This window comes from Tachysurus vachellii, chromosome 10 (genome assembly GCF_030014155.1).
Source record: "Tachysurus vachellii isolate PV-2020 chromosome 10, HZAU_Pvac_v1, whole genome shotgun sequence".
Lineage (NCBI taxonomy): Eukaryota > Metazoa > Chordata > Actinopteri > Siluriformes > Bagridae > Tachysurus > Tachysurus vachellii.
Genome location: NC_083469.1, coordinates 15,583,391 through 15,651,190, shown reverse-complemented (window position 1 = coordinate 15,651,190; position 67,800 = coordinate 15,583,391). Strand labels below are relative to the sequence as shown.

The 67,800-nt window shown below is 37.5% G+C and overlaps 5 protein-coding genes across 7 annotated transcripts; 2 read left to right on the top strand and 3 right to left on the bottom strand.

Annotated features, from left to right (window-relative positions):
* Window positions 1-7,331: 7,331 nt before the first annotated feature.
* Window positions 7,332-19,339, bottom strand: exoc5 (exocyst complex component 5). Its single transcript, XM_060879849.1, has 18 exons — window positions 19,134-19,339; window positions 18,070-18,164; window positions 15,718-15,865; window positions 14,999-15,193; window positions 13,213-13,277; window positions 12,161-12,189; window positions 11,900-12,009; window positions 11,765-11,809; window positions 11,544-11,684; window positions 11,353-11,432; window positions 11,035-11,244; window positions 10,567-10,714; window positions 10,370-10,478; window positions 10,120-10,240; window positions 9,916-10,002; window positions 9,599-9,713; window positions 9,250-9,465; window positions 7,332-8,963 (listed from the first exon to the last, which is right to left on the bottom strand). Exons 1-18 carry the CDS (start codon window positions 19,158-19,160, stop codon window positions 8,775-8,777), a joined length of 2,130 nt encoding a protein of 709 aa, XP_060735832.1. The 5' UTR covers window positions 19,161-19,339; the 3' UTR covers window positions 7,332-8,774.
* A 149-nt stretch (window positions 19,340-19,488) lies between these two features.
* On the top strand, window positions 19,489-25,687 carry ap5m1 (adaptor related protein complex 5 subunit mu 1). Its single transcript, XM_060879847.1, has 8 exons — window positions 19,489-19,694; window positions 20,758-21,424; window positions 21,524-21,751; window positions 21,884-22,023; window positions 22,642-22,727; window positions 22,810-22,922; window positions 23,025-23,121; window positions 23,235-25,687. Exons 1-8 carry the CDS (start codon window positions 19,627-19,629, stop codon window positions 23,315-23,317), a joined length of 1,482 nt encoding a protein of 493 aa, XP_060735830.1. The 5' UTR covers window positions 19,489-19,626; the 3' UTR covers window positions 23,318-25,687.
* Window positions 25,688-27,867: 2,180 nt separating this feature from the next.
* naa30 (N-alpha-acetyltransferase 30, NatC catalytic subunit) lies at window positions 27,868-33,478 on the top strand. Its single transcript, XM_060879845.1, has 4 exons — window positions 27,868-28,902; window positions 29,890-30,013; window positions 30,217-30,272; window positions 30,439-33,478. Exons 1-4 carry the CDS (start codon window positions 28,087-28,089, stop codon window positions 30,574-30,576), a joined length of 1,134 nt encoding a protein of 377 aa, XP_060735828.1. The 5' UTR covers window positions 27,868-28,086; the 3' UTR covers window positions 30,577-33,478.
* Window positions 33,479-34,127: 649 nt separating this feature from the next.
* Window positions 34,128-36,807, bottom strand: LOC132852554 (uncharacterized). Of its 2 annotated transcripts, none has more exons than XM_060879808.1 (3): window positions 36,429-36,807; window positions 34,949-35,054; window positions 34,128-34,827 (listed from the first exon to the last, which is right to left on the bottom strand). In XM_060879808.1, exons 1-3 carry the CDS (start codon window positions 36,456-36,458, stop codon window positions 34,358-34,360), a joined length of 606 nt encoding a protein of 201 aa, XP_060735791.1. In that variant the 5' UTR covers window positions 36,459-36,807; the 3' UTR covers window positions 34,128-34,357. The 2 variants fall into 2 exon arrangements, with proteins under 2 accessions (XP_060735791.1, XP_060735790.1); XM_060879807.1 differs by lacking the exon at window positions 36,429-36,807 and adding an exon at window positions 35,944-36,150.
* Window positions 36,808-40,346: 3,539 nt separating this feature from the next.
* On the bottom strand, window positions 40,347-64,591 carry slc35f4 (solute carrier family 35 member F4). 2 transcript variants are annotated; one of them, XM_060879289.1, is made up of 7 exons: window positions 64,331-64,591; window positions 48,130-48,430; window positions 46,574-46,793; window positions 45,019-45,144; window positions 44,706-44,898; window positions 42,762-42,851; window positions 40,347-41,092 (listed from the first exon to the last, which is right to left on the bottom strand). In XM_060879289.1, the coding sequence occupies exons 1-7, from the start codon at window positions 64,545-64,547 to the stop codon at window positions 40,851-40,853; spliced, it is 1,389 nt and encodes a 462-aa protein (XP_060735272.1). In that variant the 5' UTR covers window positions 64,548-64,591; the 3' UTR covers window positions 40,347-40,850. The 2 variants fall into 2 exon arrangements, with proteins under 2 accessions (XP_060735272.1, XP_060735273.1); XM_060879290.1 differs by lacking the exon at window positions 64,331-64,591 and adding an exon at window positions 56,063-56,168.
* Between the last annotated feature and the right edge of the window lie 3,209 nt (window positions 64,592-67,800).

The window sequence follows — 67,800 nt, the reverse complement described above, 5'->3', positions numbered from 1 at the left end:
ATCTCAGGCTTTCCCCCTCTAATAGTTAAGAAATTATTAATTTTGGCCCCACCTCCACAAACCTCTGTCTGTGTGAGCATCAGAGAGCTGCATAAGTTTGGAACTTTAACCCAAGCTATTGATGTGGGAAGGCCCTTCAGGCAGACCTACTAATGAATGGATTGTGTGCAAAAGAGAGAAAGTTAAAAGATAGTCTTTTATAAAGTAATTTAAGAAAATCCTGTTAGCTGGATCAAGTACAAGAGTATAATTTCTCAAAATGGGGGAATAATTGAAGGTTTTTTTTTTCCCTTCCTTGTCTCACTCATACCCAGAGATAGGAGCTAGAAAACACACATACAGTGACTTGGTCTTATTTAATAAATTAACTCAGATGGTGATAGGAAATCAATTACACTGGTAAACAATGATGGTTTATAGTGCATAGGAGTGGAAATGATGACACACACACACACACACACACACACACACACACACTACCTTTATACACACTATCAGTTTCTAGGGATGACACATACAGACATATAGACGAAAATTAGGAACACACAGACAGATAAAAATACACATTATCATCACAGCAGTTTTACTTTTACTCACGTAATTATTTTGTATATTTTTTGGTTTTTGGTTTTAGTCTTAAATCAGACTGAAAAACTCATACAATTTAGAGAAGTCAATATTAACAACATTTTATGTCTCACACTCTGAAAGACACAAACACATGTAGCAAAAGGTTGCTTTTGAGTTTCACGGCCACTGTAATAAGCTTTTATGTTTTGTTTTGTTTTTTGTTTGTTTTATGATTGCATTGATGAATGAGTTACAAATAAGTAAATTAAAAAAATAAAATAAAATAAAAAAAATATATATAAAATAAACTGGTGGTAAATAAATTGGGAAAAGAAAAGAATTGTAATATACAGTATATATATATATTCATTCATTCATTCATCTCCTACTGCTTATCCGAACTATCTCGGTTTATGTATATATATATATATATAAAAAAGCTGAGTTGGCTAATTCACAATATTTTTTCCAAAATGCCCCATTTTGGTAAATATTCTAAATTGTATAGAAAATTACTGCATTCTGTCATATTAGTAGCTTTTCTTAGTATGTTAATAAATATTAGTATACCGTATAATGTTGTCAGCAGGAACTAGCTATTAGCTAGCTTTAATTACAGGTTATGCAGGATATAATGAAAGTCTGGCTCATTAATAGTCAGAGAGTTCAGTTTTCCACTGACAATTATAATCATAATGTTGTAATTTATATTTAAATAGCTACAGTCAGGTACATAGATAACTTATTTTATGATAAATAGGCTGTTATGTAGCTAGCTAGAGATCTTTTGACAGGTTTGCTTATAACTTTACTGATGTCTTTCACCTTGATGATGCATTTGCTTATGTTATAAAATCTATACTCTTTCTTCAATTGTAAAAACGGTGTAATTGTAATAACAGTGAAATGTATGTTGTATTAATATGTGTTTGCATATTTTACTATTTTATTACAGCTGGGTTATAGTAGCTATACAGTGTTATTTCACACAGAATAATCTTCCAGCATTATGAACATTAATGTATATTACAGAGCATCGTGCTATGTCAATCTGTAAAACACATTTAAATACTCATACTGGTTTTAATTACAGAATGTTTTTATAGGATGTTGGTGAAGGTCACGGATGGTGAATAAATCACTGTATTCAGTAATTGTAAAGGGCGGCAGATTAATTCATGCTAATTTAGTCTCATCCTAATCCTTCATTCTTTTGGTCAGTATATGTTTAGGTGATGCATCACAACTATATTGCCTGAAAAGTGGAGAGATGGCAGAAGCTAACTTTGGTGGACACTAACTCATAGTCGGTTCTGGCCAGTACACACAAACATTACTTTTTGCTGAACTATTTAAATTATTTTTAGCAATTTTTAAGCAAATAGGTATTTCCATCATCTCTCTCACTCTCACTCTCTCTCTCTCTCTCTCTCTCTCTCTCTCCCTCTCCCTCTCTTTCTCACCTCACTTACTCTACCTCCTTTCAAAATTTCTCTCTATATTCTCCCCTCTATCTCCTCTTTCCCTTTTTGTTCTCTCTTTCTGTCTCTTTCCCCTTCTCTCTGCATTTCTTACAAAGGGAACAGGCAGCATGCCTTCCCTGAAAATGAGGCCACGCACAGCAAGTATGCAAATGAAAGCAGTGCTCGTGGATTAGAATGGGACACCATATACCCTAAATCATGATTGTCAATCATGGTGAGGGATTAAGGGATACGGGCTTATAGACCTAAAAAAGCAACACTTCCCCCCCGGGTGCACTCCCATTGTGAAGAGCTGAGAGGAGAGAACTTGTCAAGAGGAAAGATGGCTGCTTTAGAACACTACTGCCCTCTTCTTGCTTGTAAAGAGCACTGCAGATAATCTTCCAGCAGTTCAGCTTCACTAATCACGCTCCTCATTCTCTTAAAATGAATAAAAACACATGCACTTTTTATCCACAAATCAAAAGGTCTGCTTCTCAGCTGTCTACTTATTCCCAGGACTTTGGAGTGACTTTGGGGGATTCTGTAATATTCAATAATACAATACACACCATCAGCCATAACATTAAAACTACTGAAAGGTGAAGTAAATAACATTGATTCTCTTGCTTGTCATGGTGAGATATATTAACAGCAAGTTAAAATGTCAGTTCTCAAAGCTGACGTGTTGGAATCAGGAAAAATCACCAAGTGTAAGGATCTGAGTGTCTTTGACACAGTTGTCAAACTGTGATGACTTGACAACTGGGACAGAGTATCTCTAAAACAGCAGCTCCATGTGGGGTTTTCACAGTATGCAGTGGTTAGTACCAACAGGTTACCAAGGACAGACAACCGGTGAACCATTTACAGGGTCATGGGTGACTAAATCTCACTGATGCGGGCTCTGATAGAAACGAATCAGACCACCCCTGACCACCACCTACAAAGTTCACATTAGCATCAAAACTGAACCAGTTTTGAGCAACGGGAGAAGGTGGTCTGGTCTGATGAATCATGTTTTCTTTTACATCATGTGCATAAGCATCGCTTACCTGGGGAAGAAATGGCAATTTGCTGACCACTGAAATTGGACAAATTGAGTTGCCTTCAATGCCATTGGTTCATCATATAAAGTTATCACCCATCTACAGATCTACATTGTATGATGCTAATTTAAAAGTACAACATGATTAACAGCTTATAGTGTACTAGCATTTTTGCTAAACAGAAAGAAAAAAAACTAAAAGAAAGATTGCATCAATCAGCAATTAGCAATTTCTTGCATAGTCAACACAAATATCAAGTGTTAGCTTGTTAAATAAGAATTTTTATAGATGGAGTATCTTGCTTTTTTCCACATGGTAGTACTGAAAAGGATTTATTAATGTATAATGAATTCTTGTGCTGACAGATTTTCATATGATGATATTTTACCTCATGCCATATGCCTGGTGATATTTGACTCTGTGTTTCTCACTATTAACAAATCTCACAAAAAGAACCATCAAATAAAAACAAATCCAAATCTCTAAGTTATATATAATTACAGAAATGGATTTGGTTTTATTTTTTATATATAAAGAGATGGAATGACAAATCCATAGTCTTGTAATTGAAATAAACACTATGGTCCATCTATTTCATAATGAAATCTACACTTCATCATTAAAAATTAATACAAAGCCAACTGATACAACAGAAGTGTATTTTATATACTTATTTACATATTTGTTTGCGCCAACCTTTACTTGGACTTGTTGGTTGGCAGAGAGATCTGTAAGGAAACAGGGACATGTCTGTACCACATCAGGAGCAAAACTATAACCTTAAAGAGCCACCATAACATGACCTACTGCAAATTACACATCTCAGTGCTCCATTGCTCTTTCTTAAAAATTAATATGTACTTATCCTTCCAGGAAATAACACACAGACACATACCAATCGAGAAAAATGACGTATTGATACAAGCCCAGTGGCAGACCAAAGACCAAGTGTTAATCGTTCCACATAATTAGGTGAAGATTTAGCTTATGAGGTTTTAGCTGGTATTAAGCAAAGCTGCTGTTGACATGGATCGACTGCTGTAATACTGTATTGTCAGTGCTCCAGGAGGTAGAGGGAGGACTGTGTAAGAGATTGATGTGCTCAAGCTGAGATTTGTGGGCTGCACAAACCACTCGAGGGGACAGGATACAGGGGACAAGTTGGACATAACATATCACCATGGGATCACTGTAACATCTGTGTGGTGTGACATTACTGCAAATGTGGGCTTGTATACCTACCATCTGCATAAAAGTCAATAAAGTTCTAATATAAACTTAACTTCAAGAGTTGGACAAGTTAGGAATGAGAGTCCCTGTGGAACTGTTTTGTAGCTTAATGAGTTTGAATAGATGGAATGCATGAACAGAGGCCTGGACTGAGACTGATCACTTGTGTCTGAAGAGACACTTGAAGGATAGAAGTGACACTACAAATGCCAGAGTGGCTCCACTTGGTCTCATTAATGCCTCAAGTCACAACCCATAACCTTTTTCCATTTATTTTTTTCTGTTTATTTAACTATATTAAATATTATAAGGTATTCAGTCACTAGTCAGTGTGACGTTACTGATTTTTATTCATTCATATTATTTACTGTAATTATCTTTTTTTTACGTTTTCACAGTGGCTTGGCCTCACTAGGTTAATGTCTGCGATGTTTTCTTTTAACATGCATAGATCATTGCTTTTGTTTACTTGAATATAGTGGAATATAATAGGTTTTGTAAAATATAGAATAGTAGAATATATAAAATTTTTTGTATTGTAGATATATTGTAGAATATATAAAAGGTTTTGTGCTGATCAATAAATAAAATTGAATCTGGGGGGTGTATTTTTTTCGCATTGCTACACTCACCTTCCCACACAAAAATCCTGGAAAAGCGAGGACAGGTCTTTTATTCTTGCTATACACTGATATCTTTGAGGGTTTAAAATCAAAAGATGAATATGAGCTGCTAGATTAGGATTGCAGCTTTCATTTCCCGATATAAATATCTAAATGCGTTAAACAACTTAGAACATGGCAGGTTTGATGACAGACCACACAAATACAAAAGTATTGGAGAGCTCATTTTAAAAGAAAGAACAGTTAATATTTGGTCGCATGTTCCATACTAGCAATAACTACATTGTCAGTGACTCAACTTACATCCCAAAGTGCTGCATTCTTCATTTGTAATGATTTTTCAGGCTTGTACTGCAGCTACTTTCAGTTGTTGTTGTTTGCTTGTTGTTTTGAAGGTTTCTCTTGTCAGTCTTGAAATGCTGCTGTCAGTTGTAGTCATTTGTTGAGTTGCCAGTGTTTTGAGTCATTGTCTTACATGAATTTCCTTGAAATTAGATCACATTTCTCTGCAAATTTCAGTCAGAATATTTCTTTAGTCTTCTGAATTCGTTCGGCTGCAACCATCATTAGTAAAGTTTAGTGAGACAGAAGCAGCCATGTAAGTCCAAGCCATGGCACTACCTCCATCACGCTTGACCTAAGAGGTTGTATGTTTTGGATCATCAGCAGATCTTTTCTTTCTCCACACTTCAGCCTTTCTATCACGTTGATAGATATTTATCTTCTTTCCAGAACTTTTGTGGCTACTCTCTGTATTTCTTTGTGAATTTCAATTGGACTTTGTAAGTCTTACTGCTGATGAGAGGTTTACACCTTGTGGTATGACCTCTTTATTTCTGCTCCAGTCTTTTTCAAATACTTGATTGCAACAACTTCGACCTAGTCTGTGGAGGTTGTTGTTCACCGACTGTTGTTTTAGGTTTTTCTTCACAGCTCTCACAGTGATTCTGTCATCAACTGCTGTTGTTTTCCTTAGCCGACCTGTTTAGTGTCTGGATGGTAGTTTACCAGTGGCTTTTTCAGGATGTTCCATATTGTTGTACTGACTTTGTGCCATGATTGTGCTCTGATCACTTTCCACTCTATTCTCAGGTCCTAGCTTGCTTTTCTCCCATAAGCAGCTTTCTGCTTGTCATGTTGGTTTATCCTTTTTAACACCAAATGCAGATTTCAGGTGAAAGCCAGGACTCGAACCAAGAACAGATATTCAGAGCTCCTAATTATTTAATATCAATCTAAAAGAGCACACCTGGGCAGTAAGAAATGATCCAATATTTTGGTCACTTGAAAAAGATGAACTTCAATCATCTCATGTTTAACTTATGATCTCAAACCCAAATGATTTCAGTGTAAGAAAGAAAAAACATGACATACTTTCAGAAGGGGTTGGTATTTTAGAACCCTATATCACGGTTTTAAAATATCATTTAAAAAAGGTGACAACTTTAAATCACAATCAATTCAATATGACAATACAACCTACATTAATCTTTGATTTTTTACAATGTGTGTCTTGGTCTTTCTAAAATAAATAAATAAATAAATAAAGTGAAATATATTAACTCGTGTGTAAGAGACAGGGGAAAAAAGTAAAATCACGTTGGCCAATATGAGTAGAGTGCAGTGAGGTTTCATTCCAGCATTTCACTGTTGACAATGTTTCTAATCCATGCCACCTGCTCAAACAGAAAGTCCCAAACACAGAGGCGCTCTGTCCTACCTCCATAATGAGTCAGAGGTCCCACGGGACACTCACTGCTCCTCTCCCTCCTGTTATCACCCCTTCACCGGCTCACTCGCTAATGCCAAGCACTAATCGCCACAGAAAACAAATAGCTAGTTCTCAAATGTTTGGAAAAGGCTTCAGTGTTTGCATCAGGGCCTAACAAAATAATTTTTACAAGCTATCCAGTTGTGATTAGGGCTGTGAGAATTGAATTTCCATGGCACTGATCATATTAATATTAGACTAATTAATTGTGCTGTTTAACTTTCCCCATTTGTCATTGTGTACCTTCTACACAACAGTACACTTAGTTCTGGAGACAGAGTTAGGCCAGTTTTGAGCGCCTGCGCATCGTATAGCCGTCACGGCATCGCGTCTTACAAGCGCTACATGCTTAGAAGCATGGAGTCTTCCAACTTAAGAAGTCCTAGTAAGTGTGTGATGAGTCGGTTCTTCAATGCAAATATTTTCATATTTTTAAGTTACAACGGCTGCAAAATGAAAGTCATAGTGTACTGAGCTTCAGTAACAGTAGGTAGATTTGAAGTGTGACATTCAAGCCAACTTTCTACACACAACCAGGTATCAGTAGTGATATTATAAAACAAGTGAACATACAACATGAGCACATGATGGACATACAGATTACTAAGGTAAAGAACACTTTCACTTAACTTCACATTTTATTGAATTGTCATGTGTGCATGTTGTTAGTGAGAGAAAAAAAATGGGCTTGACATTGTGACACGCTTTATTTTGTAGATTCATTAAATCATATTGAGCAGTTTCAATCTCAGTATGAGTGTATTTGTAAATATAGGAGATCAGCAGTGAGGAAAAAAATTAAGAAAAAAGTAACAGAGAGAGATAGAGTCGTCAGACACCTTTTTTCTCCACAAAGGGTCACCCTCTGGTTTGATTTCAGTTTGCTGAGCACTGGAGCTTATTACCAACCTGCAGATGGCAGACGCTTGACTTCTTTAATCAGATTCAGCTAATAGACAAAGAGAAACTTCCACATTCAGTGCCCTTAAGTCCCACTTTTAACCATTTAATTCTAAACTTTAGTGAATTATACAAAAATGATTAAAGATTGTATGTTAGTACAGTAATTTGTACTGCCATTTAGTTTTCTATCAAAAATGTTGTTTGTTACAGTTCTGTGCAAGCTGGTGGTTAACAGACGTTTATTTAGACTTAATTCTGCACTGGCATGCAAGACAATATCTTATGAGCGTTGAGATTTAGCAATTTGACTGAAAGAATGACACTGTGGAAGATTACAATGCTAAATTCCACTATGTGTATGTCAGAAATGCTTTAGCACACAAAGATGACTTGCTTTCTAAACTTCCATGTTGTATACTGCGAAATGGAGATATTTGGCATTTCAAAATCTTAACAGTTCTACCCCATTAACCCCCACTACCAGGATCCTAAAAAAAAAAAAAAGCAACCTGGGCGATTTTGTGTTGCTTAGCCCTGGTTACATGAAGTGTCCTGATTTGTTTAACTTCTGTAATGTTGTACAGAATTTTACATCAGACAAACAGGCACCCTTATGTTGGGGTGGGGAACTGATTAGCTGTTGTTCATTAGTAAGCGCATTATGCAACCTGCTGAAGTGCCTCCAGTGCCAGCAGAGCCACATAGTTGGTACTATTAACTATTTAATAATGTTGTTTCCAGATGTGAACCATATTCAAATCCAAAAGCCTCAGCTTCAAAAACAGAAAACCAAAAAATCTCTTAATGCTCTTCATTTTACAGATCAGTGTTGTGTGCATTATAACAGTGATGTAAAAGAGAAGAATACATTTCATATAAATGAAATGCCATACATTCATAAATGTAGTTTACTGGTTAAAAAAAAAGAAAGCACAGAGAAGAGACAGCACAAATAAAACTTAAAAATACAAAGGGGCAGATGCATAAATATTCTTTTCTCAGTATACACTAGGACAGACATTCTCATATCCATGAGTTGTTGTGTAATTATAATTAAAAGGTTGGGGGAAAAAAAAAAGAAAGTCCAAAAGCCACTCACTCAAACTGAATTGAGTGCTTTTCCGATTGGACAGCTGTGTACAGGGGGTGCAGTCTTACCCAGTCATTAGCTAAAATGGCGGCCCAGTCTAGCTGAGCGATAGTCCGCCCTGAGCTGCACAAAGGCATGCAGGAGGTTCCTGTCCAAATTCGTGAGCTGCTCTCCTGAGCAAACCTGCTTCAGATTGTCAGGAACAACAACCAGAAGGTTACAGAGAGCGTGTAATGTGTCAAAGAGCTGCAGGACCAGAGGAACCTGAGACAGAAATAAACATAATAATAACACACCTACAAATCCAGGTTGGAAAAACAACAAAAAAAAAAACAAAAACAAAAAAACTGATGAATTACAGTTCGATATCACTAATTACTGTGATCATATTTCTCAGTCGGCTGCAGCTTATTTTAACTGAAGCTAGATATATCTGTTTGAACAGCCAGAAAGTGAGCATTTAAATATTATAGAATAACTTAATAAACTCCATCACCTCATTACTAAAGCCTTTACCCCTTATGCACTTAAATTTTTGACCTCTCCTTACCCGGAAGTCTTTGGTGCAGCGGCGGTACTCTGCCACGTCACAGATGGCCAGCATGCCACCCATTGACGTGTAGCTGAACTGCTGCAGGTGCTCATGGATGAGCCTGTGAAAGCGCACGCCCAGCTCAGCCAGCACCGTATCCACATTTTTTCCATCCATAGACCTCCGTACACGCTCCACCTGCTTACTCACGTAGGCACATACCTTAGAGCATGCCTAGGAACAGAACACACAGGAACAACACTGCACATCATGTGAAAGGCAAACAAAAACCAAACTTCTTATGATTAGATTATTGGATTATTTACATTTGTGCTTCAGCTATAATTCAGTACTTAATATTACTTACTGAAGTGTACTGTAGTGCATTCATTGCATTGTTCTCATCTTCTGGCCTGAAGTCAGTTTTCTTTTGCTCGGTGGTCAGAATATGTTTCATCTGGCCGATCATGCAATTCAGTGTTCTAAACATGATCAACCAAGTGAGGCCATTTAAGTATACATCATAATTCAAGTTCATTCATGCTTTATACTGCAGAAGTCTAATCAATCTTGTATATCTGTATTTTAAAAACAGATGGCTACAGGATTTTGGCATGTATCAGGAATGTCTCAAAAATGCATCAGTCCCAAGAGATTAAGACACTAAAGATATAGAAGACTAACCGGTCAATGCCTGTGTCTAGTTTCACTTCCATCTGATCAATCACCTCCTTTTTCTTTTGCAAACATTCTGTTAGCTTTGGAGAGGAGCTATGAGAAACACAGAAAATCTCATAGGACCAAAGACCCAGTAAAGGTTAGGAAAAATAAAAATACCTCTTTTTTCCCCCCCTGGAGCACACTTAAGGATTAATCATTTACACTTACCTAATAAGTGGCATGAGATGGTCATTAAACTGCTTATCATAGAGGTGAAAAATAGTGTTAGCCTGCTGCACCACATCCAAAAAGTAAAGGTTTGCATTTTTGGCATCTGCAGACGGAATAGCTGTAAAACAAAGACAAATTTACAGTTGAAAAATAAACATCCTACAAGATAATCATTAAATGCAATACAAATATAAAATATCACACACACACACACACACACACACACACACACACTTTCTCTTTCTACCTGAAAGGCCAATTTCCAAGGCATAGTCAATATGGTCCACACAAAGGTGCTCTACAAGCAGCAGGAAGATAGAGTAGGCATTTTTAGGGAGATCAGCTGGGTCAGACAACTGTGAGGAGAGATACAGATATTAGTTTCCACAATCAATTTTCCCAGAATTTAAGAGGCTATGGATCAAATATGAAACGTTGTTTTGCCTTGTTGCATCTCTGGAAGGCGTGCCTTGTCTCTTGCAGCAGACTGACCACAACCTCCTGTGAGAGTAAGGTTTCTCCATGTGTGTCGATACTGGGACCCAAAGGCAGGTTAGTGCGCTGCCTGATCCGCTCTTTCAGCTCCTGGATACTGTATGTATTTATGTTAGAAAGGGAATGTAATATTTAAAAAAGGTACCGAGATGGAATATTAGTCTGCTCTGAAACCATGCAGGTTTTCTGTGCTTTAAATGAACACAAGATTTTAACCCAATCACCACCTACTGCAACTGTAGAACAGGGAGATTATCATAGACATAAAGTGTTTACTCCAACCTCACTTATACTGGAGGTCTGTCTCTGAATTTGTAAATTAAGATCTAATACATTATTTAAAAAATTCATTACTTTTCAAAACAAAAGATTTCATGCTGAAAACATCCAGACAGAAGAATCACAAGACCTCCTTACCTTCCTGTTCCTACTGTACGCTTTTGATGGTTCTTAGAGTCGTAGTATCGTTGCAGAATTGAAGCACTACGAGACTGAAGATACTGACGCTCCATGTCTATGTAACTATCCAGGTAGGTGGCGAAGATGCTTTTAATCAGTTTGGATAGGAAGGTGTGTTTGTCTGAACCCAGGTTAAACTCTGTTAGTTTAGCAGCCAAAGCTGTTGTCCTGAAAGCAGAAAGTCCAGACATTGCTTAAACTTCCCAGACATTGTTAAAGAGGGAGTCAAACCACTGAGAGCGGTGATTTCATTCAAAGAAAATGAGAAATGAATACCTGGTGTAGAGGTCATAGAGGTTTATGAGGTATTGCTCCAATTCAGTGGAACGAGTCTCAAGTCTTTCTTTTACATAGATCTAAAAGCAAAAAGGTCCAGTCACTCCAGCGCTCAGAGATGCAAATGATTTGCCAATATGCTGTATGTACACACACACAATTAAGATGAGCATATATAGTTAGGATTGTACCTGTAACTTGTTCTCAAAGATGTTTTGGATGAGTTTGGCCATGACCATTTCTGGGCTAGAGAAGACCTCGCCCACCTGTTTATTGACCTTTTGACAGAGAAGAGCAGTGTCCTCAAACACATCGCTCTGCATGTATGCAGCCTGAGAGAACAGACAGAAAGATGTTATTGTATCATTTCCTGGCAACTGCATCAGCTTCTATATTTTATTTAAACTCTCACCTCTTGGCACTGTTTGATATAGACGTCTATACAATGGGCATAGCCCTGAGAAAGAAAGCAGAAACAAAATGAGGCGATAATTTATAGGCAGTGAGCAGGTTCAGAAAATACACTGTGGCTGTCTCTCTGTCTCACCTTGAAATGTAGCAGGACTGCAGCCACTTCTCTCATGCGGCCGATTTCCCCTCTGCGCTGAGCTGCTGTGAACTCCTGAATCAGCTGCCGCTCCAAGTCATGGTATTTACCTGAAATCCACACACAGATTTATTTTTAATGAGATATATTGCCATCAAAAAGAGTATAAAAGGTATGATTCGTGATTTCATGATTTAATGCTTTAAATTTCTACTTTTATTCTTTCCCAAATTTAGTGAATTTGCAGGAATAAACACTCACTTGCTATCTTGGCTTTCACATCAGCAAATCTAAGTGAGAACAGAGAGAAGAACAGAGAAAGTAGAGTGAACAGATAATGGATAATTATGGATATTTAAAAAGTTAGAGCTAAAAATCTTTTACAAACTATAACCATGGTAATGGACATGGCTTAATGCTTTGTTACAGCCTTAAAAATGTACATTGAGAACTTGAATTATATGGAATTTTTGCTGTAAACATTAGTTCATGTTCACCGAATAGGTGGGATGTATTACACTAAAATACTACATTCATATTGTTTAGATCAAAAATATTTTAAAAGCTAAAAGAACCTGCTTGATCTTCCAAGTATCAAATGTTTATATCTTAATATCATTGTGAAGCAGAAGCACATAACTCTAAGGTCTTAGTACATGCAAGACCAATGGCTTACTTTGATGCCGGATTTCATTTACATGAATTTGCTTTAAATAAGGTACTCAAATTAAATGTGTTTAGCTGTCAGCATTCATGCATCATATTTCCCAAGGTGGACAAATTATAGCATCATTGCATTAGAATGTTAGCTAGCACAGTGGTCAGTTAAAGGCTCCAAGTACTTACAACTTGTACTTGCTAATGTAAATTCATAATCACTGTAATAAAGTATGATAAAGTGTAAGGTTGTTAAGTGCATTAATACAGACCAAATTAAATAAACAAGAGCAGCAATTCTGCTCTAATCCTTGGTTAACATTTTAGGTATGAGCTGTAGTGATCTGGCCTCACATGAAAGTCTACTTTCACCCAGTATGTTTAACCACAAGGCTGTCTTATAAGTTCCATGTCTGCAATTGAACAAAATGACCGTTTTGCCCTACCACAGTGAGTTAGGAAGCTTTTTCTACTTTTCCTGGATATTTAACCTACATGTCCTCTAGGCAACTAGGAGTAAACTACTGTAATAGTCACAACACAAAATCCGCTTGTCCCAGGTGCCTCAGCTAGTGATTTATCCACCTGTGATATTTGGATTATATTTCTCCCCCTAGTCTCATCTCTTTTCTCCCTTAACATCTCACACTACTTACCTGTCAAACGGCAACTCCTGAGCAATCAGGTGCAACTTCTGTATGATGTCAGCTGCTTCTTTTATCTGCTCAGAAAAAAAAGAAAACGACATGTTACAATGACAACAGATATAATTTTGAGTCAGAAATAAAGAGGTGCGCAACTTGCTGATAGGAGAAAGGCCATCATAGCACCGGCCTTAAACCTGAGGATCAGCTTAGAGTAAATCTTTGCATCACCCCCTCCCTCCAGTCCTTCCTTCCTGTTGTCCATCACAGAGAGGATAGGAGTGAGCCCATGAGAAGCAGCTCAACTAACCCCCTGCTCTGCACTCCACTGCCCATCTAGCGCTTTACTCTCACTGTGCTGTAAGTATTATGAATGGACTACGGCTAATCCCTGGTAGCCTTACCAAATCACCTTCTATAATCTGTCCCGATAGGCAGGTGGGAGGTATTGCCAAAATCAGGGCAAGACAAGAACTCCCCACCTCTCTCTTCACTGCCAACACATGGGAAGAACAGAATGGGAGAAGGCCCCAGCATCCACACATCTTCTATTTCTGCTCCCTATTCCTGCCTGCCTCAGCTAACATCATTACTGTGCTCCCATGAGGTGGATCCAGCTTTTCTGCTCTCCTCATCGAGGTTTTCTAAGTATCTGTCCCCCAGCTAAGATTAACTAAATCCAATGTAAGTGATGTAAAAGTCTCCCTGCAGTGAGGGGTTTTTACCAGTGCTTGTCTTCACACTGTCTGGGGCCAGCCTTCCTTTTCTAAAGGATTAGGTTGGCGTTCCTTTACTCTATTTCCTCTGCCCCTTTAGCTATTCACCACCATCTCTTCTCCCTGACCCCTCACTTCTTCTGAAGGTGGGCTCATTTATTTAAAAAAAATAAAAAGGCTGCCGGGTATATTCCCACGCGTCAGGGAGCATGTTGGTGGTCTAATGCTAATAGCATATGATATGCAAGACCCAAGTTACCCCGCCACACAGTGACTTGAAAGACACTTATAAAGTACTTATTGAGTTTGTGTACATCAGTATTTGTGTGGATTTTCTAATAATTATTTAATATTTTGTACCATATCTATAATATTTTTATCTTAGCTGATCATGTAACTACCAACATTTATCATCATTTTACAAATATCCAGTGTTGGAAAACAATCTGACAAAGAATAAAGCTATGTGAATAATAATTATTCCTAGTCTAAAGAATTTCAGAGTGGAACTGCTTAAGAATGTGGGATTTTAATCCATCAGCTGATGATTATTTTGTGAAAAGCAGGAAGTGCAAAATAACCATGCTAGCCTGCAATCAAGTGCTACTCGCCTCCCACAACCCCAGCATTGAGGGTGCCGAGGCAGACAAAATCCAGCTAATGCAGGAAGCAGATATGGGCAGAAAAGATGAAAATTTCATCCAAAGAGTGAGGCTATATTTATTTGAGGGAGTATTTATAATTATAATACTAATCTTGTTTCTTATGTTCTGTGAAGCTGCTTTGATACAATGTCCATTGTTAAAAGCGCTATACAAATACGTTTGAATTTGAATTTGCAGGTCTAGTCCCTTCAGACATCTCAGGGTTTTGGAAAGAAGATAAAATGATTATAAAATTGTGAAAGAATCTCTCATTTAGAGGAGAGAAAAATCCACTGACATACTGGAAAAGTACAGACAAAGAAGAATTTTGTAAGCTTTTGTATGAGCAAACATATGCATAGATACGGGTCAAATAAAACATACCCATCCAATGACAGCAATATGGCATCACAATGTTTATACTTTTGAAACACTGACCTTCTCAGGGTTGGTAAAAACATCACTACGCAAATCTCCATCCAGGAATTCATTAAAGTAGGTCATAAGCCTCTGGGCCTCCACTGCCCTCTGTCTCGGAGTGTTCACTCCCTCCAATTGGTCTCCCAGGTGACACACCTTAGTGGCCACGTAGCTGATGTGATCATCCAGCTCTTGGAAGTGCTGAAAGGCAACCTGAGGAAACAAAACCAGACTCACAGCTAGTAGAGAGCACACTGTGCAACTTTTCTTAGAAAATCTACCAAACACCGAAGCCTTCACACTAAAAAAAGAACAAACAAGGAAAAAAACAACAAGATGTGAGCATGGTCTATCAGGAAACTCAGCCAATGAGGATTTAATGTTTTGCAAAAAGAACTTGCAACCAGGGGGATGTGGTAGCCTAGTGGCTAAGGTGTTGGACTACTGAGAAAGGCCCAGAACTCTTAATTGCTCAGTTGTATAAAAACAAGATAAAATGCAAGTCGCTCTGGACTCTGGATCGTCTGGCAAATACTATCAAAGTAAATGTAGAATTGGAGCTTGAGGACACACAAAAAATAAACAAATAAATAAATAAAAATAAAGGAATATGTGCGTCATCAGGAATCACGTCACATGTTTGTAGATGATTTATGAAATCTGGGCTAAAATTGTGTATTATGCGGTACATGCAGTCATCCCTGACCCACTTGATTTAATCCATCACTTTATCAAACCTGGTTACTCCTCTGCAGCTCCTGGACTTTGTGTGCAAACTCTTTGGCTTCCCGATGGCATTGCTGTTCAAGCTTCTCAACTTTCCTCTGGATCCGCTCATCCAATTGTTTCAGTTCCTCTATGTGGTTAACAAACTCTTCTAGCAGCCTGAAACAGGAAAACAATCCCCTTGTTTTCAGAGCGTTACATAAGGAAAGATACAAAGATTCTAATATATATATATATATATATAAATATAAAATACAGCTACAAATTCAAAACAACAGAGTGAGAGATTATGTGTCCCAAATTGCATACGTAAGCAATATTTTATATCCCTGCTTTGAATGCACAATGTGAGTAGTGTGTTCATGCTGCAAATTTCAAAAAGAAGAACACCGTAAGTGCCCAGATGTTGCACTGATTCAACTGTAAAAAGTAAAGCGTGGAATGTTGGACTCCTTATGCATTCAAGATGGCTGACGACACTCTGCTGGACGAGACATCTTACAAATGTATTTTAAATTAATGTGTCATTTAATTTTAAACATTTTGGGGAGAAGAAAAAAAAAAAAAAAAAGAAAAAACCTTATTCTGCTAAAGATTAAAGTGCTGCTTTACAAGCGTTTGACATCATATGCCACGGACAGGCAAACGGCTAGCTAAAAAAGTTAGAGCTCCATTTTGGACAATCTTCGTCTACAACTCAAACACTAGCTGGCAGATTACACAGTGCATAGTGTACGTGCATGTAGTACTGTAGGTCCTTAGTTCATAGTGCAAGTAGTGAGTAGTATGTCATATGAGATTCAACTGTACGTTTATTAGTGTACAGTTACATTTCAATTATTTAACAAAAAATATATTAACCAGTTGAGGAAAAGAAGAAAGTGGCTTAAGTATAATGATAGTAATCCAAAAAAGTGAGCAACAGTGATAATGTTCTTACACTGTTGTCCTATATACAGATCGCTGTACACATACTAAATGGCTGTATATAGAGAAAATACAGATACAGGATTTCTAGAATATTTCTAGGAATAAACATGCATAATGCAGGTGTTTAGGAATTGTATCTGACTATTACAGCCCCACACCATTAGCCACACTCCCTGAACATTAGACAGAACAGTCTAAACAGAATTTTGGAAAACTGCAGCAACGCTCAGAAGAAGCATTACATTTCTCAAAAACTATATTTACAGTGCTGGCAAAACAGTTAATTGCCTATTACCAAACTGCAACTCCACATAAAAGTCACTTTAAGTGTGTGTGTATCCCACACTACTCAGAGCTTTGTCAGCTGCATTTCTAAGCACATGCAGGACAGCAGAGTAAAAACCTTCACGTCAGCATGTTTGGATTCTCTGGGTGGTTAAAAAAAAAAAAAAGAAAAAAAATGAAAGAAAAAAAATTTCAAAGTGATGAGTGCAAAATCTCATATCACAATAATTCCCCCAATGCTCAGTGCAGCTTAGGGTCTTTTCCCTTCTCTCTTTCACTGAAATTCGTTCTCTTCCATCATTTGTGAGTCAGCACTTCATGTGCTTCTATCAGCTTCTCCACGGGTGAGAGTGGAGTGTAAAATCTGGGTTGATGTTTCTGCATTGCCAGAAAGCACAAACACTACATTAGAGTGAACTGTTGCAACAGATCCTAGATAGACTGTTCAGTCAGTCTGGTCTAAATGGTTGTATAAATGATCGATTCATAATAATGCTCTAGTTCTATGCCTTTTTTTCACCACATTCACAGCGATAAATTGAAGACAATAAAAAAACTTTAAAAAAAAAAGTGCAGTTGTTTAACAAGTAAAAACATGAAACCTTTTGCTGGGAGATATTTAAGCATTTAATGTTCACATTTTAATATTAACATAAAATTAACACTTTATTTAACATTTATGAAGAAGCTTAAGGAAATGACTATTTTTTAGAACTTTAAAGGTCACGAAATGTAATGCAGTTTAAACTGGTGTAAAAATATTAACATTTTAATGAACATTTTCAGGATTTTCAGATTTCAATGTCTGGTCATTAATAATAACAAATAAAACATTTTCCAAATTAACTTGTTACAGTAAATAAATAAAAAACCAAAACACTAAAATTTTACACACCAGATTTTATATACATACATTTACATATATTTATATTTACAGCCATAATTGTGTGTGTGTGTGTATATATATATATATATATATATATATATATATATATGTATATATATATATATATATATATATACATACACACACACACACACACACATTTAATATATATTAAAAAAGTTTGTATTAGTATCTAATAGCATTTTAGAGTATTATAAAATAATATGTAATACTCCACAAACAAGATCCTTAATAATCTTACTTTTTAGGGTCAAACGCTTCTGCTCCTCTTTTAGATCCACCCCCTGGAGTTCTCCAAGCAAGTCGCTCTATGTACTCATCCGCATCAAATGGCTCCTACAGAAGGAAAAAAATTAATTACACAAACAAATGCAAATGTATTCAGTTAGTATACGACTACACATTGTCATTCAGCCCGTTCAACAGATAAACATCCCCTGTAGGGTAGGTATAAAAATGATTGAATGTAGTTCAAAATGTTGCTGTGCACATTCTGTCAGACTTCCTTTACCAATCTGCCACATGATTAATACTGGCCAAATATGACCAGGATGGTGGATCACTTTCAGCACCCCAGTCCCAGTGATATAGTAATAGTTTACACTTAACTCTCACTATGTTATACAGACTGTTGGGCCACCTTTAGACAGCGACTTGAGCTTTTTTCATGCACAGTGAGTATTAGATGCCATATGTTATAAAATGAACTTAGATATTATACATGAGTAAATTATAGTGAGTGGAGCTGTTAGGTTGTGTTCATCCTCAGCCAGGTCATAAATGACAGCAGTAAGCAGATCACCTTTAACCTTTAGAAGCCTAGAAAAATGAAGGACACTCGAAAAGAAAAGTAAATATACCGCAAACTAAAGTAATAACGTAGGATACAAATGTACAACTGAGACACACTACTGCAAATAAAAACCTACCCAGTCACTCCAACTTTAAGCAGTCTTAAATGGTCTATACTCCTTAGTAAGGTACATTACATGTACACAAATGAATATTAAAGTTTTTTTACACCCTTTTTTTGCACTACATGTAAAAAAAAACAGCCATTTGAGGTTTAGCCCTACAGCTGCTCTCTACGCCCTATTATATGCTAACAGGCTAAAAGTCGTTGTCTTAAACAACACGTACGAATTTATTGACAACGATTTAAGGTTCAACGGTTTTGTCTTTAATACAAACTTTATATGAATATGAACTATTCCGTTTAATTACGGTGAGCGTGTTATTTACAAAGCTAATTAGCAAACAAGCTAACCTGCTAGCTAACTAGCTTAACCAAATAAAGCAACTTACCTCAAATAATTGCGCCGTCGTAGCCATCTTTCCTGAACAGAGAGATGTTACTCGAGGCAAAGACAGTCTGATGAAAAGCAAGAACCGTTTCTAAACCATACAGCCGACCATATAGATAACGCTCATTCACCCCAAATCAAGGCCCTCTGCTTCCTGCATACAGCTGCCATAACCGGGCCGGAAAAAGAGAAGGAACAAAACTCAGCCTTCAGCGGCAGGTCTGAAATCAGTTCGCTGTTCGTTTTTTTTATATACTAGAATGGTGTGTAGAGGCGTGCACCTGATCTGACATCAGCGTCCTAAAGGCCTGATAACCAACAGCCACGCCTCCGTGTGTCACATGTCATTTCAAAACAGGAAGCAGAAACCAGAGTGCGATGATTTTAGTTCGTGATGTGTTTCTGTTGGACTCCTCGAACGTGCAACATTCACCCTGGATGTTAGGGACTTTATAAAGAAAGACCTTTACTAGAATAAAAGGAAACGTGGCTCGATGAGTATCCGGGCGCTGTGGGTCATCACCCACGAGAAGGGTGAAGCTGTAAAAGTGCAATTTTCCAGGTAAGTGAAAGAAACGTTTATAGCAGGTAAAACGTGCAAAGAGGGTGTTGGTCAGGACAAGTGTCTAACAGAATGTCTGGGGATTGTTTGTTTTTATAATGTTCTGAAAACTGCAAGATTTTTTTTTGCGCTGTAATTTGGTGGGAAGCTATTGAGTGGTTAAGGTGTTGGACTACTGATCGGAAGGTCATGAGTTCGAATCCCAGATCCACCAAGCTGCCACTGCTGGGCCCCTGAGCAAGGCCCTTAACCCTCAATTGCTCAGTTGTATAAATTGAAATATCACTCTGGATAAGGGTGTCTGCTAAATACCAGAATGGAAACAGTCAACAAACTTATTCTTGTGAAGGCATTTTTATCTTTACTTATTAAACTAGTTCTATTATTTTATCTAGACAGCTAGTGGCTAAGTTTAACTGTGTTAAATCTGCTGTGTTTTTGTTCTCAATCTGTGCCAAATTGGACAAGAGCAAGTCTGTATTTCTGCTTACTGTTGGAGTACTTTTTAGCAATTTTTGAAATTTATTTTCTTAAGTGTTTTACTTATAATAACTGTTTTAGTATAGAGGAAGCTTTGCTCACTGTGTTTTTATTTACTTATTTATTACTGAATGCTGGTGTGCTCTTTCAGAAACATGCATTTCAAATATAAATGAAACCAGGAAAATTCACCGTCATTTTTCTTACTAAATACACTATTGTTAGGTATTTATTTGAGGGTGGCACCATCTAATTATCTCACATGGATAAACTTTTATTTGCATGGCCAAGTAATGGTGTTACTGCATTGGCTGCTCAGTAATACTCAACACTAAAATGATTTAAGCCAGCATGAGCTAGATGTGATTCATTATGTGTGCATGAATAGCCCTCATAAAGGTGTTAATTGATGGGTGGCAATTAGGCGCGTATGGTTTATTTCACCCATGTGGCTATTCCACTGCTGTGGTCCTGTGCTGTGAAATAGAATACGACATGGCTGATTTGTTTCTCCCTAACATCTGTCACTGGTGGATGTCCTTGTCTTTTCATTTTACATTGTTCCCTGTGGTCTTTTATTCAGGCGATACCCCTCAGTGGAGTTTCGTGCTAAAACCTTTGCTGGATCTCACCATGTGTCTGTTCCTGAGGATTGTGAAATAGCCCACTTGCTACTGAGTGAACTGGGCCTGGCAGACCCCGACAAGCCTTATATTGCTGCAAGAGATGACTGTTCTCGCCAGCAGCGATCTCCTGCACTGGAGCTTTGTGTTGGTAGCTCAGGTGAGAGGACACTATGGCCGGTCCTAACCATCGTCCAGGGTGGACTAATCCTTGCCTGTCTCCCGCTAATCGAAGTCCCACCTGATCCCCGGCCTTCCCTTCCCAGCTTAGCTTCTGTCTCTCAGGGCTTAGCCCTCTTATCTAGCCTACAGGGCTTTCTTTGTGGCACAGGGGGAAAACCAGCAGAACCTGATGTGCTTGTCTCTCGCTTGGCAACCCTTCCATCAGTACTGATGCAGGTTTGTCCATTAGGGACTCCCCTGGACACTCTACCTCAGTCTGAGATGCTGCCTGCTGCTCTGGCTCCAGGCCCTGGTGGTGCTCAGAAACAACCTGCGTGGAAAACAGGAGTTTATCGAGGGAGAGCTGTGGTAAGCGTGGCCCTCACAGAGATGGTGAGGTCCATGCAGTATGGAAACCAGAACAAACAGGATCTGTGGGATGTGCATGGGACAGTAACCTGCAAAGTGAGTATAGCCTCTTGTTTGTATGGTTATGTAAATAAATCATATTGCTGTAGCACTTAACCAACATCTTGCCTTTTTTTTTGTTTATTATGCTGGTAGTGTGAAGTGGAAGGTGTTCTGCCTAATGTTACAGTCACCCTCACCCTGCCGCCCATTGGCTCACCCCTGCAGGATATCCTTGTGCACCCCTGTGTTACTTCGCTTGATTCCAGTATTCTTACAGCTACTAGTGTGGAGGACAACGATGGCTCTGCCTTTTCAGGGCCATACAAATTTCCTTTCTCTCCACCTTTGGAGCCTTTCCGACTTTGTAGTTATACCTCCCAGGTATCGCGGTACATTTAATGCTCACGTGTGTTAATGAGTGCTTTATAGAATGAGTTCTTAAATACATAATTTTAAAGGCAGCATCCTCAACAATAGACACTAATTATATCTTTAAATGACTTTTATATCCAGGTACCTGTGCCGCCTATTCTTGGTTCCTACCATCTCAAGTCAGAGGACAACCAGCTCAAGCTCAACGTAGTCCTCAAACTCCACGAGAGTGTCAAAAACAGCTTTGAATACTGTGAAGCACATCTGCCATTTTTCAACAGGTGATTCATTGAACAAACATGGCTTATTCAACATCCATTCATTCTTCATCCGTAAACATTTTGTTCTGTGCATGCAGCAGGATCCAAAAAGAGAGCCTGTATATGAAAAGCAGTAATACTATCAGGTGTCCTGTCTTAACATGAGATGTGGGCGTGCGCGCGTGTGAGGGAGTGCGCGCGTGTGAGGGAGTGCGCGCGTGTGAGGGAGTGCGCGCGTGTGAGGGAGTGCGCGCGTGTGAGGGAGTGCGCGCGTGTGAGGGAGTGCGCGCGTGTGAGGGAGTGCGCGCGTGTGAGGGAGTGCGCGCGTGTGAGGGAGTGCGCGCGTGTGGGTGGGTGAGTGTGTGTGGGTGAGGGTGAGAGAGACTGTGTGTGTGTGTGTGTGTGTGTGTGTGTGTGTGTGTGTGTATGAGAGAGAGGGAGAGAGTGTGTGTGTGCGTGCGTGAGAGTGAGTGTGGTGATGCCAATTTATGATACTAATTTATAATACTCATGTATGATACAAATTTATGATACTGGTAAAACAGAAAAGACATTTATGGAACAATTGTAGTGTTTTGTTTTTTTTTCTCAGATGTCCTCACATCTGAGATTGAATCATGTCTTTATGGGTCTTTACAGAAACCTCATGGGCAACGTGGAAATAAAAGTGACCTCAGGACAGTTAGAGGTTTCAAAAGAGAAGAATCTGCTCGTTTGGTTTCTTGGTAAGTTTATATCCAATATAATAGTATGTATTGTGTCGGAATGACAACCAGAAGTATAATTATTTCTTTTTTTTTTTTGCAGGTCAGAAATTCCCAAAGTCACGAGAGGTAACTCTGGATGGTACGATTAATTTCTCAGGGCATGTTGCTGGACCATCAGACCCTATGTGTACAGATCTCACTGCATATGTGAAGGTAAGTGAAATTCTGCTTTCCAGTCTGTTCCTTTCACAGTTTGAGTTTGAGTATGAGGTTATTAAAAAGCTCTTCATCTTTAGTGTTTATACTGTTTTACAGCTTTATTTCCGAGTACCTGAAATGACGTTATCTGGATGCTGTGTGGACCAGCACTCTGTACAAGTGTACTCCTCAACAAAGCCACGTATCATCACAAGTAAATGACAGTTTTATTGAACTATCATATAGAATCGTGCATAAAAAGAGACACGATCCTTTATACTGAACATGAAGCTAATTTAAGTTGATTTAATAATATTTTTCCCAAAGCACGAGAACTGGTGTCCTCTGATTACTACATCTGGAACTCCACTGGAGACGCACCTGTGTGTTCTGGACCTGTGACACTGTAGCAACGTGATTAACCACAACATCGAGACCTTCATAGCTGATAAATACACAGTGTTGATTAAAATTGGAGAAACATTTATAAACTTTTGATTTTTTTTCAGAAATAGTGATAATATTCTGGTAGCATTGCGGTAGCACAATGGTTAAGGTGTTGGACTACTGATCAGAAGGTCATGAGTTTGAATCCCAGGTCTACCAGGCTGCCACTGCTGGGCCCCTGAGCAAGGCCCTTAACCCTCAGTTGCTCAGTTGTATAAATTGAAATAAAATGTAAGTCACTTTGGATAAGAGTGTCTGCTAAATGCCAGAAATGTAAAAGAATATTCATTGCATAATAACTGAAGGATTATTAGCTGTAGGTATTCCACTGTTCTACTGGCATGTTGTACAAAATTACCAAGGCACTTGAACAAAAACCTTTATTTTGTGGAAAGCACAGTGATTAGAATTAGAGAACAGTAACCACAAAAAAACTGCTTTTTGTAGCACAAAAGCAGATTACTGAAAGATTTTTAAAGTTATAGCAGTCAGTTGTGTCAAGTCCCTTGTGTGAGAACCTAGTGATGTCCTGGGCCTTTGCCCTTCTTAGGTTTTGCCATTTGTTACCTTTAAAAATTTTAGCTACAATATTCTTTCCTGCTTAAATGGTTACTGTTATCAAAATTTGATCATTGTATCCACATAAAGGTTTTTGTTGAAGTCCTCTGTTATTTTTAAAACATGCTAGCAGATCACTGGTATAGTCATAAGTGTAGTGATGAAGATATTTCAGAATATTTAATTTAAAAAAAATCAAGTGTTTTTCTCTTTTTTGACCAGATCTTTCTCTAATTTTGACCACCACTGAATGTACTTTTACCTGAATAAGCCCACAGGACAAAAGAGTGTCAGCAAATACTTCATTGCTCAGTGAATGGGGTGTTAAAGCTGCTTCTCAATCTACCCAGGGAGTCAACCCTCTGCAGGTATTTGTTCCAGTTTACCCCAAATCGACATGCCAAGCCTCTCTACCGGACACATTAGATGCTTTCTTTCTTTACAGATGAAGTTCTTTTTTTTTTTTTTACCGAATATAAACCGTGCAAAAAGTAAAACTACTAATAAGGCACACTGACTGAAGTTAAATCAAACATTTTACACACTTCTTGAGTTTTCTTTTTTTTTTTTTTTTTTTTATCTTATATTAATGCATATTAATGTTTTTGTTTAAATTCAAATAATTGCTCCTTCATTTTGCTTTGTCCCGATTGGCTTTTGGACAAAGGCCATAAGGAGACTCCTTGAGTTGTTTTTTTTCCACAATGAGGCTTAGACTTTGTCTGGCTTTATTGATGTTGAAATGAAACTGACTGGCTTGACAGACAGAAAGACTGGGAAATTGGATAGAAGTCTAAAGTGGTCTCTAGCAATTGCTCCACATTGGCCCACTTCAGCTTGTCTTTGCCCATTATTCTCTACAAAAAGTCCTTCATGTAATAATTAAGCAACGTCTAATGTGAAAAGCTTATAATACTTTTATTTATCATGGATGATGGTCAGGTCAGATCAGTTCCCCTCATTATGAAATTAAATCATAAAAAAACAATTAGAAAAATATTGAGGTTAACAAAGGAATAATAAAAAGTTAAAATAAGCTGTGCACATCACTAAACAAATAGTTTGGTACTTTTTACTTGTACTTTACTCTTTGTACTAATGCTAATATGTTGACTTGATCAGATTTTCTTACTCTTTCTTGCAAAAACATAGATCCATCAAATTGTAAGGTTGTGTCCAGTGTACTTTCTAATGTACTTCAGGTCACTTACACAGAATTTAAGGTCTGGACACTGGTCTGGTCTTCGTTTGGTTAAGCCACTACTTTGCTAATTTGAATGTATACTTTGGTTCATTGTCAAGCTGAAAGGTGAAACTCTTTTTCATTTTCATCTTACAAGCAGATACCTGACAGCTGTGCACTAAAATTGACGTGTGTGTGTGTGTGTGTGTGTGTGTGTGTTTATAGAATTATTATAAGTGTTTGAATTGGTCTTATTCAACCATTACACATAGTTTGGGGTGATTAGAATGGGCTTCTGTCTAATCGTCCTACCCCATAGCCCCAAAAAATGTGGAGAGTATGAGAATTTTCTGTCGCATGCAGAGATTAATTAGTAAATGTCAGATATTCCTTCAGCATCTCTTATGTTGCTCTAAGTCTCTTGGCAGTTTCACTGGTAAGTTTTTATCTTGGCCTTTAATCTTTTCCATTAATTATGGAGTGACATCAGGACATAAATATTATTATAGCAATAACATGAAATTGATTGTGATTGGTTCATTCTTAACACAGACACACACCCAATTATTAAAGGCTGTGTACATTTTTGCAACCACAGTGTCTCTGTTTTTCACATTATTTTTATACATTGTAATTACACATTGATTTTAACAATAACGGTATACATGAAATATATTGTACCTGCAGTTTGTAAGACATTTCAGATCAGTTCATTTTAATGTTAAAGCACTGTTAACAAGACACACTGCCACAAAGCAGCTTTACAGAAATCTGGATGTAGATCTGTAATGAGCAAGAGAGAGAGGACATGAGGAAGGAACATTGAGACAAACCAATCTGTTGATACAGATGAGATTATACATCCAAGTCACAGAGAGACTTTTGGCTTAAAGTCTGACTGCCAGTTAAACATAGCATATTTGATGCACTAGTACTCAGATTCATTTTCTGCTTCTTTTCTCCAGAATACAGAAGTAAACCGCCGTAACTGTTCAGATGACAGTGTTCAGTAAACTGAAATGTATTTCTAGTGTTTAGTACACATTTACATCAAAATGAATTATAACAGTTTTTGCATGAGAGTGTATTTATCACAAATATCACACCTCTTCACTAAATGGTCTAGGCTGTAATATGTTCTCAGGTTGTCAGTTAGTCTGTTCTATGTGGGATTAAATGTTTGTAGGATTTACATGGAAATATTATTGTAACCAGCAGTTCATCTGCTTTGATTTTAGAATCGATCCAAACCGGTTCAATGTCAAATGAAGTTCAAATGTATGAAATAAGTTTACTTCACTAGCTTACTTCATGCTTGAATATAATAAAATATTTAAGCATATTTCTGGCATAGAAGAACAAGACTTGTTGGCAGTGCTGCTGACATTGTGTTCTACTTGTTAATTATATTTTTCCCATCATTCTTTGTTTATATCACTAACTTTTTGAATAATCCCACCTTTAAGTAATACAGTATGTAGAAAAAAACAGGTTATTTTGTTCAGTTTTTAAAAAAAAAATCAGCCACACTGTTGAGTTTCTGTCAATCTCAATTCTTTTTTCTTCTATTTTACTCCTGAATTAGCTACATAATAGTGATAGAGTTATGATTTCGATATTATGCACAATAATGGCACTGATTATTTTAGCCATTATCATTCCATGCTGCTATTGTGTAAACACTGTGACTGTTATTGTTACACTCGCACTACGATGTTCATTATATGAGCCTCAGTGTCTGTCGTGTCTGTTGGTTATTTGCCTTTGTCATTGCCAGGCTTTTCTCACAGGGACGTCCTCATCACAAACCCACTGCCTGTGGCCAATCTGTTGGCTTGATCTTATCTGACAGAAAGAGCTCGTCACCTGTTTGTTGTGGTAAATCTGATGCCAATTAGCCTGGAACTATATGAAATTTCAGCTGAATATGTAGAAAACACTGTAACTGTAGGTTATACTTATTACTTGAGCTGAGTGCTGATGAATGATTTAGACACTACACTGAATGTATATTTTTGTTGCATTAAAAACCTTTTTTTATAAAGATTTGTTCCTAATCTGTGAACTTAATGCTGCGTACATAAGCTTTAATTATAAATAAATAAATAAATATAAGTTTTCCCAAGTAATTAACTATTATTTTTATAGATGCAGATAACTAGTAGGTTGGGGGGGAAAAATCTTCATCAGCATAATATTTTATATTATAAAATATCAATGATTTTATTTTATTAGTTTACAACTTTTGTCACTGCAAAATTCCTTATGTTAATGCTGTTTATGCTTTAATTTTTATTTTAAAATAATAGGATAATGTGAAGAAGACGATGAAGAAGATTGTGGATATGATGGTTACATTTTTTAGATAGTCAGAAGTTTTAAATGACACTATTTGTGTCTATTATGCTGGTTATACCGCTATGTTCACTATATTCACACATAAGGCTAGGGTTAAACTTTTATTCTTGTTAAAACACTTTCAGTTCTAATAGAAAGCTTTCTCGGCCCTCGCTATAATGAATGTTTTAACTTGTTGCTCCATCTAGTGGCTGTTTTTGGAGATTTCTTAAGGTGGTAAAAAAATTCTTTTGAACACCACAAGCTTGTTAAACCTGTGTGCTTTATTTTAGTTTTAATTAAGAATAATAACGTTTTCACTTTAAAGTGAGTGAATATTTTAGGCGAATTTAGTGTGTGTGTGTGTGTGTGTTTAAAATCTTCTCTGTACTCCCTGATACTTCATTTCCCAGCATTCTCTATGTGTCGCAAATTGCCAAACCTGCTTTGCGGCAGCTGATAGGCCAGCTAGTGTGAAGTGACTTGAGTAATGGCTAGAGGGGACACGAGATAGCAAACAAGATTATAGTTATTCGCTCATTTTTATTTTACCGATACTGTAAATTCGGCGGGTATTTGTCTCATTGGTTGTTTAGCTCGAGAGCTCGGTTTGGGCTTGCTTCTTTTGTTTACATCCATACTGCATGCAGTGGAATGGCTGAAGTGCCGCCTGGGCCTAACACACTGCCTGCGTCCTCGGCCGAAATTATATCGCTGCCCGCGGATGGCTGCTCGTTCCTGGGGAACAATGAAAAATTGGACCGCGATCGAGGGGATGTTATAGCTCGGGCGACAGAGGCGCAACAAGCCACTGAGCCCAAAGGGATAGTAAAATTGAGCCAGAACAGCGTTTATCACCACAATTCGGCTCCTCAGCTGCATTCTTCACCGTCCCAGATCAACGGCATCGCCAGCCACACAGAGCACGACGAGCACCGCGGCCATAAAATCGCTCAAAATCACGTCCAGCACCGAGCTCACAGAGAGCCCGACTATCAGCACACTGCTTCTAAATACGTGGATTGCATTGACGAGTGGGGAAACAGGGAATTCGCGTATAACAACCGCGACTGCTCGCTACCCAGTAACGGAGTCGACTCCCCTGATCTCTCGGCCATAACCGAGCCCGGCTGTTCGGATCAGCAGGAAACAGATAGTACGTGTCTAAACGCCGAGCTCGGCAGGACTGTGTGTCGCTCCGAGTGTATCGATAATGTGCAGAAAGCAGCAGAGGACAGAGAGCCAGGCCTGGGGCCGCAGGGAGCTGGAGTTCAGGAGGCAGCACTAGAGGATCAGATAGCAAAGCTGTCAGTGAGCACAGCGGATCACAGCCCCATCACTTATGTGAGATACGAGTCCGAGCTGCAGATGCCGGATATAATACGGCTCATAACTAAAGACTTGTCCGAGCCTTACTCCATATACACCTATAGGTACTTCATTCACAACTGGCCCCAGCTCTGCTTTTTGGTATGTATGTAGTTATACTGCCTACTAGGGGTGGGCGATATGGCATTAAACACATCACGATACATGATCTATACATTTTTGACACATTACATATAACAATATTTAGATTTGTTCACAGATTTCCAGACAAAATAATAATATCCGTGTGAAAATCAAGTGTTTATTTTTTTTTTGTGCAAGTTTGGAGCTCCTTCATGCATCACATGCAGTAGTTTCCATTTTTATGAAGCAGCTTCTGGATGCTGTTTAGTGTTCAGATAAAAATAGGTGGTCTACTGTTCACAACCACTGCTTTCTGACAGCATGTTGGCTAAATACAGGCTACTTTACTTTAACTTGACGTTAATTAATTTTTTTTTACTTAATTCACCTGAAAACTTTGCCAGTTAAAACACTATACCATGTTCAAATAAAGAGAAAAGGCATCAGTACTGTTTGGTATATTGGGATACACAGTGAAACAAAATATAATTGTTAGAGAACTAGTTCCTTTTGGTAGAACTGTGTGAGCAGATCTTGTCATTACGGCTTGGTGAACCAATATTATTTGGCAAAAAATTTGATTCCATTATAATAATAGACTACTCAGAACACTGACCTCTTAGCAAACAAAAAAAAAAACATTTAAAAAGTTAAAAATAATAGCAATCGATTAATTTTAAGCAATCATCTGTTAGTGTTTTAACAAAACTGCAAAAATCAGACCGTGTGAGACTTGTCCTGGGCTAAATAAATAATGCACTTGGGAATAGTTTTAAAATGTAAAAAAAAAGTAATATATTTTAAGACATATGAAATGAAAAGACACGCCTATAAAAAAAAAATAAAAAACTGGGTTCTCAAATATAAATCTTTTTAATCAATTATGTAATTACCTGCAATTCTTTTAGATAATTTATTGTTATAAGTACTTTCTTGCTTCATTTCCCCCAAATCAAGGTACAGGATGTCATTTATGTGATGATTTTTCTTTCTGTTGTTTTATAGGCAATGGTGGAGAAAAACTGTGTTGGTGCCATTGTATGTAAGTTGGACATGCATAAGAAGATGTTCAGACGAGGATACATTGCTATGCTTGCTGTGGACTCTAAATTTCGCAGGAAAGGCATCGGTACGTGTGTTTCATGCATGGTCGTGTTTAACCTTGCCATTAAACGTCTTTTTAAGAGTCTTTCAAAGAGTTATATGAATGACTTTACTAATCGGTTAATTTTTTTCTTCTTCAGTAGTTTGTTATACAGTCAGTTCACAGTGGTGCTTGAATTCAATGACAGAGTCAAATGATCATTAACGTATATTTTTCTGTTGTTTCAGGTACAAACCTTGTTAAAAAGGCCATTTATGCCATGGTGGAAGGGGACTGTGATGAGGTAAGAGACGCATCAAGAGACAATACATATTCATGCACAAATCACTGTGGATGTTGCCTACTGTTGTTCTTTTTGCCCTGTCTTGTTACCATCATTGTTTCTGATGAAATACTCACGACTTCTCCTAAGTAGGACATTCTGCATGTTTCCTTGCTGTGCTGTGCAGGTGGTGCTGGAGACTGAAATCACCAACAAATCAGCCCTGAAACTTTACGAGAACCTGGGCTTTGTCAGGGACAAGCGGCTGTTCAGATACTATTTAAATGGAGTGGATGCTCTCCGACTCAAGCTGTGGCTACGCTGAGTTTTCCTGCGATGTCCCGGACTGTCCCTCAATTTCTCTGTCCTCCTGTCCCTGTTTCCAAGTGAGTACGGAGAGTTGGCCTCCAGCAAGCAACAAAGGGGAGGCAGCCGCATGAAAAACACGCAAAATGTAATAGAGTTTTATGTACCTTTCTCTGTGCGAGAGAAGTTATTGCAAAAAATGGGGGTGCTAATATTTAAAGCAGTCACTGACTCCGAAGAGGAAAAGTTTCTGGATTTTGCTGTTGTCCAAAAGCCTGATTGCAGGTGGTTGTGTGAATGCAGGACATTAGCGTCACCTCTAGGAGTTGTGTCGAACTGGATCAGGCTAAAAGAAAGAAAACAAGGCATCACCCTCCTATTCTTTTATTTTTTATGAGTAATTGTAACTGAGGGATGGAAAATAAAATTCTACCGTCAAAAATTAAACATGCGAGAAAAAAATAGAAGCTACACTAACAAATCTGATTTTTCTGTTTTTCCTTTATTTTTATTATTATTATTTTTTCTTTCTTTTTTTTCAGAAGAGGTTTCAGGGGGATGCTCTGATTGTGTTAGAAGCCAATACATGGGCTTGTGTTTGTGTGTGTGTGTATAAGGGGGCCTATTATTTTATGTGTGTATTTTATTCCCTATATTTGAACAGACCAAGCTCTTTTCATTGTAGGAATACAGCTGCTTAAGCCAGATATGCACTTCTTGGTAAAGGAAGACACCACATTGCACTCAGAGATATTGTCCATACATACAAAGCCATTAAATTTCTAAAACAGGCAAATTAAATGAGTTATTACCAGAAATCACTTTCTGCACCTAAACTGTGCCAGAATGATCCAACTCTGCTGTTGTCCTAATTTCTTTAGAGCAGCGGGACACAACTACATGCCGGCACAGTTTGTTGATTTTCAGCTACTAAAACTAGTAATTGCTTGAGTCAGATGTTCTTGAGAAGAAATCACCAAACTGTGCACATCACCTGATTTAAAATGTGCTGCATTGTTTTATGCATTTGTATTTTTTTTTTGTTTTTGGCTTGTTTTTAAAATTTATTTGTTTGAAAAGATTGCTTTGTTGCATCTAAATCCACATACAGCACCAGAACCATATAAGGAAAAAATCCATCCATCTTTATAAAATGACAGGGTGTTTTTAACAGAAATGTTAATGAATCACTGACAAAAATGTCCTTAATATAAAGAATGAATTCAGACACATTTACAAATAAAAACCAATGCACTTTTCTCAAAATGTACCCAACGTAAACAGATCTCAACAAAGGGTTGTGCAGTGTATAATGATGCATAACTTACTGACTGCCAAAGGTGCAACTTGACTGTGCTCCTCAATAGTTAATTCATAATGAATGCCTTGTACTCAAATATGCCATACGTTGGGGGAAAGAAATGTAAAAACTTCATCATTGTGTGCAGTCACCTGTGCTGTCCGGTACTGCTTTAGTTTAACAGCAGGGGTCAGCATAGAAGAATAAGCGGCTCATCGTTCTGTATTAACAATCACTTACGCGGAGGAGGATATGCAACAATTTACAATGTTAAGAAGTTGTTTCACAGAGTGTGTGCTATATAGTGTGATAAATTTTATATGGTGTTAGAATTTAAGACTGATTAAAAGTATAGATGAGTAAAGACCCTGCATTGCAAGGTAGTTCATTGTTTTTATTTTTTTTCTGTGTGTTGTTCCCCCTTATAAATACTGATCTGCGTTCTCTCGCAATCCTGCCTGATGTGCTTTGCTGGTTATTTCTTGAAAACCATGCAAATTTTGGTGGGGAAAATGTGATCCTTTTTTTTTTTGTACAGAGGTGCAGCAGTATTGTTCAGAGACATTCTGGAATTTTTATTTTTGTTTATTTTTTTTTTTTTGCTGCTGAAGAACTGAATTGTGCATTTGTATTTTGTGAACCTAAACCGCATAAGAAATGTAAAGCTTATGCTAAAGTGGAGTTTATTGGACACAGTGAATACAGCCAGATGCTGTGTACCCTCAAAACAAACAGGCTCAGGTGTCCAGTTCTCCTTTTGGTCTCTTCTTCCTTGAGAAGAGTTCTTTTACAAGAGCTCTTTTAGACCCCTTTCTTATTAAAAACCAATATATCCTTCAGAGGGAGTTTGTTTATGTAAAGGGTTAGGCTCCTTCAGCATGTGAACAGCTGTTGAGAGATGGAAATGTGAGCTGTTATTGTGCAAATGCCCCCTCTCATCATTCACCACTGTTGACCGATATGCCTCTGATTTAAATAACTCCCAACTCTTTTGGCCTAATCTGTGTTAGGAACAAGTCTAAATCCAAATCTCTGAACAGATGCTGATGATGTTTGGTGGCTGGGCAGTTCTGTATCTGTTCATCTATGTTCTGCTACTAGGTTAAGCAATGTGATGAGGCGCATACACAATTCTAAAAGAGGTTAGAATAGTTGCACTTTCAATTGCATTGCTACTTAATTTTCTTTACTTAATGTCTGAGATCTTTAATATAGGTTCTTTAACATAAACCCAACAGCTTCTGAAGTAACAGCTGGCAGGTCCTAGCTGCATATTACACCATTCTTACTAGTAAAACTAGACATGATCCTGTGTGGTCTGGTCATGGCTTGATCAAGGAATGATCAGTGGGGCTGCTTTCTACCACAAACATTTTTGTTGTGTGCGAGATCTGGTTCCTAGTTGCTTCTGTTTTTTTTTTTTTTTTTTTTTAAATGGATTCTTGCACCTCACTGAGTCATGGAGTTGGGAAATACAGTATGGTCCACATGTATCGTCATCACATTCAGCTTCCATTCACACTTGCCTCTGAAAACATTTCTTGCAAATTTTCTTTGATTTCATGTGGACAACAGACTTTGTTTAAAAAGTATAAATAAATTATTTGATTTTTTATTGCAATGTGTAGTTTTATTTGCCATCTGCTTTACTTGATTATTACTGGGTTTTTTTTATTTGTACCTGAGTGTCTGTTTTGTCTTGTTGTACATCCTTTATGAATATTGGCTAAATCAGATGAAAATGAACTTATTCATATTACTTTACAATGCACTTTATTACACGGAAAATTAGGTTTAAGATCAAATTTATCACGTATCAAACTAAATAAGCACTCTCAAACTGAATTTATTGTGATTGCTAATTAGCAACTCATTTAAATTGGTGTTAAATTCATATTTCTACTGGATAAAGCCCACAATACAACCAAAGTGAATGTGTATTTTATCATGATAATTATGTCAGCTGGGAACCATTCAGCAGCAGCTAACACATTGTTTTCAGGAGGCTTGGGAACAGGAAATCCACCATGAAGCTGCGCTTCGCCTGCCCAACATATCAGCTGACATTTAGGTTTATTTTTAGATTAAAGCCTTTCATCAAAGAACATATTTTTAATTGGTTTGCGTTATTTAGTTGTTACATCCAATTATGTTATATGGAACAATCAATGATTAAATATGATCAATCATTCACCCTAAAATTAAGGAGAGCTAAACGTTAAACACTGGTCACTTTTTCACAGCACAAATGGACTTTAGCACATGATTCAGTTAGCTTAATGTATTTACATTAGCAAATAATGCGTTTGTTAAACATTTGTTCAGTGTCCAAGGTGACAGATGAAAATACTTAAACCATTTAGAAAGCTGTAGAAAAAAAAATATATGTATATATTGGACTATAAGCAGATGCATTATGATTAGTTTGTGTATTTTTTGGACTCCATATATACAGTAGTAACAAAGGGGTTAGCCAAGGATATCCACATCAATAGCTAAGCTATGTCAGTTTGTCCCAATGATTCCATTTCCGGTGAACAGAATTTACCTGACCAGAAGTATTCCCTTCCATTTCCCCCTCTTCATTTTCACGACTTTCCCAGTGTGTGTCTTGCCACAGTTTGTGTCCCCACTGGCTCTCCACTATGTCCCAAGTGTTTAAATGGTTTTGCTCATTCTTTCGAAAATCCTCAAGCCAAGGCAAATTCTGCTGTCTTATTCTCCCTGGTGATATTGTTACACTTTCATTCAAGTCCCTGGACAAATTACCCTTCAGTCCAACTTCTGATTTTAGTCGTCTTGTCATTTCTTCCATTCCTGAGTCTGCCTCTGGCATCAGTGGAGGACTTGGCTGCAGAAGCTCCCTGAAGTCCAGATTCTGTCCCTTTGTCTCATCCCAGAAGATGTCTCTCTGAGTTGGCCTGGACACCACTCTGATTTTTTCTATCTGTGAATTACCAGCTCCTCCAACTGGAGAAATCAGAGAAGTTGATAAGAGCTTGTCTTCTTTAAAATGAACTTTAACTTTAACTGGATCAGAAAATACAACTAAACACTTCTAAATCAAAACCATTCTTGTTTAATCACTCACCAGTGGAAGTATAAATTCTTTGCTGTTCCCTAATGTGCTGCTGACGCTTCTTGGTTCTTTCACCAATCAGGAGTGTCTGTGCTTGCAGAAACCCTCCTTTGTTTCTCTGTGTGATATATAAACCCACTTAAGAAATCCATTCATTAGGAGGTGTCAATATTTTGGGTTGCAATAATAGTTTAACACTTAATGCTGTAATTCAGGACCCTCTCAATGCTGAAATGGTTTACTTATTGGAGGGTACATTTAAAAGGCAAAAACCTATTACAGATGTCCTCTTATCTAATGATGATCTGATGACCCCTGATGATGACCAGTTAGAACAGATATTGTTCATTGTTTATAGAACCTGTCTTGTACCAGCAAAGTGTATTCCATGGAGGAAGCACTGTGGCTTCAGCCCAGACTACTTTCCACTCCAGCAGCATGGTAATCAGACCCACAGGGAGCACCAGCTGTCTGCGGTGTACTTCTTCTCTAATAACTTCTATGTGGGGTTCTAAACATCTCTAATTGATCACCTATGTTGTTCAGTTTTTATGTTAACTTGTTTGGACAAATGCCATTCTATATCACTTTTGTCATATTTAAAATCCAGCAGTAACAAATGCAGTCTAATCAATCCATTTACATTTATGGCATTTGGCAGATACAGAGAATATTATCCAGAGAGACTTAAGTTTTATTTTTTAAGAAATTTTATCTCATTTTATACAACTGAGCATTTGAGGGTTAAGGCCCTTGCTCAGGGACCCAGCGGTGGCAGCTTGGTGGATGTGGGATTCCAAATCTTTCGGTAGACCACCAGCTTAACCACTTAATTCACATCCCCCAGAATGTCTTATATATACAGTATATGCTGTCTTAGTAGTGTTTTGCATGTTCTCCCCATGTTTCCAATAAGTTCTCTGGTTTTCTTTAATCTCCAAATCAAACATCAACCTTTACCCCTTAGTGAAATACAATGAAAGTCAGATTAATGGTCATGTGTGTACCATGGAAACATGTTCGTTAGAAGACTTAGATGCTGCTGACAGCTCCATTGGACATGTTATTGGTTTCCATGCCTGTGAGCAAAGGGAAATAATTAAGGTCAGCTCCACTGCAATCTATTGCATTGCTACATTAGAATCAGAATCAGAAAGAGCTTTATTTATTTTGTATGAACAGCTAAGATTATGGTGACATTTTAGACCTTTGCTCTTTGTGGTGGGTGAGACTTGATAATGCTTTGGACTGGTTTAGGATATAGATCCTGTGAGTCTGTTAAAGATATTTTACAACACAATGAAACAGAGCGCACTTAAAGAAAACAAATGGTGACAATCTATAATGCAATTATGAATATGCAGAATTTTCTTAGAAACCATAATCATGTCTGTAGGTCTGTGAAAAAATGGAAAAGGTCTAGGCTTTAAAAAGATTGGCTGCTGTTCACAAGATATAAAAAAAAATGAATTTGGATTAAAAATAAACTGACCTGGTGGTGAAGAAATAATTTGAGGTACATGCTGCTTAAGCGGTGGCAGCTGGCTGATCTGCCGGTGTCCTAGAATTCCCTGCTGGTGTTGCGGTAAATGTTGCGCAGCAGTGATCACCATCGGTGAGACTGCTTGACAGAGAGGCTGTTCCTCTTTTGGTGTGACTTTGCAAATCTTTGGTCTGGAGTTGCTAGTCCCCATTTTAAATTCATTGGCAGTTGAATTGATTTACACTGAAAACCCCTTATAATGCTATATCAAATTAGAATCCCATCAAATTTAAATGCACTGAAATGATCCTTACAGACATGGAGCCATCATGTGGGTCAGCATTTCACGACGCAATCCAAGTCTCTTTAACCTTTGACTTCCTGTGAGTCTTTTGCGTATTCTATTGGCACTCATGTCCGACTGATCTGAGCTTCAGCACTAGTTATCCTCTACCTTTAATTTATGTTAAACTATTCAAAAGGTGTAGCGACTGTCAGGTATTATGTCCCTCTTCTTGCTTTATATTTCTCAGGGTTTTTTTTCTCATAATGTGGCATGTTACCATAGTGACATTCCTCATGGGTTACTCTGTAACAGAGTGGAAATGGTTGGATGCTGACGCAGGGACGTCTCTCCTTCTGCCTGGCCAGGCATGCCACAGTTGTAGGGGCTGTGTTTGATGATTGACAGGATCTGCTACTTGTAAAACTACTCTTTATGGCTTGTGTTCTAGATTTTATAGAATTTCAATTGAAGGTCATGCAGTGCTTATTATACCATTTTATTCATTTAAAATTGGCTTTGGATGTTTTCACATATCCTTTTTTTAAATATCACTTTTTATGATGTTCTTATTTGCCTCTGGATTAAAAATAATGAAAGAAAAACACAAAAAGTGAAATACCTTGTGAAAAAAGAAGCAGCAAATAAAAAAAAAATAAAAAAAACTAAAATAAAATCTGAATAGAAACCAGCTCATGCTTCATGACATATCACTACTAGCTGTTTATTAAGTACTGAGTGTTTGGTGTGAAACGTGACAATAGTTATATACGCTTACCGTGTATATGTCTGTGTGTGTATATGTATAAATAATGTAGATTTGGGTCAAGACCTTCAGAGTACAGTGTGATTTCTGTGACTTTAACCCTGGCATGGATGTTGGTTCCAGATGGGCTGATTTGAGTATTTCACCAACTGCTGATCATCTGGTATTCTCACACACAACAGGCTTTAGAGTTTACACAGAATGGTGTGAAAATAAGAACGACCATGTTGATAAGAGAATTAAAATGGAAAATAGTGGGTTTGGCTCAAACTGTCATGAAGGATATAGTAACTCATATAATCACTATAACCATGGTGAACAGGAAGGCGTCTCATGCACAGCATGAACAAGTAACATTGTACATTAAGGTTGATGAGCAAGACCAGCAAAACGTCACATTGTGTTTCACTCCTAACAGCCAAGAACACAAATTATGGGCATAGGCTTATTAAAAGTGAACGATGGAGATTAGAAAATCTCTATGTACTCAAACTGCATGTTCTTTATTCATATAGCAAAATGTGAAGCCGACTGAGATGTCTTCACAATGAACAAATCAAATGGACCACAAAGAAACCAAACATCACCTCTGGACGTGACTCGAGTTTGCTTATGGGTCATTTTAGAGACGTCTGGGTTCATTTGTTTGGTTTGTATATGCAGAAAAATGCTGAACCATTGATCTTAGACCAGCTCTGAAACAGACCAAGTGTAAAAAACATTTATGTTTTATGTTCTTTTTATTTTTAATCCAGACTGAACCATATAATACTAAGATCTCATCATGTGCTTTTTCTGGAATATTGTAAGATTCAGTGTCATTTTTGGCATGACAGATTTTTTCATGTTTCCCAGAAGTAATGCAAATGATTATTTTTGCAAACATTTAGTACCAACATTTTCATGTTAATGCAGAAACCCAAAGAAAAAATTATCTGCACTACAACAATATTATAACAGAATCCTAAAACATATGACAAGTGTTCAGCTTTTCTTCCATCTGGACCACATGGGGAGTAGATGTCATTGCAACATATGGATGTTATTTCAAAACATCTCACCGCCAAACACCTTGTACCTCTTAAAAAATACAAAATGGAACTTGATTTTTTTGCTATGTGCTCATATTTAAATAAGTGGAAAAACAATTAAAATAATCAAAACTGAAATAAATAATAAAACAATCAAAAATCTCAGAATCAGGGCTTGTGGTGTTGACATGCTTGTTTCAGTAGTGACATTCAGTAGTCAGTTCAGCTTTTCTGTTATGCATTGTATTTAACACTTAACTATCAGAATATTACTAGTTTTTAACTGATTGAGCAAATGATTAAGCAATTTTGAGAAAATCTATCAGAGTAGGACAGAAAGATTGCAATAATAAATGCAGAGGAACAGAAAGAAGCCAGAACCAATAAGTAAAATATTATCTACAGAAATAGCTGAAAGAAATGCAAAACTAAAGCAGAAGAGAACGTTTAGGGAAAGGAAAAGACGGGTAAAAACGTTACGGCTAATTCATCGGTAGAGGATAGTTTATGTTTTAGGGAGTATCCAAACTTTTTGAAACATGTATAGAGAAAAAAGGGAGAAGATTATTTGCAATTTTAAATTAGGACTACAATGTGGAATAATGATGTAATCATATTAGTATATGCATGTAATTATAATGCATTCCACATTTGACACTTGACAAAGAAATCTTAGAACAATTTTCTTATCGTTAGACAAATGAAAGCTTAATGGAGCCAAAAGTTATTATGAAAAGGCCTGGAAGTTAAACCATTTACCCAAATCTACGGAACAATTATTTGTTTATAGTTAAGTTCGAGATAAGAATCCGGTTCTTGAAAATTACCTACAAATGTAAGAAAAAAAAAGTTATACATAGATCATGTCTAATACAAATGTTTTAAACAAGTCTCAAAGAACTACTGAATTTGAATATTTTATACACTGTTTTCAGAAATAATCCTCTTTAGTTTTCCTCCTTGCATAAAATATGCATGTTTTTGTATCTGTGTGACTTAACAAAATGATGCGAGTCTTCATTCTGTACAGCGGGTGGGTTCATGCTGTGCTCTCCAAGATGATGGTAATGAGACTGCAATATGGACTGAAAGAGTTTAGTGGTTAGCAGTAAATAGTGTTCCTTTCTCTTTCTGCTAGACACTATTCTCTGCTTCATTTTCACCCAATCGGGCATCAATCACTCAAAACTAATGGGTGCACACAATGTAAACTGTAACTACAGCCTACTGTATATTTGTGTGTTTTGGAGAAGGAAAAGTGAAGAAAAAAAGAAAAGGAAAGGAAAGGTTAACTAAAACTTTATAAAAGTTATATCACAGCATGTCTACTAACACAGGAATGTCACTTGAATATTATTATTATTATTATTATTATTATTATTATTATTATTATTAATTTTTTTATGTATTATTTTTTTTATCTCTAATATTAATATTGTTACTCATCTGACATTTCTTTTGAGATTATTTGTACAAATTCTTCTAAAGTAAAATGTATGCAAAACCAGAGGCAAGTATTTTTATTCTTTTTCAGATAAATTAAGGCCCTGGGGAGGGTTGTAATAAATGCAAAATCTAATATTTACCTTTTATTGCTAAACTCCATAAAATATTATGACTGGTGATAAAGAACAGATTAGAAATGATGCTCGTGTTTTTCTGCATTATTCTGCACAAAAATAGTGAGAGTCAGAATATTTGGCAAAAATCACATTCTGAGGCAGGTTTTTAGTTTTGGTCTCGGTTTAAGAAGAAACGAGAGCCTTGTTCATATATAGGATAATATATTTCTCCTTCTTATGTACAGTATAATACCATCAGATACAATGGAAATAACATTTGCATTATATACGCTTCTCTCTCAGATGCATGCATTTTAATACATTGGGCCAAATTGGCCCTGAATGAGTCTATATTCACAGAATACAGTCCATGTGAGGGTTCAGCAGGCATAGCTGGGATGAAGGCGTGCAAACAGAAAAGGCTATGTACTCCATTAATCACGAGAGTTCGTGAAATCCCAGCATGAAAAACAAATACCATAACTAAATCTTTCTTTTATAAAGGGAGAATTTCCTCCTCAGCACAGTCTGTAAAATGCTCCTCTGCCATCTCTCTTAAGGGAGAAGGAAGTGGTGCTATGAGCCTCTGATGTTCAGCTCCGCCCACTTTTACACACAGTTGATATTGTGACTGTCGTCACAGCATGTTATGATCCTAGTTCTCCTTTATCTCCACTTTGTTTCTTTAAGAATCTCCACTCTTTCACTCAAAGTACCACGACTCAGGCACTGCCTCATGGCGGATCTCTAGCACTCTTAGCTCTAGGGCCAAGGACTAGAGGTCAGAGTTCATGCCAAGGGGATTGAGACAGCACCGTTAGCTCTGCTGCGGCTGCGCATATTGACACTGGACTCTGTCAGCTCCTCTCCGTGCTCCTCTGACTTCTTGTCAGCGAGTGTGGCGAGGAAGCGCAGTGTGACCGTGTCCCACTCCTCAGGCAGCAGCAACAACAGGAAGCCCACACAGATGATGCAGGTTGCGGCCAGACGCACCACGCTGAAGATCACCTCATGCTTCAGCACGTCGATCGCTTCACAAAAGAATGTCAGAAAGCAGAATAGTGGTGAGGAAAGACAGAAAGGAAGGACGACTTAGAGCCAGTATTTTTTTTTTTTTTAAATTCACTTGTATGTTTTTACTTTTCTGGTCTCACTGATTACTGAAGATAATTTATAGTGACACATCAGTAACATCAACTGCTTTTCATCATTTTTTTCTTTTACATTCCATTCAGAGATTAAATATCAACAATAAAGATAACACAAGTATATGTGCCTGTTTATTTAGTGTTCCAAATATTCCTATATATTTTTATATGTATTCATATTTTAAACACAAAGTGGTAATGGCCTGATTTAGACGAGGTTTCTTGCTTGAAATAAAGTATGAATATTTGTCCCCAGAAAAACATTGGGGGAAAAAGCCAGAGGTAGAAATACCAGCAGTGTCAGCATGGTCTATGTACTTGGTTCTATTTCCTAAAATATGAACAAACCATGCAGGTTCACTTATTTTCACCTGCATGAATGAAAAAACATCCCGCTCACATGACTTTCTAGTTGCTTCCTTTGGGATCTTGATGCACACCTTTAATCTTAGTCAGATGCTATGTAAATTTTTCTGACAACTACAAGCAAACAAAACAAACAAATACACAAACAGCGTTGAAATCCATTTACTAACCTGTAGAAACTTGTCAAACTACAGCACAGAAATCAAACTCATTTTATTCTACCTCTACCTTCTAATGCTGTCATAACTTAGAACTGGCTTTGACTCCGAAATTATTCATTAAATTCATTACATTCATTCAGTTCAACAACTCAACCCTAAGGCACTCCTCTAAAATCACAACACAACTGAAAACAAGGAAAACTCAAACATGGGATTAAAGGCTAATTTCAATTTACTAAATGCTTAGCATAATATTTGCATACGTTAAAATGATTAACATCGGCAATTCCTGGAACGTGAGTAATGACTGAATTCGGAATATTTCCTGCCCAGTTGGTTAATGACTGTAGTAAATTAGGTCTCCTGAGATGAATTTCAGCTCCACTAGCTCCTTCAAGCAGGGGAATGTAAAAAAGTGCAACTGCGCCACAGCAGTGATCATGCAGAGATAAAAAAAAACACATACTTGATCTCAGTGCTGCAGCCAGAACAAATAACTCATGGGGTCATGTTAGCTAAAAAAAGCCGAGCCTGAATTAACCTACTGACCTTGGCAGGCTACTTTTACAGACAAGTACCTTCATCAAGCATTTAGTGTCGCTTGGCAACGTGTTGTGTTTTTTTATGATGAGCATTGCTGCTGTTCAGGATACACACTGCTGATCGGGTTTCTCTCACTGGTATCTTAAGGAAGGAGAGATGCTGTGGGAGGCAAATATGCTGCGTAATGGTTTGGATGCTTTTAGCAGTAGAGAGGGTTGGGGAGGATGGAATATAAAAACGCTAATCACTTGAGACATCCTGCTCAAGAGCGTGTGTGTGTGTGTGTGTGTGTGAGGGAGAGAGAGAGAGAGAGAGAGGGAGAGAGAGAGAGAGAGAGAGAGAGAGAGAGAGAGAGAGAGAGAGAGAGAGAGAGAGAAATGCTAGATATAATTTACTGAATGTGTTTGGTTAATAATTTCCTGAAATTTCATGACAACTAAATGACTGAATGTGTTTGAAATGGATTGAGCGCACACACACACCTGCATTCCCTGGAACGCTGAGTAAAGTCCCAATCGATATGAGGATGGGGTAGGTGAGAACCACACCTACATTTACCAGGATGTTGAATACTGTAAAACAGCACACACACAGAGGGAGGGTGAGAGACAAGAGAGGAGAGAAAATAATTTGTGACACCGTCTTTCAGTTGGCGGTGTGGAGAAAATAATCGATGCTGCCTGCTCCTCAGAGAATTAGTGCTCCACTTGAGTTTTAAAAGACAGTAAACAAGTGGATCTCTTACTATCAGGCCCACGCCTGCTGACACATCACATATCGGATAGCTGAGGTGATGAAAAGCTACTTCAGAGTGTAATTTGATGATATAAACCCCAAATTCTCCCTTACATTGCATTTTCAGCACTCTGAAAAGTTTACTATAGTGTTTCATTTTGTCCTCAGCAAATTCAGTATATGGGTCAGGGATAATGTGCTTCTCAATTTGTTTATGCTTTTAAACATGAATGTTTCACAAGAGTTTAGTTAAAGCTGAGTGCAAAAGTCTGAATAGCCTTAAGCCAAAATAAAGAAGAAAAAGGAAGTATGTTAAGACATTGGGGTCAGGGCTCTATGCAGTGCACTTCAACATCTTCCTCTTCATGGAGCTCGCTTTGTGCACAGAACCATTGTCATGCTGAAACCATGTTTGGGCTCCTTCGTTCCAGTGAAGGCAAATTCATTCTATATAATTGTGTGTGTCAGCTTTGTGGTAGCATTTTGTAGACACTACACATACTGTGATTGTCAGACATCTACATATTGTCAGTATAGTGTATTAAATAACAAGTCTCCATTTCTGAATGTTTGTTCTGTGGTGGATATGGAGGTAATTTAGTGTGGGGCTGTTTCCTGTTCATAAAACCAGACTAAACCCACATAATTTTGAATGTTGTGTAAATATTTTCTAATAACTTAAATATCGAATGTGTAGCTAGCTGATTGATTACAAGAAGACAAATCTGCTAATCTGCTAAAAGAATTCAATTCAATTAAATTTAGTTGTATAGCACTTTTAACGATTCACATTGTCTCAAGGCATCTTTACATATGTATAGAAACATGTTAAATAAAAATAGAATAAAAATGTTGTGTGTGTGTGCCCTGCGATGGGTTGGCACTCCGTCCAGGGTGTATCCTGCCTTGATGCCCGATGACGCCTGAGATAGGCACAGGCTCCCCGTGACCCGAGGTAGTTCGGATAAGCGGTAGAAAATGAGTGAGTACATGAGTGAGTGAGTGAGAATAAAAATGTTTAAAGTTTAAAATTAGTTACTATATACTAGAATACCTACTATTTACTATCTAATAGAGATAAATACAACATCATGTCAGAATTGGTGTTCATTTATCAGTTCAAAAACATGTAGAATCTGATAGAAAAAATAACCAATGTAACATTGATCATCACTACCTGGTGAATAAAATATTTTCATTATTTAGAAGCTTGTTTTTCGCTACAGTAGATGAAGTTACACTTAGGGATTTGATCAATTATTGCATGTATTCATCAATTTTAGCTTTGACACATGAAATACATTTCTGGTGCTTTGGTGTTTTCAGTAAGTTTATTGGATGGAATTATAAAGGAGCCTTCAGTCAAATTTCATATATCACCTTCTTCAGATCTACTCTGAAGACAGAGACGATCATGACAAATGTTTTTGTTTGTTTGTTTAAAGGATCTGTTTTGCTTTAATTTTCGATTCTTGTCTTGTTGCAATATGTTTTAATATCCACATATAATTTGTAACAATTATAAATGTCTACACTTATTTATTTAGTTGCTTGGTCTGGCATATCAGTCTAAAAAATATAACAAAATAAATGTAAATTGATTTCTTTTATTCAAAAAGCATGGCATGTGCAAACGTTTACATTGAACTATTTTATTTTTTTCTACTATTTATATGGTCTTGTTTGCTCACCCAGCCACAGGCCAGCCACGCCACACAGGTAACCCCATGGCAAAGATGACAGCGAGCCCCAGTGCTCTACTCTGGTGAAGTAGAGGATGAGGGGCACACAGGAGATGAAGATCAGGTTGAAGAATCCCATGGTGGAGAAGAAGTGGGCAACTTCTCCCAGGTTGGCACTGCCCAGGAACATCTTAAACAGAACCTGGGTGTGGACAGACAGCAGGACACTGACTTAAAGAGGCTGTTCTGAATGTCCTTACATTCAGCAAATAAATAATTGTTCATGAACATTTAAAAGAGCATCAATGCTAACTGCACTGACCTTGTAGAGTGCCGAGGTGGAGGCCGAGCCCACGGCTAGAGCCACACCTATGATTGAGTCTCCATGGAAGCCATCAGCATAGGCCATCATGACAATTCCTGTGATGGCCATAATGGCAGCAACAATCTAAGGATTGAACATCAGTGAAATGTTCAGGGGAAGACACTATACATTTACATGCATGGCAATATGAAATACTTAAAATCCTTGATTCTTGATCACTGGAGAGAGTGTTAACTTTATCTTTTGCCCCTGCAGAATAGATTACAAATTTGAGATTGAGTAAGATGTTTTCTTTTAAGCTTTGCTGATTATGTAAGAGCACAACAATTACCACATTTAGGCTAAATCGAAAAAGGTGGTAAAATGTGATTATACATTATGAAACTTTATTAAAATTAGATATCTGCTAAGCAACTCCCAATTCTCAACCATACTGTTCCCATTTAATGAGATACAGTAGCTGTAATGTCATTAAAAAGTCTCCTGTACACTGCAGGTCAGTGATAGCTGTGGAATAAAAGCATGTTGGAGCTTATGATCCATAGGGGACCTTAGACTAAAAAAACGCTGTTTTAGAACATTGCTGCTTCTATGAACTTTAAATCAGAGAGTTGCAATTTAAATCGAATGAACGGTGGCTTAGTGGTTAGCACGTTCGCCTCACACCTCCAGGGTCGGGGTTCGATTCCCGCCTCCACCTTGTGTGTGTGGAGTTTGCATGTTCTCCACGTGCCTCGGGGGTTTCCTCCGGGTACTCCGGTTTCCTCCCCTGGTCCAAAGACATGCATGGTAGGTTGATTGGAAAAATTGTCTGTAGTGTGTGATTGCGTGAGTGAATGAGAATGTGTGTGTGCCCTGCGATGGGTTGGCACTCCGTCCAGGGTGTATCCTGCCTTGATGCCCGATGACGCCTGAGATAGGCACAGGCTCCCCGTGACCCGAGGTAGTTCGGATAAGCGGTAGAAGATGAATGAATGAATGAATGAATGAATGAATGAATATTATATAAGTGGCACATATCACGCTGTATTTTTTTTTTAATAGAAGAAACTGGATGATTCTGTGAAAATATAGTCTGTTTGCAAACATGTCCCAGTAGACTTGAAGGACTTGTACAGCTGTGGATTTAATTTAAAAAATGAATTAATTGTGCTTCAATACAGTTTATGACCAGATGTGTTGTTTATACCAGTTTCTGACAAGAATGCAAACTTTCTCAAGCTGTGCCACGGTGAGCTTTTCAGAGTCAGATACATATACTTACTGGAAATTTCAAAATAAATCTTATCTTGGAATTTTAGATGTTAGTAGTAAGTATGCATGCTTTCTGACAAGTTTCAGGAAAAGTTTGCACGCTATTCATTTACAAGTCAGTCCTAGTAAAATAGGCAGTTAATTTTTTTGCTGAACAGTAACAGACAAATCTGACTTGTCAGAACGGAATAATCATCTTTTTTTAACAAGAGAGCATTACTTTCAATATTTGTAGATTAGCGTACTAAATCTACACATATTCATTTCTGTCGGTTAGAAAGATGTTAAAGATACAGACCCGCACACCCATGAAGCGGTCTTTAAGGACGATCCAGGACAGGAGGAAGACAAAAGCCTTGTGGCAACAGTAGAGTGCTGAAACGTCTGTGGCTGTTAGTTTCCTCAATGCCAGCACATACAGATAGTTAGTCAGCGTCCATAATATGGAGAAAGGTGCTGTTCTCTTTAGAAAGAGCCTCAGCGTCATTCCTTCTTCCCCAAACAATCGACTGCATTCCCTACACAATGAAAACCCAAGGCAAATACAAATTGCTTTATAAGATCCAAAGAAACACTCTTTCATTTTTGCTTCACACCCTCATAGGCCAATTTTTAAGAAACTTTGTCTGTTGAAAGCATACACTGAGAAAATGTTGTATTCTGATTTCCCATCAAACATACAATAAAATATACAAAAAAAAAAAAAAATAGATAATTTTATGTGCATTCATTTCCATATAATTAAAATCCATTTTTCAACAAACGTACTTCACTTTTAATACAACCAATGGCAATAAAAATATAGCCTCACATTTTACAACAAATGTATATGTTGTATAGTTTTAAGGAATAAATAGAATTAAAGTCAAAACTGAATCCTGAATAAAAAGCAATGCTGAATATCTTTATTCTGGTTTTATGACATATGAATCTGTGAAATTATGCTGATGAACCTTCTTTATTGGCTTTAATTATATTTGTGTTATTTTTAGATGATAGAAATAATTAAAGTAACCAACGGAATTGTTTAATGAATCTTTTAGTATAAATCATGTAGCACTTTATTTGAAGGGCCTTATAACATATTCATAAGCATTGCATGAATCTTTTAAATGTGTATAAAAAGGTATACATAATACTATCCATCGAGGATTTGCTAATGTTATGAAATGCCTCAAAAGGTAATGATGAAGGGTAAAGAGGGTGAACAAACACTAATACAAACGTGAAAGCCAACACTAACAACACAAAGAAGTACAAAAAATGTAAGAAAAAAAACAGAAAAAAAAAAGTAAAAAAAAAAAACACCAAAAACAGAGAATGATCAAACTAACAGGGTAACATTAATATTAACAGGAATCTATACCAATGTATTGATCATTTGTGTGTATGTGTAGTAGGAACCCATTCATGTTCTGATTGGTTGTTCTTGTTGTATTATTATCTTTAGGAGGTCACTGAGGTAAGTACATGATGAGATGTGTGACAATCAAATTCAGTGGCTCTCAACGCAGACAGATTTCCAATTCATATAAAGCCAGATGTTTCTGACTGAGACTGATGTTTAATTTCTAATACCTCAGGCTAATATTCTTGGTTATGGTGTAAGAAGTACTGCTTTTTTAATGATATTAGTTTCTGCTGTGTCTCTAAGCAGATGTGGTCGGGTGGATCAGGAGGACGGATAATTGACTAGTGAGCTGTTGGCAAAAATATTTAATGGGTTTGTGGCACAACATAACTTCCAGATTTTATTACTCTGTTAGTATAAGGGATTTAAAATGATTCCTATCCAGTTTTTAAAACAGATGAAATAAAAGCAACTGGAATTCCCAGTGCATACAAAATACTCACCTGAATTTTTGAATGGGTGTCTGCTTTTCCCTTGTGATGGCCACATGACCAGAGTAGTAGAGAGGAAAAAAGAGGATGTTCCAATTGGTGCTAAACCAGGAGATGAAGAAAGGGCAAGAGAAGGACTTAAAAGTCCACTGGACCACCTGAGTGGTGCCCACCCATGACGAAGACACACACAGCACCAGCAGCAGGCCGCCTACGACCTTCAGAGCCACGTTGGCACAAGCCTGATAGGCAGTGACTTCGCCGCTCGTCTCACTGCCCGGAGTATCGATGTGGGAGTCTGAACCTTCATCTCCTACAGATAACACAATATTAACAAATAGTTTCAACTTGGACCAGACTTTGACATACTGCACAGAAGCATTTGTACAGTATGTCAAAATACATTTGTACAGAAAATAAGACCTGATTATGGCAGGGTTAAAATAACCTATAGGAAATCATAAAAAAAAAAAAAAAAAACCCTCAAATTGAAGCATTTGAACATTTCAAATCTACAACATTGATTAAGCTGCATCTGTCCCTGGTGTCTCTCTGAGCTTGAGAAGGATGTTCTGATCAATAGCTTGCAGTGTCAGTTATCTGCAGGTCAAGCACTAATGGCAGATACTGTTAAAATTTGCCTACCAGGCACAGTCCAAGCTTATGTCAAAAATAGCTCCACAGGGTCATGGAGCAGCACCACTACAGTCTCAGCATGGGACTCATGCTACCTATTCACTATATAATAACATAAATGTCAGTTTCACAGGTCACATCCTACTAAGCATACTCTCAATCCTGATTATCTGTTCTCCTACTTTTACAAAATATGGGTTAGCTGAGAGAAAAGGGTTTGATTAAGTTTGACTCTGCGGATACAATAAGAGAGCTTCTGCTTTTTAGAGCATTCTGGACTCAGATATCCTAAGCAAATATATACACTGGCAGAGAGCCCACACCGAGACATATTTAGAAGATTAGGAAATGCACAAGGATTTTATCCATGTGATGTAAATGAAATAGATTTTTTCAATTCAGTCCCAACAGAATATGGTTTGATTTTTTTTTAAACATGTTTCTATTGTTGAACATAATCTTCGTCATCGTTTAATAGGAACACCTGCACTGCTCCTCATTCATGCTTTTATCCAATCAGAACAGTGCATAAAATCAGCCAGACACACTTTAAAGCTTCAGTTACTGTTCACATCAAACATCATAATGGGAAAATGTGTTCTCATTGACTTTGATAATGATATAGTTGTTGGTGAGAGACAGGCTGTTTCCAAGTCTTGTGGGATTTCCACACATGACAGTTTCTTCAGTTTTCCAAGAATGGTGCAAAAACGACAAAAAAAAAAACATCCAGTGAGCAGGAGTTTTGCAGGTTTGAAAATGCTCTGCTGATGTCTGAGGTCAGAGGAGAATGTTCAGATTGGTTAGAGCTGACAGGAAGGCTATGGTCACTCAAATAACCAATCCTTGCAGCTGTTTGAGCAGAATGAAATCTCAACAGAGTTCTACATTGGGTTCCACTTCTGTCAACCAAGAAAATGAATTAAATGCTAGAGTGGGCACAGGCTCAGCAATGCCGGAAAGTACAGCTGAAAAGTTGGAAAGCTCGTCTTTTTCCAGTCCTCAACTGTCTAGCCTGTAGCCTTACTGTCCGCTGGAAGCCTTACCAGTCTAGCCATTCCCCTCTGGCAATTCTTATAAGAACACATTTTTATGCATAGAACTGCCACTCGCTGGATGTTTCCTATTCTGATCTTTGATGTGAGCATTATCTGATGCTCTTCACCCGTATTATTATATTCATCGTGTTCCTGCTACCACATGGCTGACTAATAGAATAATATAATTTTTAATATTTTGAAAATGTAGTAAAAATATGAGTTTCAATGACTTGTTTATGACAAGTTCATGGACAAGACATTTTTCAAGACAGTTTACAAGACAGTTCATTTTTAAATGTTTAGTAAACTGAGAAATGTTAGAATTGATTACTTACATCAATAAGGAACACTACTTACTTAAGTTTAGCAATTAATATCATCACAACAATTTTAACCTTCAGTCTTGTTTGCCTTTATTAAAGTCTCAGTTATAATGTTCCAAAAAGATTTACGTTTTATTATTAAGCTATTCTGTATAATTTTTGTTTGATCCATGGCACAGGTTTCCAGCCCTGCTGCTGGAGTACCTCCTGTCCTGCACATGTTAGTCTTTCCCTGCTCCCAATGCACCCACTTCATTAAGGGCTGATAATTAGCTGATTAGTTGAAGTTGGTGTGTCACTAAAATGTGCATGACAGGAGCTACTCCAGTGCCAGGGTTGGGAACCTGTTGTCTATGGCAACGATATGAGTTAAACTCTAATAAAATATCAGAATCTACAGGTGTTCAAAAATATTTGTCACTTCCAGTTCAGAAATGGCTTGCTGAAATAAATAAAGAATATTTGAGAGTAAACTGGCAAACAATTCATATTCCAATAAAAACTGTTCACAAAAACCACATCACAACCCATAAACTGTACAGCATTTAGTTGCAGAAATACATGTCCACACATAGAGTCTTAAATGTTGATTACTGTAATTCTCCTGTCCTCTGGTTTTGTTCTTAATCTCCGAATGGAGGTCAAGGACAAGCTATCCGCAATCCTTAACCTCAGCATAACAATGCATGTACCAAATACAGTATTACTCAGTGACTCCACATTATTAACACTTAAAACCTTTTATATTTATATCACTATCATTTGATATCAATATCAACATACGTAATTACCGAAATGGAATCACAAACCAAAAAATATCTGAAAAAAAAAAACAAGCTGATCATAAAAAAAGTCACAGCAATACTTCACAAACAAATCAATGTGATCATTTGAAGAATCCTAGGCTTAGTTTTCCAGAACTTACAAAACTTATAGCTATTTATGTCCTGTTTATCGCTGCCTTTGGTTTGAATACTAAAGAACAGGGCCAGAATAATTCAAACAAATATTTATATATTTCTATTTGAATAAAAGTAGAAAAAATAGTAGAAAAAAAGTAGTAAAAATAAAAATAAGACAAAAAATAAAAAAATAAAAAAATAAAACCAACATTAAACCCCAACAGATATTTAGAGGTTTGCTTTTGGAAATGTCAGGGTTACTATATTTGTCTCTTACACGCAAAGCAGGAACAGAGTCTGATGACAGAATGAACAGAGATGAAGAGAGTTAGTAGCACAGAGCCAGTATCCATTTTGCAGTAGACACAGAATGATCATTTTACACCAGGCCAGGAATAAAAGATGACACGCGCTAGACCATCACTGCTATCTTGCAGTATTCTTTGTCAGCACGTGCACACACACACACACACACACACACACACACACAAAATACTACGCTAACTGAAAAGCTCTGTCATTTTTGGTCATTCTTACAGTGATGCACTGAGAATAAATTACTTAATATATATATACACTCTTAAAATAAGGAGTATTTTTAATAGTGCACTAGATTAAACCTTACAAAAAATATAGATCTGGGAACCTAGTGCTTTTGCCCAGTGCTTTTTCATGAATGTGTACCAGTGTGTAAGAATTTGCTTAGAAACTGCAATTCTGAATGGAGAATAAAGTCCTTAAATGCTACCGCTTGAGATTCAGGGTAAAGGGCTGACAGAGAACTATGCTCTAAAAAAACTATACAAATTCATGTTTAGATGCTTATGGGTCTAGTCTTCTAAAGAAGTTAAAATAAAAAACTGAATTAGGGTTATACAGATCCTCTATGTAGAATTAACTATGTAGAATCTCCGTGTGTTCACCTAAACAGAATCTCTGTGTGTTCACCTAAATAGAATTTCTGTGTTTACACAAATAGAATCTGTTTTTAACCCAAATAGAATTTCTACATTCACCGAAATAGCGTCTCTGTGTTTGCTTATATAGAATCTTTGTGATTTCCCAAGAAGAATCTTACAGTACTGTAGGTAGAATCTTTACGTGTTTTTCCAAATAGAATCTTTTTTTTTTTAACCCAAATAGAATCTGTGTTCTAATAATGCATGTAACATTCAATCCAAATGAAGAATAGTTGCCCCATTACCATTATACCTTATTCCTGTATAATATGTGTTCACAAATAGCTTGGACTATGATTTGTTTCTACCCACAAATGAATATGTTCTAGTAGTAACAATCAGTATGTCATATGACACTACACTTAGGCACTCTCTACCTTAAACAGAGCAAAAAATATACTAGATGCTGAAATACTTGAAAAAAATATTAAATACTTGTTAATTGCTGGTACTATGACTAGTTCCTGCTAAAACCGCTTAAAATATCAACTAAATTGTGAGCACAGGAGATTTGGAAGGATGATTGTACTAAACAGAACTAGGCCAAGTTATTGCCAATAATAATGGCACCAAAGTCAATGAAGATCTTGCACATACTGTATCCCATTTAAAATAAAAGTAGGCAGTGTAATCCCCAAATTCCCACTTTGTGTTTCAGGTCTCTGGTACTCCAACTCCTTCATGGAGCACAGGCAATGTACACCTTATTAGGAAGGTTTGTATGTGATTTACAATCTAATAGAATTGATATTTTTCGAGAGTGTATGTTAATGTAAATAGTAAATGTAAGGTAAATGGGTCTTGATGTGCCTCATAACGAGCTTCTCGAAGCACTTCATTACAATGGGTGTAAGTGCGATGAGATGCGTCGTTGAGGCAGGACACTGTAGACTTCGTTGGGACGGGGACGATGGTGGTTGTCTTGAGGCACATATGAACAACAGCGCTGCTCAGGGAAATGTTGAAGATGTCAGAGAAGACATTTGCTAGCTGTTCTGTGCATTCCCTGAGCACCCTGCCAGAAATGTTGTCTGGTCCAGCAGCCTTCCGTGGGTTAACTCTTCATAGAGTTCTCCTCATGTTGGCCGTGGACAGACGGATTACCTGATCGGGGGGAGGGATGGTCTTCCTTGCCGCTACATTGTTCTGCACCTCAAACCGAGCATAGAAGTCATTCACCGCATCTGGGAGGGGGAGGCGTCACTCAACATCATTTACTTTAGTTTTTGGGTCGCTTGAACGTACAGTGCAGACATTACAGCAGGTACATCATGGCTTTCATATTCTCAGCTTCCCCAGAACTCAATCATCTTCAGTAATATCTGCCAATGGAGATTTAGAATGTCTCTGATACAGACAAGCAGTCTGTTTGTCAATTCTAAATCAGAGTGGAATTGATCAATTTGGTAGTTGATACTTTGGTTTGGTTTAGTTTTACACTACAATGAACCAAAAAGGCAAAAAACACTGGATAAGGGTTGGAACTGTGCTCAAAACTCCTTCATTCATTGGTCAGAAACATGATGATGGAAAAGGAAAAACAGATCTTTGCCAAGTTTGTGTTGAAATGCCAAAAATAATCTGTGCACAGAGAAGGAGTCTGCACTCTTTTGTTTCGTGTTGCATCTATTTATTTTTTCCTTTTGTTCATCAGTTCAAATATCAAAAACTCATGGAATTTCTGCACCATTTCTTTCTTGTCCTTTGGCTCTGTTTGCAACTCTTAGCTCAGTTTAGCAGACAAAAGTTTTGCTGCCTGTTTGCTGTCTGCAGTTGGGTCAATTCAGAGTTTTCTCACTGCTATCAAACTACACTAGAGTTTGCTCGATAATGGACTAAGACCACCTTGAGACCATGCAACTTATTCATCCTATTTGAACCAACTGTATTTGAGTTTATTATATTATATTGTGTTGCATGAACCATGAATATTGCTTGGATTTTCATCATCCTCATCAGTGTTTACTTCAAGGCTAGTTCTGCGAGAATTAGCTTGTATTATGAATCAGTGAATACAGTATAAAACACAGATCCCTCTCTAGCCCACTCTTTAAGAGGAACTGAAGTACGACTAGAATATAATAATAATGTGAAGTTTCCAGCTTAAGGTTATTGTTAGCTTTTTTTTTAGATTGAGTTTTATTTACCATAAAGTTAGTTTAAACTCTCCACTATTTACTCATGTCTCTATGCAGACAAGTTCAGCTTTAGAGTGGTGTACTGATTGAAAAAGTAGTTTTAATGTAGAAGAAATGTGTATTAGAGCCTGCTCTGTTTTACACCATGTGATGATGCCACCATTCTGCATTTTACTCTTTCGTATTTTTATTTCATCTAGTTGTAGTTTAGATTTGTATTTATAATGTTGTTCATTTGTGCTAGCTAGATTAACTGGTACATTTACATTTCCGGCATTTGGCAGGCACCTTTATCCAGAGTGACATTATCTCATTTTCATTGCCCAACAATGGCAGCTTGGTGGACCTGGGATCAAACTCACAACCTTCCGATTGGTAGCCCAACACCTTACCCACTAGGCTACCTAACTGTACTTTACTGTATGCAAAAAAAAACAGAGAAATGCACTGACATAAAATTCAGGATTTTATATTTTACAGATGTCGAGATACCTGTACATTTTGTAAGGACGACTTCCGTTAATAATGGTACTGTTCTGGTGGATGAAAACCAATGTGACGAGTCATTAAACGTGTTAACCAAGCATTCTGTATTATTTCTGTGTGTTGATAAGAGGTTAACTTAAGCCATAAGATGGTTCTGCATGCTAGTTAATATCTTAGCTTTCTAGCTAGCAAAAAGGACTATGGTCTTCCACAAAACCCTTCTGTCATCCACCCTTCAACCTCATCATACTCTACACCGAACCTCTGCACATGCATGCACACACAAAAAACACACACACAAACTCATGATCCACTCATAACATGCCTTTTTAGAAACGGCAATAAGAACAAGATCCAGCACAAATCAATAATATACACTTTGAACTATTTTTATTGTCAAAAGTCATTTCAATCGGGAAGCCTTATTTTTTCTTCATGCTTCTACTATTAAGTATAAGAGACATTATATAGTAGACCTGCTTGTTTCACACAAACATCAAGTTTCAAACCATATATCAAATATCAAACATTATAATGAGCTCAAAGCAAACATGATCCACATAACTAACGCATTATATCAATACTATTATTTAAATATTTGGCAGATGAGTCAATAATCTAATCACAAACTGTAGTACTATTGGCTTAGTAGTACTGTGTACTGTAGTACTGTGCTTCCTGTTTTTTAGTCAGAGAAGGTGCAAAAAAATGATCAAAGTAATTTCTACTTCTTTTAACATGCTTTGGCTAACGCAGAGAATATATTTGGCTTGTATTTAAACAAATAAATTAAATATGAATGAGATTGATTGAGATTGATTAGTGCTCATTCATACACTAAACAAATAGTTCTTTGAATTTATTAGTTCAGGATATTTTTTAAAATGCGGACCGAATCAACTAAACATATTTAACGAATTTTGGCTCCCCAGAAATCATCATATACAATGACAAATCTGTACAAAAATTACTTTAATAGTTTCTTTTCATCAAATATTAATAATAAATGAATGTGCTAAATATTATAATAACGTATACATTTATTTATTTTTTAATAAATCCTTTTATTTGATTTCAGGTGAATTATCACTACAGTAGCAACATCCAAGATTATTCAGTACTCTTGAAACCACTGTTCACATCAGCGTCTCTGCACTCCGCATGTTCACTGTCACTGAACAAATCCTGCCTACTTTCTGTTCCTTGTTCCAGGTGTGTAAGCAATCCAAAATCAACAGAGAACCAACTTTTCTATCTATAGATATGAAATTAACTATGTGTGATTTAGTAGCAAAATATATTTCTTTGTTCTCCTATCACATCCTTACATATATATTTCATGCTCACTTTTATATAAGCACATATGATGGAAAACACACACACACAGACTCTCTGTCAATCACTGTTTTTTTTCCCTCTCTTCAGTTTTTATAGAACAAGAACAACCACAAAACTATTTACCTTCAGAGATGGGGCAGGTGAGGACCTGTGTGCTGTAAGAGCTGAGAGGAACCACTCTAGCAGAATGTTTCTTCATCCTCCTGTGCGTCCCTGTTTTAGAAGTGTGCCTGATGTGTATGTGTGTCTGTGTCTCTGTGCGAGAGACAGCTCAACTCTTCTGACAGATCCTCTTCACCCCTACGTACATCTTTGCTTTAACTCTTTCAAACTATTCTTTCCATTTTTCTTATTGTTTGTTGTCTTTCTCCTCCTCCAACTGTCAACTGACTTCCACCTGCCTTTCTCCAACTCTCTCTCAGTCTCTACATATAAACATAACCTTCCACGATTCTCCCAGCGTCACAGCCGCACTGTCATTCTGTTATCCTGTGTCTCCTAGGGAGACTGGGCTTCAAGTGTGTGTGGAACAGTGCAATCATTCTCTTCATACAGTATCTCTCTCTCTCCCCCTCTATCTCTCTCTCGTGCTTCTCCTCTCTCCGCCTCCCTGCGCAATGGAGCCACCGCTTTGATTGGAAGGTAACCAAGCAGCTCAGGCTAACTACAATGGGTTTGCCTTTTTTCCGTTCTGCCCGTTTGTCTCCTGCCTCACGTCTGTTGCCTACTGTACATTGTCACATGAGCCAGTAAAAAGACATCATAGGTAATCGTAGAGTGTGCTGTCTTTCTCTTCATTTCTCTTCTTCCCCAATCACTTTCTACCTCCTTCAGGAGCTCTTGTCCTCAACTCAAAAGCTCTCTAGCCTTACGTCTGATCGTGGTCTTACTCTGATGTTGGAGCCACTGCAGCGCTATGCTTGCCAAACCCCAGGCCTCAGGGACACTGCAAAATCTTTTAAATGATACGCTGCACTTTTCACAGCACTAAGATGATGTTGCTTAGATTACCTCTGGCTGGGTTGCTCCTAAAGTGTCAACAGTGCTGGACATCTGAACTGCTGCCGCTGAGCACTCAGAGATTCAAAGATGAGTGCAGAGATGAGTGTGAATTTGTTAAAAACACAGACTTTTTTCACAATACTGGGCATAATAAACTAAATAAATTGGATCATTTTCTTTGCCACCTCTATATTTCTGCATACTTAGATTTTTTAAATTTTAGATTATTAGTTAAAAGGCTGTGTCTAATGAGTAGCTGGCTGTTGGAGTGGAATAGAGCAAAAACATATGATTAAATTATCTTTTTTTCCTGATGACTTAACTTCTAAAGACTGCAGTGCAAGTACTGAACTACTGAATTTTAATCTGTGCATCTCAGCAGTTAATGGTTTTTTAGAAATGTAGAATATAAAACTGAATTTATTCTTATACATTATATAGCTCTAATACTGCATGCACACTTTGTTAACTAAAAATCATGTATTATAATATTTTTTCTACCGTATATAATATTTGTTTTTTATTCATATGATATTTGATCAGTCAAAATTGGATGTCCTTGCTATTGGACATAAGGTGCTTTCTGACTTTTCAATACATTTTTTTCAACCTTTTGATTAAGCACCACTGATCCGAATACCTACAATGTTACTGCATAATAAATTAAAATAATAAATAATTCTATATTTATTTATCATAGTATACTGCCATGGACCCGAGGTAGTTCGGATAAGCGGTAGAAGATGAATGAATGAATGAGTATACTGCCATGCTGATATATTGTACCTTCATATCCTTTGTTTGGTTAAGACTGGAATAGACAGCACAGCTAAAATATGATTACATTTACTGAAGTGGAAAGTCTCCATTATGCGGTGTGGATTTCTTCAGCAGGGTGTGTCCCTAGGCTTGGCTGTCCTAGCCCACAGCTGTCCTGTCAACTCAGGGAAATCCCATTAACACAGCATCATCCTAATCCTGGAATACACTCTGTGGTTTCAAAGTCATCCCTTCTTCCCCATCTACACTTCTTCAAACACCCACACTCTCCTCCTCCAACACACGGTTCCTACTCTCTCCAAGCAGACAGCACGGCCACAGAGTGAGATATTCCTGACATAAGCGCATGTCTTACCCCCAGGTTTCTCTCTCTCTCTCTCACTCTCTCTCTCTCTCTCTCTCAGTATAAAACACTGCTGTGAAGCACACAGCATAAAGGGCTTTCTTTTTTAAATGCTTCTCCTGTCAACTCACTCAAGATATACAACAGGACTATGGGAAAATGTTTCACAAACATGTCACAGGTAAATAGAGACAGAGAGAGAGAGAGAGAGAGAGAGAGAGAGAGAGAGAGAGAGAGAGAGAAAGAGAGTCTGAGAGAGAGCTTATTTACACTTGCACACACGGAAGCACCAAGTGCTCTATGATAACCTCATAATGCCTGCTTTATATTATTAGTTTAATAACTTAGTGTTTCTTTCAGACTAAAACACTCAGAAACAGAATCTGAATATGCCTGAGGGGACTACAGCTCCCTTAAAAAATGTTGTTTCTTAAACTGTGAGGGGGAAAAAGCAAGTTACATGCCTAAGACTAAACATCCCAAGTTATAGACAAAACAGTCCTTAATCCATAAATATTATTGTATTCACTGTGCAGAAAATGGTTGTGGCTTTATATGTCCGAGACAGAAAGGTGAGAACTGCTTGACTAAGTTTTCTGCACACCATGGTTGCAAAGAATGGCTTTTCTGCACCATTCTACACCATTCTCTAGTAAATACTAGAGACAGTTGTGTGTGAAAATCCCAGAAAATTAGAAGTTCCTGAAATATTCAAATGGGCAAAATCACAGCAATCGCATATTCTCTTTTGTCCTGATTCTGATCTCAAAATTAACTGAAGCTGTTGATCTGTAGTGGCATGATATTACGCACTGTTCTTCTGCCACACTGCTGTTTGGATGATTTTTTATTTGCATGATTGCGCAGAGTGGTGTAGGTGTTGTTGTATTGAGGGTATTTTATGTGTCATCACAGTCTATGAATCGATCTGACACTTCCTCACACTTAAACTTATATCATTTGAGAAAATAACTGGTTTCAACTGTGCATGGGTGTGTTTTTATCCCTATTACCCTGTTACTATTTTGCCTGTACCTGAATATGATATATTCTAATAAATGTACTTGGTTCCATTTCTCAAAATATAAACCAACTAGTCTCCCTGAGCAAGAATGTGAACGAATGCTGTAAAAGCAGGTTAATAAATGTGCTTTTTTCATATCTAACAATTCACTCATGCCAACATAAAAAACAAAACCAGCTACTTGCACAATTATTTTGTTTCTTCTTGTGGGATCCCAGCCCCAATGCACACGTCTAGTTAGAAAGTAATAGAGAAATTTGTTAACATCCATAATATTGTCTTTTCTATTGTCTAACTGACATCTCTCCAGGGGTCATCACCCTTCTATAAGTCCAGCTATCACCATTCTACCATCCATCTATCACATACAGAGAGACCTGATCAGAGAGGCCTGCTGACCTGCAGTGTCATCATGGACCATGATTTCAAATGCACCCCTTCTTCCCCCCTCCCATAGCAACAGCCGAGCCCTGGCCTTCTACCCTGGTACGCTGCTGCTATCGGGCTTTTGTCATTTAGATCAGTGGCATGTTCCTCTACTATTGTCTACACACCTTGCCTGCCTTTTGTATGTCTCCGACACTCAGTGCTCTAGGAGACGAAAGAAAGACAGAGAGCTGAGAGATACGACAAAACGGAGGCTACACCCACACAGTGAAAGTGTTTTACATACTTCATATCCACTTACTCAACTAAGACCTCATAAAAGACCTCTGAGTGTGGAGGCGATGAGTGATTTGCATAGATATTTAAGCTCACATCTTTCATGAGCAGTCTCAGGGTGGAAATAAAACTGTTTTTTTTTTTCTTTTATAGTATAAAAGAATCTGAGATTTTGAGACCCGAGATAAGCAAAATAAGAATGTGATTATACAGAAAGAACATAGGATTAGTTGATGGTTTAAAGGTAACGCAAACTAAGGTATGGAAATGTGTATGGATTAAAAATGGTGAGGGTGACACCATGTGGATGTGGTAAAGTGGTACACCATAACAACAGAAATCACGTGTTACTATTATAATATTATATAATAAAGTATTACAACACTTATTACAATACTTATCTTCTACATACTTCTTAAATGCCCCTGTTATGTCTCTCATTACACTGTTAATAAACTATTTTTCCAGTTATTTTCAAAGATGTAGTTGTTTCATAGTTATAATATAGCTATAAGTTAAGTTATATAGCCATTAGTTATTTATATAACTATACTTTGTATACTTTTATACTTTCTACTAATACTGTGGCATTAGCATGACCCATTAATTAAATATAGCCCAAATCAGTGACTTACAGTACTGCCACATATCAGTCTACATCTTTAGAATGTGCAGTAGTATGAAAATGACTGACTCTGGATGATTAATATGCCACCTTACTCATCCATGTATTACAGCAAGAGTCTGGAAGAGCTAAAAAAAACCCATAAAAATGCCTCTGTGACTGGATGTTACTGGCATAGTAATCAGTATAAGTAGATTTGCAGTCATGGCGCCAACAGTCACAACACTTTCCACTCCCTCAAACCCTCAGTGCCAGAATGCTGCAGATATAAGAACCAGCCAGACGGGGGCAGTATGGAAATCTAAGTCTGCTCTTCTACTGAGAAGGGGTTAAAACGTCATAGTATAAGAAGAATCATTTAAAACAATGTTTATAACCTCTAAGAGTTCATAATGCAATAAATACACATTTGAGCAGTAGAAAGAAGGAAACAAGGAAAAACACACAGGTCATACATTCACTACACATTAACTGTATGCCATCCATTGGTGTCTTAACAAGACAAAATTTGAACTTCAAGTAAAAATGATCCGCTGGCAACATGCCACACAACATGTCTACTCTTTACCCAAGAATATCGCCTGAACATATAAATAGTGCTTATACCGGAGGTTTCACACCACATACAGGCATAATATCACACTACAGGGGAGTGGATGCTGGAATTTCATCCTTTCCACTCCTAAACTTTGCTCTCTATATATCTACTCTTCAAACTTCACACTCAATATTTCTACACACATGTTCTGATGGTCATAGGGTCAAGTATTCGAGTCAGCAGACTGCTCTATCTCTATTCTCAGCGAGTCCGCAGCTAACAGCGCCTCTTCGGTTGTATAGCGTCCCATTAGGCTTGCAGATAAAAATAGCCCCTCCAAGAGAGGAGGTCTCAGGAAAGCTGGAGATATGAGTGTTGATATGAGGGCTGACTCTGCACTCAGAGTACTCAGCCAAAATGCTTAAAATCATATCCATATCATATATATGTAATCACTTTTTGGAGAATTAAATCTCCCTGAAACTCTTTTCCTGAACCAATTACAGCCGTACAGTTTCCTTGCAAATTCACTGCAACGTGTGAGGAAAAATCAACTTAGGAAGCGTACATTCTTTTGAAAAAGGGTCCATCAGTGGTTTTTTCAGGGTTCCATGGATAGTTAAGGGTTCTTAGCTTTAAAAGTTAAGATTGTTTTTAGATAGGAAAAACATACATAGAAAACCCATACAGATTTAAATCTCCCAGCCCATTTTCTCCAAGGTTTGGTCACATGCCATTTCAGCTCTCTCATGTCGACACCTATTAGACAGGGAGGTTGAAGGCTATTATGCTCTTTCATTGGAACATGTGAACTGCACATTTTTTTTCAAACTGCCTCTCATGCTGCAACCACCAAGCAGCTTTACACACTTGGAGGGAAATGTTATCAGGACTCTTTTTCATACATTATCTCATAAACATCTACAATTTGCTAATGTCGGTGTGATTGACAGGGGAGAGAGTAATAACATCCCTCCCACCCAGAGAGCAAGGCCAATTTTACTCTCTTGGCTTCTGGCCATGGATCGCTGTGGCATTCTTTGGATTCAATCTCCCAATCTCCCAATGACAGGGTAAATGCTTTATACTTAGAAGCAGGATTTAGTATTTTTTAAATTACGGCTTATTTCAAGGACATACCAGGGTCATTTCAGTGTAAATGTAACTGTTTAATTTGTTATATGTTCGCCTACTTGGACGGCTAAATCAAAATCAACTGAAATGAAAAATGTTTCTTTAACAAATATGAATTTTTTTACATTTACATGAAAAAATTATAATACCTATAATAGCAGCAATACTTATTTTCAAACTTTACGTTACAAAATTAGTACATCAGCCATAACAGTGTGTTTACGGACACAAAAATGATATTGTTGTCATATATTTGATGTTGTTATTTAATAAAAACATATTTGTTTTTGTCAGTCATGAACACACATGGCAATATGTCAGAGCCAGTCCAAGAGCAATCCAGCTTTTCAGGCTATTATCAGGTTATATGTGATATTCTATGTTTCAAAAATGTACAGGCATTTGTTTTTTTTTATCATGCTCTATGATTATTCTCAATTCTTCTATGTTCATAAATATTTGCTGTGATTATTTGGATAACTCATACCATTGGTATTATTCACAAAATTTTAGTTTGGCTAAATGAATGGAGGTATGTTTTAAGTGACATACTTTCACCAGTTGTTGTATAAATTGCATATTACTATTACAATGAGTCACAGTATAAATACAATATTACATTCTGAGTATAAAATGCAGCTCTATAGCTTTTTATTTGTCATTAAAATGATTATTGACTTGATGCTATGTCTGGTCTGGAGTAAAAACGTGGATGTAGATGTATTTCAAATAACAGTAACTCTTTACTTACATTTCAGATCATACCACACTCAGCCTTTCACACTTTCTCCGTTATTTATATAACTGCCGACTCAGACTTTAACGGCTATGATGAAGTGGGTGTAATTTCAAAATAAAAAGACCTGAAGGTGCTCAACTATGACCACTTAAATAAAGTAGGACTGTGATGAACTGTAATAATCATAAGATGTGTAAGGATATAAGCTTCTGGTTTTTTTTTTGGTTTTTTTTTTCAAATCCTTTACCATCCCACTGTTTAACTTGTAATAGAAATCTCAGTAGGTACAGTATAAGAGATGTCTGAGAGAACTGCAATTTATTTCCTCCATAAAGCTGTCAGAGAAGCAATGTTGAAAGAAACCAGCAGTGCAAGGACACACTGACCCTTCTCTTGGTCCTGTGTTTTTTTTTGTCAGGTGTGAGAGATTTATTAACAGTAAAGCTACTGTTACACCAAGAGCTACAGATCACAACACCCTGAGTGCTTTTCACCCTGGTGGAGTTTAAAACTCTGTTTTCATTATTGTGTTTTACATTAAGTCATAGATTACACCAAGTTGTTGCTGAGTTGCAGAAGGGATGTTAATCTGGAATTCTAAAGCAAGGAGGTCTTAAATTATTTGTACCACTGTACAATTGTACATTATTAAAATGTACAATTATATTTTTCTCTATGACTTACAAAGCTTTTTGTGCCAGAGCTTTGCATTAACAAAGCACAATGACAGGATGACATTATTTATAGACCTGCTCATGAGTTATTGAGGGTTGGATTGATCCTGCACCAGTCAGGGGAACATTGTAATATGCTAAAAAAAAATAATGCTAATAAAAATACAAATTTTATATTAGTGGGATTTCCACCACTGCAACAAAATGAAAATAAATAAATAAATAAAAATCGCAAAACCTACGGCAATGCTTCACAGATGCCTGGATATCAGGGTTTAAAAAACACAGTTTAAATTATCACTGCTCTTGGATATTTTTTGTTTTGATTACGCACACACACACACACACACACACACACACACACACACACACACACACACACACACACGCACACACACACACACGCGCACACACACACACACCTCACGAAGATTAAATGGATCAGGTGTGTTAGGAGCATAGAAAACACTTCTATGTGTAGGACATAGTGTACTCCAAGACCAGGGTTGGGAAAACATGGGTTCTAGAGCATATCATTTACATTGCATCCAAAGTTTGCCAGGAAGTTATGACTTGTGCTGCCTACCTCCATTGGTGGTGCATTGTGAATTTGGAATCCATCAGGTTTAAATAGACCCCCCCCCCCCCCCACACACACACAGACACACGCACGCAGCTCTACGCCAAGTGTATCAGCGAACAGAATTGTAAAATAAACGGTCCATCCGAATGCCCCAGTGCATCATCTTTCCTTCAGTACCATCGTGCCAACGCGTCGCGAACCAATGACAGCCTAATTAACATAAGCACGATCTGCCAAGCGCACAACTCAGTTTGTACAGCTTTATTAGTCCCTGTGTTTTACTTACTCCTGTGGCTGGAATATCCAGGGTAGTAGCCATAGTAGCCCGTCATGCGTAAAATGCGGTCCTCGATGTCGTGCACGCCGTTGGCCGCCACTCGCGGTGCGTTTCTGTAACCCGCTCCGGGAGATGCTTTAGTCGATAAGTGCGAGCTCTTCGTGCTTTTGGCTGAATCCGGACGACAGCTCGCCTGTTCCACCACATTACTCTCTGTGCTGCTCATCCTCCCGGAGATCAGGGGGATAAAAGGCGGGTCGGCTTCTGAGCAACAACCGATAACCACGCGAGACCTGCCGACAAAAGCATCACCAGTGGCGGAGGAGACGCATTCCGATACTACTACACAGCCTCAGAAAGGAGGGGGAGAAACTTGGCTCGGTGCATTTCTGCACCCGGTCGCCAGGGGGCGCAAAAGTCAGTGCCAGGGAAACACATCAAATCCGCATACTAACGTACCAAGGAGTATCGAAAATAGTAGGTTACGCCACAGGGAATTGATTTGAAGATAAATGAGTCTGCGTACTGCCATCACATGCCATACAACTCAAAACGAGCCCAGCGCAATAATACAGTCCCGAGAGAGAGATAGTATTACATGCCTTCTGCTTTTCATCGTGTCTTATCATGAGGCGGAAATAATGGTGAATAATTCTGCGCTTCTCGTGGGAATACAGGAAGGATAGTTTGGGCGTTGTATCAGGATTTGCAATTAAAAACAAAACCAAACCAACTGTATATGATAAGATGAATGCTTTTACCTACTTTTGCGTGTCATAAAAATAGAATCAAACTAGTATCAAATTAAAAATAGGTTTGATGATTAAGGTATGGCAAAGTTCTGCAAGCATATTTGTTGCTTAAACGATATCAGGTGGTCCAGTATGTACCAGGAAAACATTTCCTGCATCAATACAACATGCAACCTGAACTATCAACAAAGGGCAGGTTCCATGGGTTCATGGTGTTGATGTAAGAGGCAACACACTGCACAAAGCCAACAGCATTGTAGATGACCCCCCACACACACACCCACACACCCTGCACCCTCCTGCCCTTTGGAAAATATGTACCGCATAGCGTACAATAAAGCATCCAATCCCTTACAAGTGAATAACAGTTTCTTCCCCCAAGCCATAAGACTCCTGAATCCCAAGAATTGAACTGAACTGAACTGAACTGAACTGGACACAAACACTCATATTAAATATGCATCTCTGTTTACAACACCACTTTTTTAATTCTGCCATTTTTTATTTTTTTTGTAAATGCTATTAAATGCAGTTTTTGTACTTCAACCTTTAATGCCACTACCAACTGCTGCTGTCATACATGTACATATGTTTAGAAACAAACATCTTTATTTGCACACAGGGCCAGACAGACTGGATTTGTCAGCACTATCTTACATAGCTGTCTTGTACTGTATTGTTTTGTCTGTATGTACTGGCTTTTTTCTCGCACTAGGTTGCACACGTCACACTTTTTGTAACTAGTTTAACTTACTTTTTAATCCTAAGTTCTGTGCTGTTTTATGTAGCTCTGTGTTTTGATGTAACACCAGGATCCCAGAGAAACGTTTCATTTCATTGTCTACTGCATAAAAGCTTCTTGTCATCTTCTTGAATTGACTTAAAAGGATGGTAAGATTTCCATTTCTCCTCAGCTTATGAAAGATAAGAGCAGCACTTAAGATGAATATAACAAGGTACCAGAAAACCAAAGGAGAGGTGATCCAGCAAGTGGACAGGGAGGGATAATGTCCTGGAACATACAGATACAGTGCTGCTCCAAGCACTTGATGTAATACAGTAATGCTAAATGTCATCGCAAACACAGAGCTAATAGTATAGGTTTGATGACTGCGGTACAACAGGGGATTGCAACTGTAACATTTCAGTGATGCAGCAGGAGTCACCTGCAAATGAATGCAATTTACAGTTTCCTCTTGATAATGCAATATGCTCTGCTCATCTGTGGCAATTCTGTGCCTTTTAGAAATCCAAACTGAGTTAAATTTTTGTGCGTGAGGGACCAATAGAAACAGAAATGTCTCATTAGTTGCTTTTTAGTATCTTGTTTTATCTTATTGCTTTTGCTTAATGCTTTAAAAAATAGCAACAATCTCAGCTGTCTTTTTACCATATCACTGATGTCTGAGTTACAGTGCCTTGCAAAAGTATTCATACCCACTGAACTTTTCCACATTTTGAAATGTTACAACCACAAAGACAAATGTATTTATGAAATAGACCGCAAGAAAGTGGCACATACTGTAATTGTGAATTGGAATGAAAATTACAAATGGTGTCCAATTTTTTTTTTACAACTAAATATCTGAAAAGAGTGGTGTGCGTTTGTATTCAGCCCCCTCTGATACCCCTAACTAAAATCCAGTGAAACCAACTGCCTTCAGAAGTCACCTAATTAGTAAATAGAGTGCACCTGTGTATAATTTAATCTCAGTATAAATACAGCTGTTCTGTGAAGCCCTCAGAAGTGTGTTAGAGAACATTATTGATCAAACAGCATCATGAAGACCAAAGAACACACCAGACAGGTCAGGGATAAAGTTGTGGAGAAGTTTAAAGTAGGGTTAGGCTATAAATGAATATCCCAAGCCTTGAACATCTCACGGAGCACTGTACAATCCATCATCCGGAAATGGAAAGAGTATGGCACAACTGCAAGCCTACCAAGACATGGCCGTCCACCTAAACTGACAGGCCGTGCAAGGCGAGCATTATTCAGAGAAGCAGCCAAGAGGCCCATGTTAACTTTGGAGGAGCTGCAGAGATCCACAGCTCAGGTGGGAGAATCTGTCTACAGGACAACTATTAGTCGTGCACACCACAAATCTGGTCTTTATCACTTTCTTTGTTGTTGATGGCTTTCACAGTATGTCATGGTACATGAAATGTCTTGGAAATACTTCAGTACTATTCGTTTTTTCACTTGAGTTTTGTTGATTGTAATTTCACATTAAAGGTGAAAAAAGGTCTGTCATGGGTTAATGGTTTTATTTTGTACATAACAAAACAGAGTTTTCCCTTTTACATTCACTTCCAAGCTTTTATCTGCCTGTCTCAAATTAGTGTTTGACCATAACCTGCTTCACATTTACTGATTTACTTTCGTCTGTCTTTATGCTTATTCACCTTGCCTTTATGTTTATAGTACCATTAGCCTGTATTACATTTTTATTATTATTTTCAGCCCTTTCTTGACTGAAGTGCGGAGATAGTATTACTAATATCACTTTCTCTCATTAGATATTACTAATATCACTTTCTCTCATATCAGAAACATTGCTAAACTAATAAATATGCTTTTATAAGATTCAGAAAAACAAAACATAATGCCTTTATTAAGCCTAATTTGAAATTGGACTAAATTGTTTTGCTGCTAATGACCTACAAAGAACTGAATAATCATGTTCAATGGTTGCTGAACTTTTAATTTCATTAGAGTCCTCCATG

Bases quoted from the DNA above. Each gene is read 5' to 3' on its own strand.
- exoc5 (XM_060879849.1), bottom strand. From the start codon at position 19,160: ATGGCTACGACGGCGCAATTATTTGAG. The intron at 18,165-19,133 runs GTAAGTTGCTTT...TTCCTTCTGTAG, and splicing joins CGACGGCGCAATTATTTGAG to GAGCCATTTGATGCGGATGA. The intron at 12,010-12,160 runs GTGAGTGTTTAT...TGTGGATTTCAG, and splicing joins TGTGAAAGCCAAGATAGCAA to GTAAATACCATGACTTGGAG.
- ap5m1 (XM_060879847.1), top strand. From the start codon at position 19,627: ATGAGTATCCGGGCGCTGTGGGTCATCACCCACGAGAAGGGTGAAGCT. The intron at 22,728-22,809 runs GTAAGTTTATAT...TTTTTTTTGCAG, and splicing joins TCTGCTCGTTTGGTTTCTTG to GTCAGAAATTCCCAAAGTCA. The intron at 23,122-23,234 runs GTAAATGACAGT...TTTTTCCCAAAG, and splicing joins AAAGCCACGTATCATCACAA to CACGAGAACTGGTGTCCTCT.
- naa30 (XM_060879845.1), top strand. From the start codon at position 28,087: ATGGCTGAAGTGCCGCCTGGGCCTAACACACTGCCTGCGTCCTCGGCC. The intron at 30,014-30,216 runs GTACGTGTGTTT...CTGTTGTTTCAG, and splicing joins ATTTCGCAGGAAAGGCATCG to GTACAAACCTTGTTAAAAAG. The intron at 30,273-30,438 runs GTAAGAGACGCA...TGTGCTGTGCAG, and splicing joins TGGAAGGGGACTGTGATGAG to GTGGTGCTGGAGACTGAAAT.
- LOC132852554 (XM_060879807.1), bottom strand. From the start codon at position 35,991: ATGGAGCTGTCAGCAGCATCTAAGTCTTCTAACGAACATGTTTCCATG. The intron at 35,055-35,943 runs GTACACACATGA...TATATCACACAG, and splicing joins CTAACGAACATGTTTCCATG to AGAAACAAAGGAGGGTTTCT. The intron at 34,828-34,948 runs GTGAGTGATTAA...TGATTTCTCCAG, and splicing joins AAGAATTTATACTTCCACTG to TTGGAGGAGCTGGTAATTCA.
- slc35f4 (XM_060879289.1), bottom strand. From the start codon at position 64,547: ATGAGCAGCACAGAGAGTAATGTGGTGGAACAGGCGAGCTGTCGTCCG. The intron at 48,431-64,330 runs GTAAGTAAAACA...TGTTATCTGTAG, and splicing joins TGGATATTCCAGCCACAGGA to GAGATGAAGGTTCAGACTCC. The intron at 45,145-46,573 runs GTCTGTATCTTT...TTCAATCCTTAG, and splicing joins ACCGCTTCATGGGTGTGCGG to ATTGTTGCTGCCATTATGGC.